The following is a 72,089-nucleotide window of genomic DNA, read 5'->3' as shown; positions in this document are numbered from 1 at the left end:
GTTGAGAAGGATATTGATGTGCGGTACCGTACATATGGCTAGTGTTTAGCAAGTTTCCGGATAATTTCTGACCAGATAGAAATTATACCGCATCTATTATAGGCCTACCGCACATCTGCTCCCACTATACGCTGAAAGTCACACTACTGAGCAATATGGGAAAATATGACACAAGATCCAATGGTGGATAACACCAAATGTAAAAACAAAGTTTAAAAAAAACCGACGTTTCGAAAAGACGCAATTTATTTCAAGCAATAAAATTAGCGACCTGCTCTCAATCCATGTCTCAATATAGTGGAGACCAGCTCTAATCATAAAAAGCAAGGGATAAAAAGTTGCATTGACTCAAACATTGATCAAGCAGCAGAACATAAAAGAAATCTAAATAACAGTGGAGGCTTGAGTGGGTTAGGACAGGTGTGAAAAACCATAAGGCCACAAAAAAAAAGTGTTTGTTTGCCCAGACATGGGGTAGAAAGGAGAGTGGGTCGGTAGGTCGATTTCCTTTTTTTTTTTAGGCTTAGATCTGTACACGTGTTGCAGCAAGTGGGGTAAGAAATAATACAACATTCAGCCTTACATTTTGTACTTGTGTTAAACTTTAATTATAGGTTAATGAACGTGTATTACAATGTACTTGTTGGGAGAGAAATGATACAAAAATAATGCATGCGCGCTGATGTTGATGCATAGCGCAAGTGCATTATTTTGTCTAATTTCGTTCATTAACCTATTTGAATAGTATTTCATACACGAGAAGAAAAAACCCCGTGATTTTCGCTGTTTTTATAACAAAACTATCACTAAAAATGTTGGAAAATAGGACTGAATATAAATGCATCAATCCGCCCGAAAAATAAATAAATTCTATGCGATGCGATAGCGTGCGAAAGCACTGCGCGTAGTATGCAGATTGCACATTATACCCAATTAATGCACTCCAAATACTTTACTAACCGCTTTTCTGATTGGCTGCTTTGATATGAGTGTATGAATGCATTTCAACCTTACCATCAAGTTTAACCTCTTTAGTAACAAAATTGGGCTGGAGTACAAAATCCCAGACCATACATGTAGATGTACTTGTCATGCTTGGTTCTCTATGATGTTGATTGATGGTAAAATATTGTTGGGGAGGGCTGAATGGGGACAATGAAAGCTTTGATTGCCAGGAATATTAACTTTCAAGCTCTTTCAAGTGTCAGTTGGCATTTTATGGGGGGAAAACATAATTTTCTTTATTTTGATATCATTGTAAAAAAAAAAGGTGTATGATGTTTTTTTAAATTTTTTGGGTCGGTCGTGTCTGGGCAAACAAACACTTTTTTGTTGCCCTAACCGTGATAAAGTATTATGGAGAGCCAAATGAGAAAAAAAAGACTGTTAAGGCACTAAAACAATTCCTTTAAAAAAGGAATGGGCGCCTAATGGAGCTTTGATGTAATGTGCTGCAATGTAACCGTTTGGATACTTTTTTTTTCCCTTTAAAACAATAATGTAATATTAGCATAGAAAGCAAGGAAAATTTGGAAATGTAAAGCATATTTATTGCAGTGGGAGAGGTGTAAAATCGTTTGCAAGAGGAATGGTTTCAAATAAAAAGGAATAAAGCTCAGGTTACCATCATTGTCAGGAAATGTACTCATGTGGATGGGGGTGGTTGTTGGAGTAAAATTATTTTATTCAGAATATAGGTCTACATATTTAATTCTTATGGATTGTTGTAAAACAGATTTTATTTCTTATGATTGACTGCATCAGGTTACCATTTGTTAGGAAATGGTTTATGATGGGGTGGGGGAGAGGGGGCGGGTGGGGGGGTAATTGTTGGAGCAGAATTATTCATTCAGAATATAGGTTTGCATAATATTGAATTCTTATGGATTGTTTTCCAAACAGGGGTATTTATTTCTTATGATTGACTGAATCGGTAAAGAAGACAAGAACAAACAATCTGAAGAAGTGTTATTTAGTGATTTAAAAAAAACACCACATCAATACTGAACGATATATTATGTGTTGTGGGAAAGTTGGGTCGGTCGGTCGGATTTTTTTTTCTTCTTCTTTTTTTTTAAACCTTCAGTTTTTAAAAAAATCCCCTCAAATGTGAAATAATGCTTCTTCAATTTTTAGGGGATATTTGTCAATTTTGATTTTGATTACCGTATAAATGTGGTAACTTCGATCAGCGGGGTAACTTTGGTCGGTCAAATATATTTTTTTAAATGGTCACATTTTCGTACTGCTATAGGCCTATTGTTTTTAGTCATATTAGGGTGTCAATTTGTTAAGAAAAATATATGAAAGAAATAATAGTCGCTCATGTCCAATTTCGTCGTGATTTTGACCCAAAATGAGCATTTGTTTTTTTACATTTTTTTCAGAAAAAGTAAAAATCGATATTTGTGAGCAAGGATGTGTGCTTGATTAATTTGGCAAGGGGTCAAATGTCACAAAAAACAACAACTTGTCCATATACAGCGAAGATCAATTTTTTTAAATTTTTTTTCTTCATGGAATATAATACTCTGACCAAAGTTGCCCCAAATGCGGGGTAACTTTGGTCAGGCTATTTTAACCCCTAGGGCACCCTTACAAAATTATTAAAAAGTCTTTTAGAAGGGAACCCTAATGTCATAAAAAAGAGTTAATTAGAAATATAATTGGTTTTGTTTGGAAACAGTGGTTTTTAAAAAAACTCTGAAAAGTGCCCAAAGTTACCCCATTTTACGGTAGGGGGCCAACTTGTTATAGGCCTACATGTTAGATAATCAATTTAAGACTAGTCTTTCAATAAAATATTAATTTAAAGTGAAAAATATTGATTTTTTTGAACAAATCTGTAAAAATCATCATTCACAAAAAAACAAAAAAAATGCGACCCTGATTTTTCAGGATTTCGGGTCGGTCGGTTGAGTGCAACACAACAATTTTGTTGGGCCTTATGGCTCTCAGAAGTTCCTGTTTAATGAAGAATGGTACCGGTACTTTAATTGGTTGGAAATATAAATAGGCCTAGACATTATATCAAAGTTCTTTTGTTGCAAAAATGGGCAAAATGTGACTATTTTAAGCCTTGTATAAAAGTATTTCCGAAATCCCAAATTACAGTAGGCCCCTACGGTAGGGGAGACCGGGGCAAAGTGGACCAAAATTTTGTTGTCCAGCCCAAACAAGATTACTAAGCAAGGCAAGGCAAAATTTAAGGTTTATAATCTTACCTTAGGACTGCGACTAACAAATGACATTAATAAAGTTGATCAAAAATGCAGTTGTATTAAATGGTGTGAACTTGAAAAAGGTCTTTCCGCTCTGCCACAGGTTCATTTGGCCGGGGTAGAGTGAAACGTGGAGGGGGCATTACAGAAATGCATCCTCTCCAGGTGTGTCTTCATTGTCAACATCGTTTACATGGCTTAGGGCCTACCTCTTGGTATATCAGTATACTATGGCCGGGTAAAAATCTATTGCATAGTTCTGGGTGGGGTCTGTTTCCGGTGTTACACTTTGCCCCATCCCCATCCACGTTGGACTATTGTCCACTTTGCTGTCCATCTTTTTCTGCATCATTGATCATCAATATTCACCACGTAGATATATTTCAATGCCAAAAGTCGGCTTTTTAACTTTTTCAGCCTCAAAGATTCCAACGTAACAGTGGTGTAGCCAGGACCGGGGGAGGAGGGCAATGTAATTTTATGGGAAATCTCGAAAATTTCCCCAAAATACTTTGACAACTTTTTCTGCCTCATTGATCACCAATTCACCAGGTAGATATTTTCAATGCCAAAATTTGGCTTTTTAACTTTTTCTGCCTCAAGATTATAACGTAATAGTGGAGTAGCCAGGACTTTCTCGGACGGTAAGGGGGGGTGGGGGTGGAGAGGGCAAGGTAATTTTAAAGGGCAAAAAATATCGAAAATTTACCAAAATTATTTGACAACTTTTTCTGCCTCATTGATCACCAATTCACCACGTAGATATTTTCAATGTCAAAATTCGGCTTTTTAACTTTTTCTGCCTCATTGATCACCAATTTACCACGTAGATATTTTCAATGCCAAAATTCGGCTTTTTAACTTTTTATGCCTCATTGATCATCAGTTCATCACGTAGATATTTTCAATGCCAAAATTCAGCTTTTTAACTTTTTCTGCCTCATTGATCACCAGTTCACCACGTAGATATTTTCAATGCCAAAATTCGGCTTTTTAACTTTTTCTGCCTCATTGATCATCAGTTCATCACGTAGATATTTTCAATGCCAAAATTCGGCGTTTTCGACTGCATCAGTCTTGAAGATTCCAACGTAGTAGTGGCGTATCTAAAAATACTGCTTCATTGATCATCAGTTCACTACGTAGATATTTTCAATGCCAAAATTCGGCTTTTAAACATTTTCTGCTTCATTGATCACCATTTCACCACGTAGATATTTTCAATGCCAAAAATCGGCCTTTTCAACTTTTTCTGCTTCATTGATCACCAATTCACCACGTAGATATTTTCAATGCCAAAAATCGGCTTTTTCAACTTTTTCTTGCCTCATTGATCACCAATTCACCACGCAGATATTTTCAATGCCAAAAATCGGCCTTTTCAACTTTTTCTGCCTCATTGATCACCAATTCACCACGTAGAAATTTTCAATGCCAAAATTCGGCTTTTTAACTTGTCCTGCCTCATTGATCATCAATTCACCACGTAGATATTCGGTGTTTTTTTTCAACTTTATCAGCCTCAAATATTTCAACGTAATAGTGGCGTAGCCAGGACTTTCTCTGACGGGAGGGGGTGAGGGATGAAGGGGCAAGGGAAATTTTTAAGGGGCCAAAATTCACCAAAATTGCCTACAAATACTTCGACATATTATCAGTTCACCACGTAGATATTTTCAATGCCAAAATTCGGCTTTTTAACTTTTTCTGCCTCATTGATCACCAATTTACCACGTAGATATTTTCAATGCCAAAATTCGGCTTTTCAACTTTTTCTGCCTCATTGTTCATCAATTCACCACGTAGATATTTTCAATGCCAAAATTCGGCTTTTCAACTTTTTCTGCCTCATTGATCATCAGTTCACCACGTAGATATTTTCAATGCCATAATTCAGCCTCGAATATTTCAACGTAAAAGTGGCGTACCCAGGACTTTCTCGGATGGGGGGGGGGGGGGGGTGACGGGCAAGGTAATATTTAACGACAAATGAATAAAAATACTTTGACAACTTTTTCTGCCTCACTGATCACCAACTCACCACGTAGATATTTTCAATGCCAAAATTTGGCTTTTTAACTTTTTCTGCCTCATTGATCATCAGTTCACCACGTAGATATTTTCAATGCCATAATTCAGCCTCGAATATTTGAACGTAAAAGTGGCGTACCCAGGACTTTCTAGGATGGAGGGGGGGGGGGGAGGGGTGACGGGCAAGGTAATATTTAACGACAAATGAATAAAAATACTTTGACAACTTTTTCTGCCTCACTGATCACCAACTCACCACGTAGATATTTTCAATGCCAAAATTTGGCTTTTTAACTTTTTCTGCCTCATTGATCATCAATTCACCACGTACATATTTTCAATGCCAAAATTCGGCTTTTTCAACTTTTTCTGCCTCATTGATCATCAGTTCACCACGTAGATATTTTCAATGCCAAAATTCGGTTTTTAAACCTTTTCTGCCTCATTGATCATCAATTCACCGCGGAGATATTTTTCAATGCCAAGGCTTTTAAAATTTTTCTGCCTCATTGATCATCAATTCACCACGTATATATTTTTCAATGCCAAAATTCGGCTTTTAATTTTTTCTGCCACATTGATCATCAATTCACCACGTAGATATTTTCAATGCCAAAATTCGGCTTTTTAAAACTTTTTCTGCCTCATTGATCATCATTTCACCACGGAGATATTTTTCAATGCCAAGGCTTTTAAACTTTTTCTGCCTCATTGATCATCAATTCACCACGTTGATATTTTCAATGCCAAAATTCGGCTTTTAAACCTTTTCTGCCTCATTGATCATCAATTCACCACGGAGATATTTTTTCAATGCCAAGGCGTTTAAACTTTTTCTGCCTCATTGATCACCAATTTACCACGTAGATATTTTCAATGCCAAAATTCGGCTTTTCAACTTTTTCTGCCTCATTGTTCATCAATTCACCACGTAGATATTTTCAATGCCAAAATTCGGCTTTTCAACTTTTTCTGCCTCATTGATCATCAGTTCACCACGTAGATATTTTCAATGCCATAATTCAGCCTCGAATATTTCAACGTAAAAGTGGCGTACCCAGGACTTTCTCGGATGGAGGGGGGGGGGGGGGTGACGGGCAAGGTAATATTTAACGACAAATGAATAAAAATACTTTGACAACTTTTTCTGCCTCACTGATCACCAACTCACCACGTAGATATTTTCAATGCCAAAATTTGGCTTTTTAACTTTTTCTGCCTCATTGATCATCAATTCACCACGTACATATTTTCAATGCCAAAATTCGGCTTTTTCAACTTTTTCTGCCTCATTGATCATCAGTTCACCACGTAGATATTTTCAATGCCAAAATTCGGTTTTTAAACCTTTTCTGCCTCATTGATCATCAATTCACCGCGGAGATATTTTTCAATGCCAAGGCTTTTAAAATTTTTCTGCCTCATTGATCATCAATTCACCACGTATATATTTTTCAATGCCAAAATTCGGCTTTTAATTTTTTCTGCCACATTGATCATCAATTCACCACGTAGATATTTTCAATGCCAAAATTCGGCTTTTTAAAACTTTTTCTGCCTCATTGATCATCATTTCACCACGGAGATATTTTTCAATGCCAAGGCTTTTAAACTTTTTCTGCCTCATTGATCATCAATTCACCACGTTGATATTTTCAATGCCAAAATTCGGCTTTTAAACCTTTTCTGCCTCATTGATCATCAATTCACCACGGAGATATTTTTCAATGCCAAGGCTTTTAAACTTTTTCTGCCTCATTGATCATCAATTCACCACGTAGATATTTTTCAATGCCAAAATTCGGCTTTTTAAACTTTTTCTGCCTCATTGATCATCAATTCACCACGTAGATATTTTTCAATGCCAAAATTCGGCTTTTTAACTTTTTCTGCCTCATTGATCATCAATTCACCACGTAGATATTTTCAATGCCAAAATTCGGCTTTTAAAACCTTTTCTGCCTCATTAATTACCAGTTCACCACGTAGATATTTTCAATGCCAAAATTCGGCTTTTAAACTTTTTCTGCCTCATTGATCACCAATTCACCACGTAGATATTTTCAATGCCAAAATTTGTCTTTTTAACTTTTTCTGCCTCATTGATCACCAATTCACCACGTAGATATTTTCAATGCCAAAATTCGGCTTTTAAACTTTTTCTGCCTCATTGATCATCAGTTCAGAACGTAGATATTTTCAATGCCAAAATTTGGCTTTTAAACTTTTTCTGCCTCATTGATCACCAATTCACCACGTAGATATTTTCAATGCCAAAATTCGGCTTTTAAACTTTTTCTGCCTCATTGATCACGAGTTCACCACGTAGATATTTTTCAATGCCAAAATTCGGCTTTTTCAACCTGTTCAGCCTCAAAGATTCCAACGTAGTAGTGGCATAGCCAGGACTTTCTCTGACGGGTGGGGGAGGGTGAAGGGCAAGGTAATTTGTAAGGGGCCCGAATTCACGAAAATTGCCCCAAATCACTTTGACAACTTTTCTGCCTTATTGATCATCAATTCACCACGTAGATATTTTTCAATGCCAAAATTCGGCTTTTAAACGTTTTCTGCCTCATTGATCATCAATTCACCACGGAGATATTTTTCTATGCCTAAATTCGGCTATTAAACATTTTCTGCCTCATTGATCATCAATTCACCACGTGGATATTTTTCAACGCCAAAATTCGGCTTTTTAACTTTTTCTGCCTCATTGATCATCAGATGACCACGTAGATATTTTCAATGCCAAAATTCGGCTTTTTAACTTTTTCTGCCTCATTGATCACCAATTCACCACGTAGATATTTTCAATGCCAAAATTCGGCTTTTAAACTTTATCTTCCTCATTGATCATCAGTTCAGAACGTAGATATTTTCAATGCCAAAATTTGGCTTTTTAACTTTTTCTGCCTCATTGATCACCAATTCACCACGTGGATATTTTTCAACGCCAAAATTTGGCTTTTTAACTTTTTCTGCCTCATTGATCATCAGGTGACCACGTAGATATTTTCAATGCCAAAATTCGGCTTTTTAACTTTTTCTGCCTCATTGATCACCAATTCACCACGTAGATATTTTCAATGCCAAAATTCGCCTTTTAAACTTTTTCTGCCTCATTGATCATCAGTTCAGAACGTAGGTATTTTCAATGCCAAAATTTGGCTTTTTAACTTTTTCTGCCTCAAAGATTCCAACGTAGTAGTGGCATAGCCAGGACATTCTCTGACGGGTGGGGGAGGGTGAAGGGGCAAAGTAATTTGTAAGGGGCCCAAATTCACGAAAATTGCCCCAAATCACTTCGACATCTTTTTCTGCCTCATTGATCACCAGTTCACCACGTGAATGCCTAACAATACTTTGACAACTTTTCTGCCTTATTGATCATCAATTCACCACGTAGATATTTTTCTATGCCAAAATTCGGCTTTTAAACTTTTTCTGCTTCATTGATCATCAATTCACCACGTGGATATTTTTCAACGCCAAAATTCGGCTTTTTAACTTTTTCTGCCTCATTGATCATCAGTTCATCACATAGATATTTTCAATGCCAAAATTCGGCCTTTTCACCTTTTTTCAGCTTCGAAGATTCCAACGTAATAGTGGCGTAGCCAGGACTTTCTTGGACGGGGAGGGGGGGGGGGGGGGGAAGGGTCAAGGTAATTTTTAAGAGGGAAAAAACTCGAAAATTGCCCAAAAATACTTTGACATCTTTTTCTGCCTCATTGATCATCAGTTCACCACGTAGATATTTTCAATGCCAAAATCGGCTTTTCAACTTTTTCTGCCTCATTGATCATCAGTTCATCACGTAGATATTTTCAATGCCAAAATTCGGCCTTTCAACTTTTTCAGCTTCGAAGCTTCCACCGTAGTAGTGGCGTAGCCAGGACTTTCTCGGACGAGGAGGGGTGTGAAGGGTCAAGGTAATATTTAAGGGCCAAAACCTCGAAAATTGCCCAAAAATAATTTGACAACTTTTTCTGCCTCATTGATTACCAGTTCACCACGTAGATATTTTCAATGCCAAAATTCGGCTTTTTCACCTTTTTCAGCTTCGAAGATTCCAACGTAAGTTGCGTAGCCAGGACTTTCTCGGACGGGGAGGGGGGGTGAAGGGTCAAGGTAATTTTAAGAGGGAAAAAACTCGAAAATTGCCCAAAATACTTTTGACATCTTTTTCTGCCTCATTGATCATCGGTTCACAACGTAGATATTTTCAATGCCAAAATTCGGCTTTTAAACGTTTTCTGCCTCATTGATCATCAATTCACCACGGAGATATTTTTCTATGCCAAAATTCGGCTTTTAAACTTTTTCTGCCTCATTGATCATCAATTCACCACGTGGATATTTTTCAACGCCAAAATTCGGCTTTTTAACTTTTTCTGCCTCATTGATCATCAGTTCATCACATAGATATTTTCAATGCCAAAATTCGGCCTTTTCACCTTTTTTTCAGCTTCGAAGATTCCAACGTAATAGTGGCGTAGCCAGGACTTTCTCGGACGGGGGAGGGGGGGGGGGGGGTGAAGGGTCAAGGTAATTTTTAAGAGGGAAAAAACTCGAAAATTGCCCAAAAATACTTTGACATCTTTTTCTGCCTCATTGATCATCAGTTCACCACGTAGATATTTTCAATGCCAAAAATCGGCTTTTCAACTTTTTCTGCCTCATTGATCATCAGTTCATCACGTAGATATTTTCAATGCCAAAATTCGGCTTTTTCAACTTTTTCTGCCTCATTGATCACCAATTCACCAGGTAGATATTTTCAATGCCAAAATTCGGCCTTTCAACTTTTTCAGCTTCGAAGATTCCAACGTAATAGTGGCGTAGCCAGGACTTTCTCGGACGGGGGAAGGGGGTGAAGGGTCAAGGAAATTTTTAAGGGGCCAAAAAACCTCGAAAATTGCCCAAAAATAATTTGATATATTTTTCTGCCTCATTGATCATCAATTCACCACGTAGATATTTTCAATGCCAATATTCGGCTTTTTAACTTTTTCTGCCTCATTGATCATCAGTTCACCACGTAGATATTTTCAATGCCAAAAATCGGCTTTTCAACTTTTTCTGCCTCATTGATCATACATTCATCACGTAGATATTTTCAAAGCCAAAATTCGGCCTTTTCAACTTTTTCAGCTTCGAAGATGCATGGACTTTCTCTGACGGGAGGGGGAGGGGTGAAGGGGCAAAGTAATTTTTAAGGGGCCAAAAAACCTCGAAAATTGCCAAAAAATACTTAAACATATTTTTCTGCCTCATTGATCATCAATTCACCACGTAGATATTTTCAATGCCAAAATTCGGCTTTTTAACTTTTTCTGCCTCATTGATCATCAGTTCATCACGTAGATATTTTCAATGCCAAAATTCTGCTTTTTCAACTTTTTCTGCCTCATTGATCACCAGTTCACCACGTAGATATTTCCAATGCCAAAATTCGGCTGTTTAACTTTTTCTGCCTCATTGATTCACCATTTCAACACGTAGATATTGTCAATGCCAAAATTCGGCATTTTAACTTTTTCTGCCTCATTGATCATCAGTTCACTACGTAGATATTTTCAATGCCAAAATTCGGCTTTTCAACTTTTTCTGCCTCATTGATCACCATTTCAACACGTAGATATTTTCAATGCCAGAATTCGGCTGTTTAACTTTTTCTGCCTCATTGATCACCACTTCAACACGTAGATATTTTCACTGCCAAAATTCGACTTTTTAACCTTTTCTGCCTCATTGATCATCAGTTCACCACGTAGATATTTTCAATGCCAAAATTCGGCTTTTCAACTTTTTCTGCCTCATTGATCACCATTTCAACACGTAGATATTTTCAATGCCAAAATTTGGCTTTTTCAACTTTTTTCTGCCTCATTGATCATCAGTTCACCACGTAGATATTTTCAATGCCAAAATTCGGCTTTTCAACTTTTTCTGCCTCATTGATCACCAGTTCACCACGTAGATATTTTAATTCCAAAATTAGGCTTTTTCAGCTTCAAAGATTCCAACGTAATTTCAACACGTAGATATTTTCAATGCCAAAATTTGGCTTTTTCAACTTTTTCTGCCTCATTGATCATCAGTTCACCACGTAGATATTTTCAATGCCAAAATTCGGCTTTTCAACTTTTTCAGCGTCATTGATCATCAATTTACCACGTAGATATTTTCAATGTCAAACTTCGGCTTTTCAACTTTTTCTGCCTCATTGATTATCAGTTCAATACGTAGATATTTTCAATGCCAAACTTCGGCTTTTCAACTTTTTCTGCCTCATTGATCACCAATTCACCACGTAGATATTTTCAATGCCAAAATTTGGCTTTTTCAATCTTTTCTGCCTCATTGATCACCAATTCACCACATAGATATTTTCAATGCCAAAATTCGGCCTTTTCAATTTTTTCTGCCTTATTGATCACCAGTTCACCACGTAGATATTTTCAATGCCAAACTTCGGCTTTTACTGCCTCATTGATCACCAGTTCACCACGTAGATATTTTCAATGCCAAAGCTTGGCTTTTTCAGCCTCAAAGATTCCAACGTAAGAGTGGCGTAGCCAGGACTTTCTCATACGGGTGGGGGTGAGGGTGAAGGGGCAAGGTAATTTTTAAGGGGCCAAAATGCCCAAAACACTTTACCAATTCACCACGTAAATATTTTTCAATTCGCCTTTTTCAGCCTCTTAAGATTCCAACCTCTTAAGATTCCAACGTAGTAGTGGCTTAAGTGGTGTAGCCAGGACTTTTTGAAAACAACTGCCTTGTTTTGATGTCATGGGTCCTATTTGATTTTAAAGTACACATACAGGAAGTAAATAATACTATAATTGTAAAATGATTGTAGGCAGAACTTCTACCATTTATTTAATGTTTCATAAACATAAGAATATATATCATGCAAGGAGAGTACAGAAGATTTGTCTTACACCATATGAATAGAACCATGATAGTTGTTGATTCAATATATAATTTCAGCCAGTATATTTACGCATTATAAAAAGAACATGAGGACACACATCAATGTACTGCTATTTAAATTATGTACACGTAATCAAGAAAATAAATCAATGAACAAGATTCTGAAACAAAATGTTTCATTTTAAATGTTCAATCTTTAGAACCTACATGAAACTCCAAACATTTTTAGCTGTATCAATTCACAACACAAGCTGGGCAGCCATTTTACTTAGACAGTGCATCATCTGAGGTTACTGTTCCGAATCCAGGCTACTTTTTGTACATTACAATGCATACAGCCCGTAGTACTATGACCCTGATATGCATACTGTACAGAATAAGCATAGTATCAACATGTCTGTCAATATAGCCTCAGTTTGAGCATGTTATGAGCTTACTTGTCCCTTACATTTCTTCTTAATACTATGCCCCTCCCATAAAAAATTGTTTACTAGTCCAACGTCCATACACCACTTTTGATAGATGGATAGGTTGGCAAAAGTTCTTTTTCTCAAAGTAACCAGCATGCCCACATTCAAGCATTCACTTTGTATTGGTATATCTGACAGTGGCAAATACAAACTTAATGATTTTAAAACACAGAAAATAACTTTTTGGAGTTTCTTCATGTCAGACAATTTTTTTTCAACAGAATAACTCAAAGATTTTTGATGAAAATAGTAAAAAAGTTTTCAAAAAATTTACGGTCAATCGGACGAGGACAAGCAAACAATTTCATATTGGATTAATTCTGCTAATCAAGAAGTTACCTTCAAATTGTACTCTCAATTATCTAGGAATTATCTGAAATAAAACCTCTATTGTGTTACTTGTGTTGAAGAAAACTTCTATTGGGCTATATTACGTCCATGCAGTGGCGTAGCCAGGACCGCTTGCATGGGCTCAAAACCTGCAACTCACTTACTAGTGTGTCTTGAAATCTAATCTATGCCCAAGTAAATTTTCATTAATTTACCTTGCACTTTATCCACCAAAGCCCAATATGTCTCTCCCTGGAATAAAGTCCTCTATCATACACTAAAAACCACCTCAAACGAGGGTTGAAAATCCATGGTGACATTACCACAGTATCACTGACGATTCTGCTGAGAACATCACCTTCTGTAAGTGTGTATCACAGAGGAAATCTAAGCCGAAATACTGAAGTCATGCTTTTGCATCAATCACAAAAATTTACATTAAATTTTGAGTGTGAAGGATAATCTGGAATTGGGGCAAAACTACCTATTTTTCATTATATCTTATTAATTAGAGGGCACGGTGGCTCGGTGGCTACGGCCTTGGACTCATAATCTGAGAGCTTGCTTGACGGGCGTGGGTTCGAGTCCCCGTCCCGCCACCGTGTTGCGCCCTTGGGCAAGACGCTTTGTCACGCTTGCCTCACCCCACCCAGGTGCATGGGAAGCTGTTAGGGGTAGTTACAGTCATTGTACTGATGAACCCTGCGCCATTTGTAGGCAGCAAACATGGTTCCGACATTCTAATAACGGCGGAATAAATGTAAAGCGCTTTGAGGCTGTTTACAGCATAAAGCGCTATATAAATATCTACATTTATTTATTTAATACTGATTCAGTATTTACAAGGAAGTCTAAAATTTTGGATTACACTATGATAATATTGATAACTATTACATGCCTATGTTGTTTATTTATGCAAGATGACTTTTCTGTCAGTAAAATGGTACACAAGAAATGTCAGTACTCATGTCAGTAAAATGGTACACAAGAAATGTCAGTACTCAAATTACTTCCATTTATAAATATTAGGGATTTATATGATGGGAGGTTGTAACAATTATATCAAAATCATGTTGAACCTACTTTTATGGAATAGCACCTTAGCCTAGTAATAAGTTACACAACTGCAAGGGTGATCTGGTGGGTCAGCTGTAGCGTATTTGACCTAATAAGCGCTCTGGGTGCTTAAGTCACCTAATAGCACCTTTAATAGCCTAGTAATAAGTTACACAACTGCAAGGGTGATCGGGTGGGTCAGCTGTAGCGTATTTGACCTAATAAGCACATCTGATAGGCACTAATAATTAATATATTTTAAAAGTCTCATTGGGCATTTTTTTCTGCAAAACAATAGTTTCAGTCGTTTTATCTTTTCAGTTTCTGTTTCCGTATCCGTAATAGTTTTTGTAAGTCATTGTTATTCTGAAGTGGTAGTCTCCCAGGTATGACCAATCTTTTATTCTAGCCTTTTGTTAGTTACTGAAAATTTGAAGCTCGTGAATTTCAGTTTTCGTTTTGGTAAGTTATATTGATTTTTTACATAAAACCTTGAGATGTGCGGTTGGGTGCCAATCTAGACAAAAGAAGAGTCTAAATTTTACGGTCCTAAATTCGCGGTAACTTGTACGGCTTCAATTGACTTGTGTTTGGTGTATATGCACTTACGCCTAGACGTAACTGGCTCGTAAAAAAAGTCTTGCATTGAAATATATACTAACCATGTTGCCAAGTTATAAGCAATGAGTCTTTCATATTGGCGATGAAACGAGCGTCTAAAATAGTCAAATATCTCCCAATAAGGCGCACAAGTGGTGATTTGGTAATCATGTTTTATATTGAAATGCAATACAAAAGAATTTGCATTGGAGCAAAGATAATGTATTCTATTCATGGCAAGCTAATCTGATAATTGGTTGGGCCTATATGCAAGACTCAGGTTTATTTTAAATGTTTATTTTTGCAGAGCTTATTTTCAGTCATGGATCATACTGATAATTTTCGCGAGGGGGGGGGGAGGGAGGGGGAGATACTTAAGTTGAGACTGAACAAGCGAGAGTGGGAGGGGTGAGGAAGAAAGAGAGGAGAGGGAGAGACGGAAAGACTAGAAAGAGGAGACTCGAGAGGAGAGAGTAGGGACTGGGGGGCGGGGAGGGAGTGGGGAGACTGATCGGGGGGCAGGAGGAAGCAAAATAGGGAGATAGACATTGATACGAGGAAGGCGACACTGTGGCCCTGCACAAGTGCATTGGGGTGCGATATGCTCATAAGCGGGCCTTTTGTGATTTTAGAGCTTATTTTCAACGTTTTTACAGAAAAAAGCGGACTTTGTCATTCGGATTGGCATGCATCAAAGACGAGAGGGCGCTAGGCCATTAAAAACAGCGGTGTTGTCTCTCCCGCTTTTATTGACATAAGCAACTGCCTCTTTTGAAATAAGCTGATTGGTACTTCAAAGTTAACAATGAAGTCATGTTACAGTAAACTTACTAAATCCCTTGCGTTTTTGTATCTGAACAATAGACTTACGGAAACTGAAAAGATAAAACGAGCCTTTGCTTTAAGAAAGTAGAAACAATACCTTACCATAGAACAAATGCCACATGTATTACAAATCTATGCAAAGATGATTTTGTTGCAATTGAACTAGCATTTGTTGCCCTTTTCATGCAAAAAGTACTTTGAAAGGGGCATGTTACAAAAGTTAACAGGGGATTCTAATTAGGGGAGTGGGACTAATTATGTCAAATACAGTAACTACAGACAGCCAGAGAATTAAGGTGGCTGTGTACTCTCAGACATGCATGTAGTAAAAGTGCAATAACTTTGTAATTATTCAGCAATAAAACATATAAAAGTATACATTTTATGAAGGCAAGACATCAATAAATCTTAATATAAATACAGATTTGGGGTAAAAACAACAATTTTGAAGAAAATCACAAAAGGTGAGTTTTGGCAATATTTGTTAGGTACATCATAACAAAAAACACTCTTTCCAAAATATTTTATTTTGTTTTTAGCTCAATCTTGAGGCTCCATTCCAAAAACGTTTTTTTTTATTTTTTTGATATTGGCCTTATTTTTTGAGACATTGACCATATAAGGCATCAAAATGAACTTTTTAAAATTCAAAAACGCCTATTTGCCCAAAATGATGCCCAAAATCGGAAATAGACCAAAATATAAAAAAATGAGAAAACCGTTTCTTGAGTTGATCATACTTTTTCGATGATCATATTTGCTTACCTATAGATGCTGTATTTATTGAGTTATCGTGTACCTAAATCGTCATTTTACCGAGAAATGAACATTGAAATAATGGCCGTTGAAGTTTAAAGTGGTCACATTTTGCACTTTCATCGAATCTCACAGGAGAATGCGACAGTTTTCGTTTTGTAACTTATATTGCGTGAACATCGGGTAAATCCACAGCCCCTTGAGAAGTTTGAGCGAAATCCATTCATAACTTGATATTTAAATCGGGGGAAAGAACTTGAAAAAAAACCCACATTTTATCAGCTAAAACGGAGCCATTTGACCACTAGGTTTTTGTGAAATCATTGCTTCCGTGGTGTTTCCATAAGATGCTTGGCGTGCAGATAAGCGTCAGCGTAGAGCGTGCCGCGTATTTGTCTTGTTAACAAATTGCGCGATACATACGCGATGAGTTGTTGCGCCGCGTGTACCTTGCTGGTCAACAAAGATTTTCTTTCCTTTTCAATTTCAAACACGAGTGGAATAGTGAAATAAAATCCTTAAAATATTGCAGTTGGAGTTTACAAATCTGGGTTTTCATTCCTTGTATTTATAAAAAACATAACAAGGTACAAACATATCATAAAACCTCAATTTTGAGAAAGAAACAATGGCTAGAGTACACAGCCGCGTTAAGGCACCAGTTATGTTGACCCCTGTTTATCCTAAACAAGACAGTTATGTCATAATTAGTACCAGCAGCTATTCTTTTAGCTTGGATTTAAGACCTCATTCATTGAAATCAGCCGAGATATAAAGACACAGTGATCGAAAATCCCAAGGAAGATTCAAATTCAAAAGTTGCAGTTTGCTTCAATGGATACCCTATTGAATTGTACATAAAGCTTTATCAAATAAGAGACCTAGTGCCATGCTTTCTATTGATTAAAGAATTAATGCAACTTTTAATCTCATTCTTTCCTTGTGTTTTTGATCACTGTTTCTGTAATTCTCAACCAATTTCAGCAAATATGGTCTTAAATCAGAGCTAAAGGGTACAGGTATTGGCTGCTGGTTTTAATTCTGACATATTTATATTTATTGACAGGTCTTCTCAACTAGTTTGTTTGAAGTGCCAACTGGAAAATGTTAGAGGCAGTGGTGCTTTATTGGGGGTCCAGGGGGCAGCGCCCCTAGAAGCTCCTGGATTTTAATGTTTTTTAAAGGCCCAGATTCGGTATTGTCACAGCTTTTTTGTCAAGAAATAATTTTGTGAAAAATTTATGTGCCACTTCGACAGACTCCAAGCACCACAAGTGGTGCGCGTGCCGCCAGTTGAGAGGGCCTGGTTTAGGATATACAGGGGGTGAATATAACTGGTATCTTAATATTTTGTGGTCTGTATATAATACCATTACTGGTACACACTGATGTGCTTTATGAACTACTCACATGTATGTACATAGTTATTACATTAATTATTATCAACTTTAAGCAACACTTGCATTCTTATAAAACATGGAGAAATGTGTTTCTCTACTCCAAAGAGATTCTTTCTTTAACGCCACCAAAGATATATCCCAAAGAGTACCGACTCAAAATCGAGTGTAGGGGTGAGTGTACAGCTATGGATAATCCGCCATTTTTTGTTTGTTGTTCATGGAAGGCAAATAGTGTATCACTTGGGTTTTTAGGCAAAAGCCCAAAATCAAATGATAATTTGTGTATTTAAGAGTGAGCGTTACAAAGGGTTTCACACTCTTCGCTTGGCGCACATTTTCGACACAAAGCGTTACACACAGAACATGAACAAAATCGCATTCAGTGAATTGAAGTGTGTTGGGCACATAGCAAAATTATTCAGAGGTACACTATTTGCCCTCCTTGAGTGACACACAAATATTGCTGAGTCGATACTCTTTGGTTTTACCTCCTTGGTCTGCTTAGTTCTCATGTCTCCAGGATATACCATTATACAAGAAGAGAGGCATGGCAAGAACTCAAATGTAGCATATAAATAATACTGTGTTTTTCATGTCTCGACTCTGAAAATATCACACACATTAAAGAGTGTCAATCACATTCACATAATAGCGTGAAATACATAAAAATACCATGTTTTTTCAAGTCTCTACTTCGAAAATATCACACGCATTAAAGGGTGTCAATCCCATAATAGCGTGAAAAGATTTAAAAGGGCCTACTGGTGGGGATTTGACTAAAGATCTCAAAGAAGTTTGAAAAGGCTTGCCAATTTTTGTCTATTCTCATTTTTGAAGAGATTCATCAGGATTGTCTTTATAAATTATTACTAGAGTTCTAATTACAAATCCAGGTACTCACAATTAGTAGTGACGTTTTGCAACCTTACTGGCTGGTTGCTCCTTACTAGCACTTGCTCTCTTAGCTGCAGTGTTGCCCGTTGATACTGGATACAGCTCAGTCAAGAAGAAGCAACCAGCCAGTAAGGTTGCGAAACGTCACCTGGATTTGTTATGAGAACTCTAGTAATAATCTCTATTCTCTTCTTATGCATAAATAATTATGAATGAGACTGGTCTCTTTAGTATTTATATGGGAGAGTGGAAGAACATATGGGGCAAAAAATAATCTGTTGTTTCAAAATTCCCATGCGTATATGTTGGAACACACAAGGTAACATATTCTGAGCTCTCTTTAAAAACCTGATGAAATTGACTATTATTTTTCAAAAATGAAATGCAAGGATTAAGTAAAATGGCTAAAGAAAGTAGTATGTTTATTTCTACATGAAACATACAAACACTAGCGCTAGCTTGTATAATGGTCTCTGTATTATCCTGTCATTGGATATTAGCATTATGAGGGGGTATCAAAAAGTTCTAAGCCTCACCTAGAAGACATAGCAGCATCTCCAAATTTACATTGTAATTAAAAAGTATGTTGCCTTATAAGGTTATGCACCAATATTTGTCATGTATAATTTTAATAACTAACAAGCCTTCTTGTTGAGGCTTAGAACTTTTTGTTACCCCCTCGTATATATGTGTTGACTGCAATAAAAGTTCAATGGTAAAAAAACACCAACCGCTGTAGATTTCCAATATCATAAGTTTTGAGACAAAGGGTTAATTTTTTGCCTAACAGGGACTCAAATAATGAAAAGAGGAAAACAAGCACATTTAAATTGATAGATCTGAGAAATTGCAATTGCTTGCAGAGAAGAACGGAAGAACACTTTAATTTTGGTCACTTTAACACATACGCAGTGTAAACACAGAAGTGGGTTCTGATTGCCTGAATAAAACACATCAAACATGGAAGTGGGCTTCTGATTGGCTGATTGAAAAGCATCAAACATGGTTGTAGGGTTCTGATTGGCTGATTGAAACACATTTGAAACATTGACAACTCATTTGTTATCCCTGTTCAACCTCTTTCGAAGCTCTTCTATATACGCAACATGCAGGGTGCATGCATCGGTCGTTGTTTCATGGTAGCAACTGTAGGATAATTAATAGGAAACTGCAATTCGTTGTCTGGGAAAATGTTGCATTCCTTCTTCATTCCCCTACACTGAATTAAATTTCGACCGGTCCCTAAAAGGAAGACTGCAACTTCCTACAATCCTCAACAGGAGCAGCTATATAAAGTTTTCAATCAATTTTGTTCACTATCTCCACCCTCATCATCGTCAGCTACATCATATTCAAATTCCACTCCTCCTTGGTCGCTATCGACGATTTGCAGTTTGACGAGACCACTCACAAGAGCATAGCCAATCATGGCAGCTGTAGCAAATATGACGGCAAAGATTTGGTTGCGGGTTTTGTGCGGATCATCATACGAGTCTTCGCCGTGTGGTTTGGGTGTGTTATTCGTCTTCTTTGGTGGTGTGGCTGTAAAAAATAAATACAATTTTGAGTTCTATTGTAAAAGTGCTCCAAAATTGTGGCCAAAATTGTTTATCGACCTTTCAACCTGTCAAAAAAGCCCTTGGTATACATAATTACAATAATTTGACTGCTCAGTGCTGGAAGTGGGTAAGTGCAATAGCTGCCCTGTTAACATTTGACAATTTACACACAGTACTCATTTACACATCAGCTATTGCACTTACCCACTTCTGGCACTGAGCAGTCAAATTATGCTATGATTGACCCTCTGCTTATAGATAGATATATGGTATCGGTTTTACTAACAGTTGTCCTGTAGCCTATCGAAAAACCACAAACCCAAGGCTATCCTAAAATACCAATCCTATAGAAGAGTTCTGATGGCTTTTGGGTTACTAGGACTGACGATGTGTCCTAACTCTATCAGTGTGTTTATAGTGGGAGCAGATGTACGGTACATTGGCGCATAAATTCTATCCGGTCAGAAATTGTCCGCAAACTTGCCCACTGTAAACACAAGCCATAAGGGGTAGGTACCATAATTATATTGATATCCTTCTCAATCGAAGGATATTGGTGCAAGATATTTGCACTATAAACACACAAGGACAAATTGTGTACTGTATTGCCGGAAGTAGTACTCTCTTCATGATGCGTTAGATGTATGCAGGACATTCACAACTCTTCTCAGCCCCAAGACTTATCAAAACAGACGCTACAACAGGAGCTACATACTATAGCCAAAATAATTAATTCTCGATCATGAGAGCCAACTTGGGTAAGCACAGTTATTTGCGTTGAGCGTACTACGCAAATACCGGCGCTTACGGCGCAAACACAGCTTTTGAGAATTGACCAATCACACAGTTGTTGCTAGGCAAGGTCAAGGTTTGGTCATGCAGGTCGCGCGATCGTGTTATTCTATGAAAAGTACGCTGACGCAGAAGGTACATCCTCTCATGATCGAGAATTTGTTATTTTGGCTATAGCTGCCATGATCACATTGTTGAATGGGCTGTTTACAGCTCGCGCCACAATATTTACACTTACCCCGTGCTTTGCAAGTGTGACCTTGGGGTCATTGCAGATGTACGGTAATGTTAGATTGTATATGATTTGTGCGGTAACTGCGACTCACTACAAACAGCAAAAGTTTCGGTATACATACAAGGACTATACACAATGTACTCAAAACTCGGTATATTCACTATAAATACGCTGTTTGTGAAATTAATCCCCTCTTGGGAACTCACCATTTGGATCCAGTGGGAAATACCTCTGCACTATTCTACTGCAAAACCTGCATAGGTTATCACAGCACTTGAGATGATGTTGAAGCTGAGCACTAGGCAGAGGAGCTTTGAGTAATGGTGCTATATGGCTGAATACTACTGCATCTAAAGATGTAGGTCTGAAATGAAAAGAAAAGTACAACTTAAATATTCAATATTCAACTAAAAGAAAGGTACAAATTGTACTGTACAATACATACCTGGGTAGAAGTGTTGAAGAGGAAACAACACATCTGGATTTATTTATAAATTGTTACAACCAAGGCTCCCGCTGGACGCAAATTCTTGCGTCCAGACGCATTTTTGTATTACTGGACGCAATGTTCAACAAATTTCATCAACCCGTTGCGTCCAGTCGGACGCAAGTTGATTCAGCCCAAAAATGAGTGATTATAAGCTTACCAACTTCATCATCAAAAAAATCGCGAAAATTATGTTGACTGATCACTCCTAATTCTCCTAATAAAGCTTAATTAATATTCATAACCAATGGACCAATCAGTAAACGAGTTATTGACCTTTCACATTTAACCACTCCCATTTTGCAACACTTCCGGGTCACAGTCAATGTCTGAATGAAAATTGGAAAATTCTTACGGCAGCGAGACGTGATTTAAGCTTTCAAACACGAGAGCAAAAATACAACTTTCTAAACTATCGTACATTGTCAGCAAGTTTGCATTCACGTTATTTGTTATTGACAATAATATTTACATAAATCTTTAAAATCTCATCAGGAATCTGAAAGCAAATAGTCAAATATTTGCATCAAACTGCGATGCAATACCGGCAATCGGGGCTGTGTAAAATTGTATTCCCTGTTGTCCAACACATTAACATACATGTACGGACGCACAAAAATTTTGTGGGACGCACATTTCCTGACCAGGTTTTACAGTTGTGCGTCCGATCGGACGCAGAGTTTTTGAAGGCTAGCGGGAGCCTTGGTTACAACATGCGCAACATATTTTGGCGAAACATAATCCAAGATAATTGAAGTGTTCAACTCGCCAAGGTCCAGACCAGTGTAAATGAACTGTGATATGCAAGGACAAGGTCACAGGTCTGTCCAAATCCTAGCATAAACATTTTGTAATTGATGTTATAGATACTCCACAGAAATAGATGTTGCGAGATGTTGGCCACCTTCCTGCGCAGTTGGCCTGACCAACAATGTTTCCTCTGTTATGGGCGTGACTTATAGCTCCTCTTCGAAACAAGTCTACACTTGAAACTCCTTGAGAGAGTAATATACTATTCTAGTTGAAATCTATATACCCCCTATGGAAGACATGGTCTTAATACTCCACACAGGGAGTGTGAATTTCAAACAGGGTTACCTGAATGAGTGACTCCATTTGAAATCTACATTGCCTATGTGGAAGATTAAGGCCATGTCTTCCATAGGGGGTGTATGGATTTTAAGTCGAATATCCCAATTCATAGCTCTCCAAAGTACAACTGTTGTACAGGTACACAGAGCCTGTTCATTTTTTTTAAATCACACTTCTTCATAAAGTTTTAATCTGTTCTAATTCCATTTATGGTAAGTCACTGTTGCACTGCTGCAGTCACTGATGATTTTCTTTCAATTTTGCCCCCTTGAGAGTTGCCACTGATTTACTGCATACTCTCAATTGAATCAAAAGAATTGTGTGTAAGGGGGGAAAAGTACAAGACTGATTGAAATCTCATCAGCATAACTAGTTTCATTAGGCAGCGAGAGGGTTATAATGTTAATTATTTCTTGTAACTTAACAAGGACCGTCGGTAACCGTAGGACAAGGAATTCAATTTTGCAGTTATGGTGTCTTTGAAGCAGGTTTAAGTTTGACCCCTATTTTGACCGGTAACCCTTTAAAATAATGCCAGAAAGGGTATTTCCATCCACACCAAAAAAAAAAAATCAAAATTTGAAAAATTGTGTTCGGAAACCAATTTGGACACTTTTGATGTCCAAACGATTTTCAGGGCAAAAGCGTCTTGACATCAAAAGTGTTCGAAACCTCTTCGGACACTTTTGATTTCAAACAATTTTCGGGAAAAAGCGTCTTGACATCGAAAGTGTTCGGACACCGATTCCGGACACTTTTAAATATTGATGTTATATTGACACAGAGTAGGAGGGATGGAGAAGTCACCTTTATAACAAAGCTTATTGTTATGTTTATAGGGCTTCATCAATATTTCAATTTGTTCACTTTAAAGGAGTATTTCGTGATCCTTTTGTGACATTTTTCAGTAGATATCCAGGCAAAAAAATGCTTATTCCCAAACTTTCAGTTGATTTTGCATTTGCGAGGTATGTATGATTATGTGTAGTAAACTACTCCATCAGCCACTGTATTGTAATTTTGTACTGGTTAACCAGAACGAAATACAAATTTGATGATATTTTGGCTAAACAAATTAATCTGCAAGAAATTGTTTGAACATAAACATATGTTGCCAGAGGTTTCCAGTGGTATAAAGTTCTCAAATCTCAACTTTTTTTGTGAAAAGTGGGGGCATAAAGTTGTGGAACACAAAATGCCCCTTTAAAAGGCTTCCTTGTTGCAAGGAAGCAATCCCAGAGAGGTATCTCCATAACTTACGCATTTCCAAAGAAGAAATCTTCCTTTCCAAGTCTTTCTGACAAGAGATTTAAACATTCTTTGGCATCTTTTAAAACCTGAAAATTTAAACAAACACAATTAACAATTAACAATATCATAATACATCAATTAATTTCTTCATCTACAATGTGTGGATTATGTCTGTAACTTCTGTTTGGCTGTTTTCTATGTCCCTTTTGGTGAAGCCCAGCATACATCTTTCCATGCTATGCTGTGCAGTATTCAGTTTTATTAGCTCCATCCTCTTAGTAAGTGACCATGTTTCTGCATTATTAAATTGGTCATAGATGTGACTATATTGGAATACCTCCTCATCCCTGTTCATTAGGCTCTCATTTATATTTGGCTGTGATTTCCTCTGGATCCAGATAGACTCCTTATCCATCTGGTGTTTCTTCGTCCATATCAAGAATTTTAGGATTTCCCCAGTTTATGAGGTAAGGGTTAGGGTCAATCCATCAAAGGGTCGACTGACATCAACCATTAAGAAAAGTAACATATTGGATAGCCAAAACTGTATGTAACTGTATGGCATTTTTCTCGGAATATTACTATGAAAACTATTAAAAATCCGATTTCTGAGTTCCAGATGAATTTCTTCAATAACCATCTAAAAATATAAATGTTTTTATTTATACAGCGCCTTTCACATGTGCACATGTATCAAAGCGCTTTACATTTATTCCGCCATCGTTAGAATATGTCAGCTACCATACAATGCCCAAGGCATGCTCATACCTTTGGGCGGCGCTCAATAGACAATATTCCTAACAGCTCTCCATTTCACCCCTGGGTAGAGAGATGCAAGTAAGGTAATCACTTGCCCAAGAGCACAACACACCGGGGCTCGAATACACAATCCACCGATTGCAAGGCAGAGCCCGTACCGCTAGAACACTGTGCCCCCGCAATCTACTTACTATTTGTTTGACTTCATCTTGCTGTAGGTGGTCCCCTCCTCGGGTCACTTCTACTTTAGTCTCCGCTACCCTGTGTAGATGACCCGGTGTGAAATAGTTGAATGGAAACTGGAGAGCCTCGGCATACCATGGTCGAGAGAATTCAGTGTAGTTCCTGGCATCCACCCACCATGTATGAAGCTATTAAGAAGGAGGCAATAACAAAGCTTAATGATAATCAAAACAAGTAAACTAAAACATTAGTGCCAGCATCCATATTGGTATTTCAGAAAATTAAACTCTTGATCTCATTACAAAATATTTACATCAAAAATTTCTGCTGTTTTTAAGAATACTAGTTACAGCGATATTCAGCAGGGGATTGGCCAGATCCTACCATCTTGAAATGTGATGTAATGAATACATGTAGGTTACAGACCTTTAGTAACTTGTAGTCTCTTCCTCCTCCTCCTCCCTCACTTGCTGGCTAAGTTCTTTGTCTATACATTGTGATTTTTGCTATTATAGAGTGAATTTCTCTTCTTTTTTTAAAAGCAAATTGTTCTTTAAAATCATGATTTTGTGTTTGTTCTACTTCATGATCTGTCAATAGACCTTTTTAGCAGCTAATCGACATCACAAATCTTTGGAAAAAATTTCAGAATGATGTCTCCCATGGTTAACAATTAGCACTTGCTAATGGTTGTCATTAGCATTTTCTACAATCATGTACCACATTGCTCTTACTTGCAAGCCTTGAAATAAGCAGACTGGAGCCAGGAGCAATTTGTTTTTGAACATTGCTCCTGGTTCATGTGCACAATACAACAAGGACCAGGAGCAATTGGCGGCTTACTGGCTTTACAAGAGCAAATTTGCTCCCCGCACCCGCTTATTTCAAGACTTGCTTACTTGATACAGTGTATTGAATGCCGAGTTTTTTTTGTAAATGTCCTGCTGAAAAGGTCTCTATATACATTTGTAGTTTGCAACAGTATTACTTGTTACTCAAAATGTGCCCCTAAAAATTGCCTTGCCTACTCTGGGATTGCTTCCCTGCAACAAGGAAGGCTTTTAAATGGGCATTTCGTGATCCACAACCTCTTGCTCCCCACTTTTCACAAATTAGCCTTGTTTACCATCACAGAAAATTAATATACTCTACTCACCAAAGCGGGCAGAAGCTTTTCTTCCAAAAGCGCCGTATAAGCCAGTATGTCTGCCCTTTGTTGATCAGATAATTCTGCATCAGCATTGAAGTCATTCACTCTGAGGTGCTCGATGACTTCTCTGTCTGAATCCAATACGGTCTGCGCTGAACGAAATACTGGGAAGCGAACTGTCAATGCAAAATAAGTAACTTATAATAATATATGTTTCATTGCACAGATTAAAGTAATTTACTCGGAGGTGTTCGATGACTTCTCTGTCTGAATCTAATACAGTCTGCGCTGAACGAAATACTGGGAAGCGAACTGTCAATGCAAAATAGTCAACCTATAAATGTTACACAACATTAACACCAGTGTTGTGTTTGTAAAAAATCCTTTTTTTGGGGATCCACATATTTTACATGTTCAGTGGCATATCAGATTCAGTGTCAATTGTCTGAGGGTCTCATTTTGCAAAGACCACACTCGTTAACACACTTTTTCTTCTGCAAAAACTAATAAGGGTTGTTTTTTTGATACTCTACATCAAAATCCATTCATTAATTTTAAATTGTGCAAGTCAAGCAAAACTCCAGTCCCAACCACTTGCAAAAAGTAGATTAGGTTACGTAAAATGTGTCCCCTTGAGAAGGACAGTTGTCAGGCTTTCATGGTTCCTGAAAAAAAGAAAAGTTCTTGGGCTTTCATGGTTCTTAAATTTGTCAAAAAATTAACATCTTCACAAAATGGCCTAAAGTGACACAATGTTTGACCTCACATCTGGTGACATCATATATGTCAATGTGCATGTACCCAAGGGTCATTGTGTATTTGTGTCCATCCAAGAATATGGGAGAAATTAACAAAAGAAGCAATGCAAAAATTAACACTTTCTCCACACACAGCCCAATACCCCCCTCCCCACACACAGACGCACATCAAAACTTGTTTTCTAGTCCCCTTTCCAAAGTTATTGATCATTCACAGCATATAAAACTGATTTTATAAGATAACTTTAACTTTAAAAATATATTACAGTACCTCGTAAGTTTCTCCACAGTTTCATCTGTTTGTTAACTTTAATTGGTGCACCTGCAAATTTGGCATAAGCCTAAAAAAGGAAAAATGGTATATGGTTAAAATACAGGCACCAGTAGCGATAATAATTTTAATATATGATACATAAGAATGTTTGATTTTTTAGTGTGAACTTGCAATGTTGACAAGTTGACACAAGCATTCTATACTGCAAACACTTGTTCATTGTAGGTGGCATGTTTTGGTACTCCATTGGGAAAGTTAGTATTATCTTCCGAGTATATCTCTGGAGTCTGGTCCACATAGCCTGAACTCTGGCCATAGTATCCGTTTTTACTTCTATAGGCACTTACATGTACATTGAAAAATATGTTGAGCATGCTTGAACGATCCAGTACAAAAGTTGAAAGCATTTCAATGCTTGATCGAACCAATACAAATGTGCGTCAGGTCCCCCTAATAAGCATGATAAAACCCACAGCAACTGATAGGTGTATCCCATCATGCTCTGCAGTACACATGCCATAGAAACTGTACACAGAATACCTCACTTCAACTTTCAATTACTCGCTTAAATGCCAGGGGAGCTTAGACTTTTGTTTGAAAAAATATGATCTCTAAAGCATTGTGAAACTATCCATAGCTCTCAATATCTAAGCGGCTCTTGTTTATATTTTGTATACATTTGCTATGGAGCAAGCAGATATATACTGCAATGCATGATGGGATACTCCCTTTAGCTGCTGTGGATAAAACCCACTTGAGAGCACATAATCGCCGGTCTTTTCTAAAGATGCATTTATACTCAATCGCTATTGCAGAAACATGAATCGGACGCATGATACTAAATAGTGTACTAAATAATCGCTGTCGTATTTGCATGCAGAGCATGCGCATGATTCGCTGTTTTTCAAAAGCAACCTGTAGTGCTATATTTGACACCCTCTGTGTCGGTCGACATTCACTAAAATTACACACATAACTCGTGCAGGTGTAAACGACAATGATCATGATGATTCAGAATATATATGATGAGTAACCCGTGAGTATAAGCACAGCTTTACACAATGACTAATTTACATAAGGCCCTTTACAATTAATTCTTACTTTCCTGTTTCCCGCGCGCATCCAAAGTAGAGAATTGCAAAATATTTAATTATTTTAGTTTTATTTTGGATTTTCTCTTTTAAAATAACTTTTAATGACTTCCATTTGCTACTTTCTGACTTTGCTTGTATCAACTATAATGATAAATAAACAAAGAACATAACTGTACCATTACTTATGTATAAAATCAAACATAGTTGTAAAATAATTAAATGCATGTTCCTGGTCAAAACAGGTTGATGTATGATGCGACCACTTGTTTTAAAATAAAGAAAATAATAGATAATTAATAATTAATAATTAAAAGTCGCCTCGTCCCTTGTTTTCAACCATGAAACAGGAAACTAAGACTCAATTGTGAAGGGCCTAAACGTTAATTTTCTCAACAAGAAAAGAGATACGAAAAGCGAATGTCTAGGGCCACAGAGTGTACTATAATCAAATCAAGTATTTCTTGGCCAAACTGGAACATGCACGTTGCGTCCATGTAGTGTACTAAGCGTGTGCGACGTGTACGCAGTACAGGCGCGTGTATACTTTCTTCTGTACCGCGCTATATTCGCGTGTGTTTATCGCGGAGCCACTAGACTACCCCGTAGTCCACTTGACCATTGTCCATACTCTGGATATTGTATTTAAGCTTAAAACTCTGATTTAATTAATGTGTGCACAATTGATAGATTTTCACATCTGATCAGTCACCCTACTCCCTCTGTTTGTTAGCTTCCCAAGTGGACTACTGACATTGCCTTGCGGTTAAGATTTTTAACACGGGACTCTATAGAGAGTTAGGCCAATTTCTGGCCTAACTAAAATTGGCCATGATGTAATGCATCTTTAAATGGATCTGCCTTGTGATTGGTCGCCCATACCTCGCTATGGTTTAAATCGTCTGGGCCCACGCCATTACCATTAACTACACCGTAAACAACTGTCTGTGGTATTTGCGGCGCTTTTGTGTTGACGCTAAAGTTAATCTCTCATCAAACATCTAGCGCGTACTTGTGGTTAATGGACTGATAAACAAGTATGCTTGACAGTGTGTTTTAGAGAGCAAAGTCCAGGGGGTAAAGTTCTGCTTACAATTCAAAGTTCATAGTCGAAATTTCGGGGTTCGCTATCAATAAACTGGTAGATTCCAAAATCAGAATTGTTCAGTATTAAAGTGAGCCGCTATAATTATGCAAGATAATGTTGCATTCAATTACTTTTATTGTCACTAATCGTCTGATATTTTTAACTCTTTATGACCATTTTACTATTGAATACTTTAATTTTAATAAACATCAGTATAATTTTGAGTTCAACGAAATGGGTTCATCATGACTAATAATAACATATTTTTAATAAAATTCGACTATGGCATAGTCTACGGAGCCACTAGCGTTCACAGTGTTACAGTTTGGCTAAGAAATTATTTATTTTGATTATTATTCTCTTGGTCGGGGCCACGTCACATCCATTCATGCAGCCATTGGAGTGAAAACAACTTATCGCATATTTTTATTTGCAGAGAGTCGAACCTGGCACAATAGTGTGATAGCTTATGGTACACTCCAGAGTTCAGTGAATGCGAATGTTGTTTTCACTCCAGTGCTATTGTCCGCCGGTTCATGCCCGGATGTCCGACCGACAGAATAGTACTCTCACCATCCAGTCCCAGGAAATGTTGTGATTAGTGTTGGCCGATACCGATCTGTGAATCGGAGATCGGTGCCGATATGGACTGCATCGGCCTTGAATCTGAATCGGCAGATGAGCTATCAGCTGCCGATCTAGCTTACCGATCTCTGAACTTGACAGTACCGTAATAAAAGTACACAACAATTCTTTAAGCTTACCATTACTTTCTTATGTAACATTTAATGCCAATATATTTCCAAAAAACGTTGTTACCACCGCAAGAATCATGTCGTTTCATACTGTATTCTATAATATTATCCACTCAGTGACAACACTCCCGACTGTACAGTGCGTCCCTGGGAAAAATTTGTAAACACTTTAACACTCGACACGTGATTGCGCCCTTCAATGTCGGGTTTCCCAAGGTGAATTTGAGGGCATGTTATTTTTAGAATTGCGCACATTCTCGCTATTCCTCCTCACATAGACGATTTCATCTCTTAATCTCTGAACACGTGAATTCTTTCTGTAAACAACTCTGCACAACCAATCAGGATGGGAATTCCGCGGTATTCCCCAATACGTCATATGCATAAATTATTATAATATCGATGGAGCTGATTTAGCTGCAGGGTCATTGAATCAATTCGCGCAGTGATTCGCCTAACTTGGTACACACGCAAATCAAAGTTGATTCGCGGAGAAGAAAGAAGAATAAAACAATCAAGAGAAATGGATTAATGATTAAACTTCCGACAATCGGAGGCACTGAGTGAGTAACGCTGGGACTTGGGGTGTAAAATGGTATTTTATTTGGGTTGATATTGACATGAAAAACCTCTAAAAACGGTCATCATATTACATAGTTACAGGTTTGGGAATTAAGCTTTGACCGTTAACATTACTGGGGCCCGACTTGAATGAAATTGTACTGGTTGTAGACTAACATTTAAGGAATCTGAATCGGGATCGGATCGGCAGATCCGATCTTGGGTTGGATCGGCCAACACTAGTTGTGACGGCAAAATCTCATTAATCTGTAAATGAATTCAAGAATAAGATAGATATACCTATTGGCAGCACGAATTTGGATATGGGGTCATAAAGGCTAATTAATCTAACTATTGCCCATCAACCTAAGACTTAAAGTGTAAGTGTAAGTCCACTGCATGATCATGTCATATCTGCTGAATTTTGCACCCCGTATTTCACTACAAGTTTGCTAAGCTTACCAAAATATTCAAACACTTTGTATCCACCGATGGTAAACCCCAATCTCCCTTCCAACAATCTAGCTCCATCACACCATTTTCCGTCTTTTCTTCCTCCACATCTTGAATGTCATTTGCGTCTGACATTATTTTTTGCTCACAAAATTTTCAATCACTGTGCATGTTTTTCGGATTTAAAGGGCAAGGGTCAAAGGTTGCAGGGCCTCAAAAATCAATCATGCATGCAAATATCAATGGGCGAGTCCAATTTTTACCTTTTTCTCTCAAACATAAACGTTATATTTTAAGAAAAGTATATTTACTGAATAATAAGAACATTTAACATCTTGTTAATGCCTCAGTTTTTAAAAAAAAATGAAAATTTATTATCTTACGGTCGAGTTACGGACAAACTTTTTGCGCACTGATATCAAGAGGTCACAATTTTTTGGGTGTTGCAGGGCACGGCACATTTTACAATGTCATGCTGAAAACAAGTCGAAATTGTAGGAAGTTGGCTGAAACTGGAAGAAAGTTGTGGCTGAAAAGATTGCTTTTAGATCACTTTTTTAAACAATTGCTTGCTCTCCAAACCAACCTAGCACTATGCTGAATAAATTTACAGTTGGCTTAGCTTTGATAGCTTTAGCTTATTATTTTGGCCAGAGATCTTCAAATTCAAACTTGGCAGAAAAAAGTAATGTGGATGCATCAACTTTATTGATTGGGTGGGAGGAGCAAATTAGACAACCTGCAAGAAAGATGAAAAGAGTGGCTATAGGGTAGGTATTGTGGCAAATTTAGTTTTGCCTCTATTTTCAACCAAAAAAAGTTACAATTTTTGCCTAAGGCCGTATAAAATTAATGTTTTGGTTCTCGTCCAGAGGATTTTCATGAATTGATGAGGGAGGAGGTGTTTTTTTTTTTTTTTTTCCCCAATGTAAAATTAGCATTGTCAGTAGTTTTCGGTCTTCTCCAACAGTGCTCGAGGAACGATGAGGCCCTTTTTTTTTTTTTCAAATGTGAGATTCTGAGGGATATTCCCCCTAGAGTACCACAAAAAGACTTATTTATATGTATGATGAAGATTTCATAAATCATTCCAAAGTCTAAAAAAATTGAAAAATCTAAAAAAAAAAAAAAAAATCTGACAAATCCCAGAAATTGAGGAGGGAAGGGACGAGAACCAAAATATTAATTTTACACGGCCTAAAACTGCATTATTCTGTCGGTCCGTGTCACGTTGTTCGAGCATATTCTCTAACGCAAATCTTTGATTTGCGTTAGAGACCGGAGCTATATGATTTCGTGGGGCTTCCGGTACACAAAGTTGCGCCGGCATGTAAACATTGATAAAATGCCGGATGGTTCACAACAAACTTTCATAAGCGTGCCATTATAAGCTTAATTGAGTTAAACCCTACCTTTTGACATCTTTGTTACATACGATCCTCAAAAATAAGATGATATCTGGAGCCTAATTCAGCGCTGCTTACAGTGCCGCTTATTGTAGCTGTCACATCGTGGAAAATAATCTCAACCTATCAGATTATCGTACACACGTAAATTCTGGTGATTTATGACTGGACAGTCACTTAGTAGGTATGAGATTACCTCATTCAGATAACACCTGTTATGTTTGCCGATCGATGAACCAGTCCAGGGCATTTTCGGTCCAAGGCAACTCGACCACACGCAAATTCGGTCCCTGTATAAAACCACGTTTTTATGTGTAGGGGCGCACCATTAGATATCAAGGGGGGGGCTTGGTATATTTAAAAAAAAAAAAAATGTAATGCCATCTGAGCAACAAAAAAATTGCTCCATAGGCAAAAAAAATTGCTCAACTGAAAAAATAAATTTGATGTCAAGGGTGAAAAAAAAATGTCACAGTTCAGTGAAGAAAAAATAACCTAATATAGCTTTTAAATAGCAATGTTTTTCGTGAATTTGCTCATTTTTCATCTAAAGCCTAATAAAAATTTCTGGTAACCCGACCGACCGTGTAAAACCCTTGCGACTCAAGTAATTTTATCCAATTATGTTCAAAAAAAAAAATAATTGCTCACGACCAACTGGGTGTCTACAATGCTCCTCATCAGAAACTACATTATTGGCAAAAATATGGACGCACCATTAGAATTCTCGGGAGGGGGAGGGTATGAAATTTTGAGCAAAAAAAATCCCTACCAATACTAAAAACAACCCAAAACTTCCCCACCTAACTGTGTATAAATGCATGAAATTAAAAAAAAAACTTGAAAAAATTCCACTACCCCAACTTCCTACCCCGAGAATCTAATGGTGCGTCCCTTACCTCACCGTAGATAAAACAATGCGTCAACATGACCATGATGATTGTAAGGGACGCACCATTAGATTCTCAGGGTGGGGTAGGAAGTTTTTGAAAAACTTCACCCACTACATGACCAAAAAAAAACCTTTCCCCACCAACACTAAAAAAAATACTTCCCCACCTAACTGTGTATAAATGCATGAAATTAAAAAAAAAACCTTGCCGCCGCCTTTCACAAACTTAGCCGTCTAGTTCAGCGGCAACAAAATTTCTTTCCCCGACCCAACTTCCTACCCCCTGAGAATCTAATAGTGCGTCCCTAATTGTACCATGACTGTAGTACCAAACCATCGCTTTATGTTCACCGCTCAACTCACAAAAGCTCACCGCAAATATTGAAAATAAGCGGATTTTCCCAGGAAATATACCATGGCAAGGTGCCGAGATGTCTAGCCGTGCACATTCTAAATAGCGTGGGAAACTGGGCTTGGGAATTGATTTTGATCACTTACCAAAAGCAAATGGGAAAAGATAATTGGCTATTACTTTTAGCCCGCCCACAACAGTGACCCACTGATTAAAAGTTTTTTGTTATAAAAAGTGACATTTATAAAGCCATTATAACGATCAGATCATGTGCTTTGTGCAAACTTGTATAGTGTTAATGTTGGGATCTCTGATGATTGAAGATCTGAAGAAAAGTGGTCAACACACAGACATTTTTTAATGCATGAGGCTTAAATAAAATTTGACTTAACCTGGGTGACTTTCTCCATCCCTCTCTCACTCTATTTCTGTCTCTCTCTCTCCCTTCAAACCCGGCCTTCAAAATCCCTCCCTCGATCCAGTTCTCAGACGTTTTTCGAACCCGAACTCGAGTCCCAATTGCCGCCATCGTATACACCTGTACCGATGGCTGGCTCTCAGACCTGTCACGGTACCCAGGCGCGCAGCCAGCATACGAGGGGGGGGGGGCACGGTCAGTATCGTCCCTATTTTACGCCCCTTCCTTTTCTCTTTTCTCACCATCTTCTCGTCCCCATTCCCGCCGTAGGAAGTTGGGTCGGGGAAAGAAATTTAGGTGTTGTGTGGGGGGATGGGGTCTGCCCCGACAATCAGATCCGGTGCCCCCCCCATCATGGTCGGTGCCCCCTCCCCCATGTGATGAGCACGCTGCACTACTGTTTCTGTCCTCCCCCTCCCCTTTCTCAAGCCTCCATCATGTCTGGCTCTCCTCTATCTGCATCTCCCGTCAAATTTGGCCGTGTCCCGTAAGTGACTTTACACCACGCCCTATTCATTTCAGGGTGCTGTAGGTGACTTATGACGGTGTATCATAGCAATAAAGACAAACAAATTAATTGGCTGTGCTCCGTAAGTGATTTTAATACACCACGCCCTATGTAGGTGACTTTAGACTGCACCCTGGTAGACGGTACATCATAGCAATAAAGACAAACAAGTTAATTGGCTGTGCTCCGTAAGTGACTTTACACCACGTCCTATGTGAGTGACGTTTTAGATCGCACCCTGCCTGGTAGGCGGTACATCATAGCAATGAAGACAAACAAGTTAATTGGCTGTGCTCCGTAAGTGACTTTACACCACGCCCTATGTGAGTGACTTTTTAGATCGCACCCTGCCTGGTAGACGGTACATCATAGCAATAAAGACAAACAATGTAATTGGCTGTGCTCCGTAAGTGACTGTATACATGTACCACGCCCTATGTGAGTGACTTTCACAGAACTAATTTTGTGGCGAGTTTAGTAACATAAATTGACAATAACAAAAAGGAATTTTGATTGATCTGTTTTAAAAGAGTACAAAGTAGAGGGGAATTTTTGGCGACGGAGGGGGGGAGAAGCAATTGTTTGGTTGGCCGAGTGGGGGACAAGTGACTTTTCAGGCCGAGGGGGGTCAAGCGATTTTTGGCGGTCGTTCGGAAATTTTCCCGGGGGGGGGGGGCTCATAATCATTGCACAGCCACAGCACATTGCGTCTTCTAATTAACATGGCATCTACACATAAAAACCTAAGTGGGTTTACACAGGGGCCGAATTACTTTGTGGTCGAGTTGGCATGGGCCTGAGCTTAAGAGTCCTGCTATTCACGTGTTGTATCCATTGAACATGCGATCACCGGAAAAGAAGGGAGCGATTTTTATCACAAATGTGCCGAAATATTCATGTGAGTACACTTTAAATGGGACATACTATCTGGGAATTATGCCACCAACACGTATAGTAACAGAATGGTAAGTGAAGTTAGATAGAAGGGTGTTATTTGGGGTATGTTTATCATGTTGTATTGTCATTATAATTTATGTGGTCTTCGTAATATGTTTACCCCGAAATTAGATACGAAGGACACTAGCCACGAATGCGAGCGCATCCGTGAGCAAATTCGTGGCTAGTGTTTCTCGAGCAAGTGTCACGTCACTTCAGGTTGATGATGTTCGAGTGAAAACAAGTCCGTGATTCGATTTTTGTTGATGATTTCTGTCATTGGTGTTATATAAATTTCGACCGCAAATAGTCAGTGGAATCACACAACCGTTTCTAAGTCTTCAGAGTGGAAGAAACTTACTTGATTTAACGTTTATATACTGACAAACTTCAAATTAAATTCCATGGTCGAGTGTCGTTTTTTCCAAAATTGAATATCACTCCAACAACATCGCTATTTAGCCTCCTTCACAGTTGGTTTCTGTTGTTCATAACAAACCGTGAGCCACATGCAGTTTGGGGCCGAGACTAGAGATAGCCCGGATGTCCGACCGACAGAATAACTATAAGCCTAATTTCCTAAAAAAAAGCATTTTCCACCCTGATGTTGCAGTGTCATCAGGGAGTGCGCATTTCATTGGGCGCAGCTACAAATCGCGTACATAGCCGATTTCGCCAAACGTTTGACAAACATTTAGCGATCACAAACATTTGACAAACGTTTACGATTTTATGTTTAGGCCTGGCAAAGTCGATTTTGAGTTTCCCGTCGCCCGCCCGCACTTCATTTTTGGGCCCGCACTTGAATTCATTATTGCGATTTTCGAAAAATAAAAATAAAATCTTATCATTTTTGCAAAAAAACCCGATGAAATCCGTACATTTTTAGTGGAAAAATCAAATTCAAAACATCGATTTCGCTACCGGCAGTAAACTCATTGCGGCCGGTTGATTGGCATCTGATAGTGATAGCCTAGATCCTGTAGGCCCGGTTCGCAACGCTTTGTTAATTTGCTGACGTCGCTGACCTTTTCAACGTGCGTATCATATACTGGACTGACAGATTAATGCTGTCATGCAGATCAATGATTCTACAGTGCTGTTCGCGAAATCGCACAATGAATAGTGATGTTTGTGCGAATTTAAAAAAATATATTGATTCTGTTATTTTTGGATTTCTTTTCATAAATATCAATCATATATTTTAAAATAGTACTTGGTATCGTTTACATTAATTTGATTGTACAAAAATGGCAAAATTTATATATTTCAACTCTGCTCTATTGTGACACTGTTGCACGAAATATGCGGTCGAACAAAAATATTTTTGTTCAAGAATGGCTGCTCGGCTCTGGCGAACCGAACACATCAAATGCCAATTGTTCAATTAAATTAAGTACATTTTCGACCTAATATTCCATCTCCAGTCGCTACGATATATGGTTTCATTTCTGTGTCAGTTTTGGTCCAAAACATGGTCAGAAACAGGTGCAAAAACATGAGCAAACTCGGCCAATTTCTAGCAAATTTTTGTACTTCCGGGGTCCGCGCTAAAACACGTGGTGCCACAATAATAGCAAAAAAAATTATCATTTCGATTTTGCCTTTAAAATTGCTTTTACACAACGTAACAATAATATTAATCAAGGAAACGTGGATTATTTATGATGAAATAAAGTTAAAACATTAAAAACGGGATATTTTCAGGTTGTGATAAACAAGTAAATAAACATTAACTTCATGTTGTCAGGCCGCCACGCCCACGCCTGAAATACACAAAACAAAGTGTGATTTCATCAACCGGGTCGCCGGCTGGGACTGGCTGGGATTTCCCCATCAAACCATCGTTACGGAAAGCATACACAAAGTGCAAGATTTCCTGACGTTGTATTTACAAATATTGCAGAATTTACTTCAATTCTTAGCAGGTTGGTCAAAATTTTGGGGCTTTTATTATTAAAAAATATTGATAAGAATTAAGAATGGAAATTTCTAATTTTCATCTTCAACTAATGATTAAATTTGAAGTTTTGTCTCGTCCACAACAAATGCATGGGATATGGGCGCAGATCGATCTGCCTTCATGTTCAATTGGGAGCACAAATTGAGCTCCTCGGTTCTACCAGGAGTGTAATATTAAGTGCTCAAAGTTGCGCTCCTGAACAATTCCAGGAGAGCAATTAATTGAGCTCCAATGATTTCTTTAAACGAAGGACTGAATTGGTATCAATTTTGACCTTGCAGCCTCTTTGCAAGTTTATATTATATCTTTGTTTAAACATCCTTTGAGTGAGTGAGCGGTAAATAACAACAGCTAACAACGTGTTTTACACTCGCATTTTGTCATATAATGAAAGTCACGAAAATAATGAATAATGAATAATGAATAATGAAAAAGTTACCTCACTTGTTTTCAAAAATTATGTGACGGGAAACTCAAAATCGATTGTTCGGGGCCTTAACAAACGTTTGGCTCTTTTCTATCCGTTTATAAACAGTTTGATTATAAATGTTTGACAAACATTGTGATCGGCAATTGTTTGACAAACGTTTTAAATGTTTGAAAAAGCAATTAATACATATGTTTTGTTAATAATTTGTAGAAATTGTTTGATAGTAACTTAATCATAAATTTATCTTACGTTTTGTGAAGAAAATCATCAAATTGATGTTTGTAAATTTTCAGCAAATAAAAATTTTGACCAAAAATTACATTTTTCACCAAAAGTCACATTCTTGACTAAAAATTACATTTTGAGTTTGATTAAAAATCACATTATTTTGACCAAGAATCACAATTTTGATCAAAAATTACCAAAACCAACTTTTTGACCAAAAAAAAAATCACATTTTCACCAAAAAGCACATTTTTTACATAAAATCACATTTTTGACCAAAATTTAAAAAAATAAAATAAAATAAACGTAAATTTCAAAACGTTCAAATGGCAAACAATTGTAAAACAAATAAAAGATGATTAATATAAAATGTTTGACAAACATTTTGCTCCATAAACATTTGACAAACGTTTTTTAAAAAACGTTAAATTAGTGTGTGGCTCCTTATCCGTTTATAAACCGTTTGACTATAAACATTTGCAGTTTGCGAAAACAGCTGTGTAGTGTTGGCTCAAAGCACTGGCGCACACACTCGCTTAAAGACGCGGCATAAATATGCTCACGAAACAGCTGCCTCAACACTTCAAATGACGTCACTGCCACATCAGGGTGGAAAATGCTTTAGGCTGCAAAAGTTGACATGATTAATTAGTATTTTTTGGAGGTTGCTGAAAATTGGATTGTAAAGAACCAAATCCACTCTAGTCTAGCCAAGTACATGGATCGAATCCATGGGTTCCTACAGTCATCTGAGGGCCGATCTGAGGGCTGATGACACACATTCGATGGGTGTACTACTAGCCAAGCCAGTACAAAATGAGTTCATGTCAATTCAGAGTTCAGCAGGGCTTGGATTTCAGGGAGGCCACAGAAGCCATATTGCCTGCCTTTTTTTTAGTTTTGGCCTTGGTGCCCCAGATCTTTTTGTCAACTGATCATCAATTAAGGCATCCATCATTGCATCGTGTTCTTTATCTTTGCCCAGTGGCCTTGAAAATGGGTGCCTCAACCAATTAAAATTCAAGGCCTGCAGTTCAGATTATCATGTTAGCCTTTGAGTGAACAAGATTATACAGATATGGGATACATACATAATTATCATCAACACTTACATTTTGTCTTTTGCAGTCTCAACGTTTGTGCTGATCTAATTGTGAAAGCAACTGATCTTCTCAAAGTTATGAATGTGGAACCTGGGAAGCCCCTTGAACACAATGTGTTCACTTCATTGGAAAGTCTACAACAAACATTTTACTACTTTTTTGAAAAAGGAGCAGCTGTGGAGAGATTTTTCTCCAATGCCAAGTTGTATCAGAAAATCATCGAGTACACAGATACTTTGAAAGAAAAGACAGTAAGTTGGAATATACAGGCCTAATTTACTTAAACCCCATGAGAACTACCTGCCGATAGGCCTAAATGAATATTGTGTCCAATTTAAATTTTGAACCAATCAAGAAGGGTATTAATAAGATCATCTGTTTAAGTTTGACCCTGAATTAAAGCCTAGACATAATTGGCAATTGAAATGAGCATTATTAACCTATCAGAAATGCTGTTAGATGACCAGTAGTGTCCCAGGGGGTTAAAATTTGAAGTTTGCAGGAAGGGAACTTTATGGATGAGAATTTAGGAAATATTAGAATACATTGTACTTGCCCAGATATAATCCTACCACTTTATTGGGCTATTCCAGCTTAAATACATCTACCCCCATGGAAGACATGACCTTAATCACACACACAGGGGGTGTAGATTTCAAATGGAGTCGCCCATTTACATGCAGTAACCCCATTTGATATTCACACTCCTTGTGTGGGATATTAAGGATGTGTCTTTCAAAATTTTGAACTTTATATTTCAATAACAATCCTGATGAACTTATTTGCGGAACATTTTATATAGTTTCTTAGCAAGCATTTTGCAGAACTTGCCCAATTGAAGTATATTTTTTATTTGTTCATTCCAATACAGTATTATATAGGAGGTAATGCAGCACTTATGGCACAAAAAATGACAGACTCTGACTCTGATATAAAGGTAGGTAAAACATTTGATCATATGTGATGCGATCAAGCAAAATCAGTCGGAACTCGGAAATATTGATTTTGAGATATAGCCAAACAAAGCGAATGTTTCCTGTTGTTTTGGAAATTCTTTAATTGCTAATGTTATTGTTACATTCTATCTTTGGAACTGGTTGTTCAATTTCAATGGGGTTTTCTGCAAAATCCAGCTTTTTACTATAAGAAACTGAAAATTTCTGATTCCGACTGATTTTGCTAATTTGCTTGATCACATCACATATACAGTGTTTCTCTCCACATTTTTAAAGAGTCTTATCTGGCAAAAGGTACAGTGGCATCTACTTTGAAATATAATGAGATGAAATGTTTGGTTACATAACATAAATATTATAGTTGTATTGCTCTTGAACCTGAGACGAATATACCTAAATTAAGGTATATTCGTCTCAGTCTTGAACATTGGAAGAGAAGAGGCCTATATGTGTCAGTTTCAAAGGACAAAGTATGAATAAAACTAGTACTTATCATAAGAGCCTCACAATTCCTACCTGTTAAGGGGGTACTACACCCCTGGCCAATTTTGTGCCTGTTTTTGCATTTTTCTTAAAATTTATAGCGCATTGGTGACAAGTAAGATATGTATATTATAGGGGCAAGGACTACAACTACTGCACTGAAAATTTTATTTCAGCACAGACAACAGTTGTGGAGTTACAGTCAAAAATGAGGGAAGCCCAATATTTGATCATACATACATACATACATACACAATTCTTTTATAAAGCGCCGTTTCATCTAGATCACAGCGCATAAACAAATTCAAAGCATAAACACTATATAACAAACAAAGTGAGCAATAAAAACAGTCAACTTTTGGGAAAAGATATGACTTCAGTAATTTCTTGAAGACTGGCAATGAGTTTGCAGCACTACGGATGGTGATGGGTAAATTGTTCCACAGTCCAGGAGCAGCCAGAGAAAAAGCTTTATTTGCGGCAGAGTGGAGAGACTTGGCATTTAATTTATGTACAGTAAGCGAGTTGTATCTGAAGCAGAGTGAAGTCCGCACGTGATTGATGGTAAGGTGTGAAACAAGAAGCTAAATAACCTGGAGCATGTCCATTTAAGCATTTAACACATATAGCAGTACTTTGAAATGAATGCGTTCTTTCACAGGGAGCCAGTGGAGTTGCTTTAAAAATGGAGTCGCATGATCGCGTTTTGATGCAGAAAAATGAGTTTTGCACCCCAATTTTGAAGGCGCTGAAGTCTGTCAATATGGGTTGTGTTTACTCCCAGCAGAAGAGCATTTCCGTAATCCAGTCGGGATAAAATAAGCGATCTTACAATACTGCTGCAGGTGTCTAAATCCAAGAAACGTCTGATGCAGTGATGTTACGCAAGTGGTATGAAACAGAACTGGAAAGAGATGTTATTTGCGGAGCCATAGACATAACATCATCAAAGATGATGCCCAGATTTCGCACAGTTCCTGATGGTTTGATGATGTCATTTCCAACTTGCAACTGAATGTCAGGTAAAGAACGTTTACAATAAGGCGAAAAAAAAAAAAAAAATTCAGTCTTATCACTATTCAGCTTCAGCATATTTTCAGTCATCCAGAGTTGTATTTCATCAATGCAGTTTTGAAGTGCAGAAAGAGTCGACTGAATAGATGCTCATTCCGAAGGTATGAAAGAACTATATATTTGAATATCGTCTGCATAGATATGATAGCACAAATTGTTCTTATTGATGATCCTTCCAATAGGTATGGTATAAATCGTGAAACATTTTGGTCCGACGATCGACCCCTGTGGAAGTCCATAGCGCATATCACGAGGAGCGGAGTGAACATTGTCAACCAAAACACAAGTTGTCCTGTTGCTGAAATATGATCTGAACCAGTCAAGCGCAGTTCCTGTTATGCCAATCTCACACTCTAATCTGTTGAAGAGGATATTGTGGTTCACAGTATCAAAGGCGGCACTTAGATCTAAAAGCACAAGGAACACACCTTTCTGGTCATGAATCATGCCCATGATGTCATCTTTGACTTTCAGCAATGCGGTTTCAGTGCTCCGTGCAGAACAGTAGGCAGATTGAAATTCCTCGCCCAAATTGTGTTCAATCATATGATTAGTCACATTATTGATGACATGTTTTTCAATCAGTTTTGACATAAACTTGATATTAGCTACAGGACGGTAATTCTTTAGCTCTTCAGGATTGAGCGACTGTTTTTTAATGAGAGGATTGATAATAGTATGTTTGAGAGTGTCCGGAAATACACCTGTTGAAAGAGACATGTTTATGATGTGGGTTATGACAGGTACATAAATAGATACATTTTCCTTAAGAAACCATGTAGGCACTGGATCTAATACACAACCTTTTGTTGCAGTGCCATTAACAAGCTTAATAACATCTTCTTCAGACACTTGATTGAATTTGGTGAGTCTACATGTGACATTAACTCTATAGGTATCGCTACATACACTACCTGATTGCTGTTTATCAAGATCGGAGTATATAATGGAAACCTTGTCTTGATAATATGTAGCAAAAGAATTACTTAAAGTATTTGCACACTCATATGCAGGTAACACTTTGCTTGAATTATTCAAGAGACCATTAACAATCTTATATACAGATTTAGAGTCATGAGCAGAATTAAGTTTCTCAGAAATATGCTGTTTCTTTGCCCTATCAATCAACTTATTAACCTCTTTATTCTGTTCGATATACATGTCGTGATGCACTTCCAAACGTGTCTTACGCCATTTCTTTTCGCAAGTACGGCGAATTCTACGAGCACTATGAATCTATGATCAATAAATCAATAACTACTTGCGCTGAGTTGCTGAATTTTCAGTGTAGTAGTTGTAGTCCTTGCCCCTACAATATACATATCTTACTTGTCACCAATGCGCTATAATTTTTGAAAATAATGCAAAAATAGGCACAAAATTGGCCAAGGGTGTAGTACCCCCTTAAGTAAAAAAAGCTTTTGGGCTATCAAAAAAGAAAGAAGGAATGAAAAAAGAGAGAAGATGAGTGTTTGTTATCGCCAGGATTCGAACCCCAGACCCCTTACGTACCAAGCATTCCATCACTGACTGGTAGCCACAGGTGTTTCGCTTGCCCGGCCAATGAAACCGTGCACATATGACTTTCATTATGGCATCACATGGGAAGCATGCATGCTAGTGGTTTTGCTTTTTTAAGTTTTTGTAAGCTTTTACAGAGTTAGGGTTAATCAGTGTACAATGATGTTTCTCCCTCCCTCCAATTCTTAAAACCAATGATATCTGCAAAATTGGCAGATGTGTAAATGGAAGCAAAAGCAACAGGTGGTATTTACTGTACTTTTTATATTGTTTTTACCCGGGGGGGGGCACTGTAATGGTGAAGGGGAGTATCAGGGCGTCCGTAAATTCACGTAAAAAGGGTATTTTTTCAGACTAGAGTGCGTTACGTGCGAACGTGAATAGGTATCAAATTCATGTAAAATTGGTGTAAAAGGGTATGTTTTTGGAGCTCTTACGTACTTAGGGTAGTTTTGCCAAGTTTGGGATTTTGTGCTTTCTCCTTCATTCATGAAAAGTGAAAGGTGAAAGTGTCTTCTTCCTACACCCCAAAAGCAGTTAAAAGCCATCTTTTAGCTGTCAGAGATGACAGATCCCTATACTGGCCCAGCTAGCATACTAAACACGAGGTCCCCGGACGAGGTCACAACTTGTTCAGAATATACAACCAATCAGCATGCTTTTTCTTAACTGTGGAGTCAATAAATTATGAGGAAAAATATAAGAGGATTTCCGATTGGCGAACCTCTTTAAACTTATTATTATTCATAGTCTTGGTGGCTTCCAGCCCAGAAAATTTGGTTGATCGGAACATGGTCTAAAGAGCAACAAAGCAACCACGAACTTCTAGGTTTGTAAACAAGCTGTGTCAATGAACTTTTGACATGTGTGAAATTTTACCGGGTATTTACAAACACAACGATTGAATAATTTGGAACTATTTTGGTTTTCTTAAAATATAAATCAATGAGTTTCAGGATTTTGGTTGAGTTTACCACTAAATCCAGTATGATAATTAATGCTCTAGGATGTTAAAATCGAGCCGAAATTAGGAAATAAACCAAGCTAAACTGGCCGTGTTTGCCGTCTTCTTCCAACTTCAATGTGTGGTTTGCAATCGCCATGGTCGTAATTTGCGTTGGACTTGCAGTTCAAAATTCTCTTGGATATGTGGAGAAATGGGTACATCCCAATCCCAAAGAGTGTTAACATTTTATACAATGTAGTTTATAGTTGTAGTTGTAGTTTATAGTTGTAGTTATCAGGCATTGAGTTTTGCAATGTGACAGGTGTGCTGTAAATCGCACGCCTGGATAACCCGAGGTGTGCTTTTAGGTGTGCTGCAAATCGCACACCTAAATAAACCAAGGTGTGCTTTTTTCAAAACTGGTGTATGACTATGATTTCATTTTCAGCTAAAACTTAGCAATTGTGACAACATACATGTACTTTTTTTAAATGGCCATGGCAAAAGCTCTGGGGTAATGAATGGTGTATACTGCATAGATGTCCCTGGACTTTGGACTTATTGCTAGTGTCATTTGTAATTTTTTTTTTTTTTAATTAGTTTTTTTTTGGATTTAGAATGTCCCTAGAATGTCCCTGGAACTTTAGAATGTCCCTGGAATTTTTTTAATTAAAAAAAAAAATTACAAAAAGATTTAAAAATTATAAATTCTTGTTTAAAATAGGCAAATTTGTAAATTATGTTCACATAATAATCTATGAATGATTTTAAAATGCATTTGTTTTGTATGCTTCTTTACTTCATAAATAGGTTGTAATGTGAACATCAATTATAAATTTGCCTATTTTGAACATGAATTTATAATTTTTTAAATCTTTTGTAATTTTTTTTCAAGTTTAAAAAAAAAATTAAAAATATTTCCAGGGACATTTTTAAGTTCCAGGGACATTCTAAATAAAAAATAAAAAAACTTTTTTTTTTTTTTTTTTTTTTAAAAATTTCACCCCCCTTCTTATTTTTAGTCGTGCGGCTCTTTCGAATCGCACCTGCCCGCCTTAAAACTCAATCCCTGAGTTATAGTTGTAGTTGTAGTTATAGTTGTAATTATAGTTGAGTTTATAGTTGTAGTTGTAATTATAGTTGAGTTTATAGTTGTAGTTGTAATTATAGTTGAGTTTATAGTTGTAGTTGGAATTATAGTTGAGTTTATAGTTGTAGTTGGAATTATAGTTGAGTTTATAGTTGGCTAGATCGAGTTATATAACTAAAGACATTCTCTGTACCATTGTTGAAATTATGCCATAGCTTCCCATAATGCATTGTTGAAACTATATGCTATACCTATACTCTGTAGCGGAATGTCTTCCCATAATGCATTGTTGGAATTCTTGCCCACAATGCATTTTTAAAACCATGTTATTGTCATGTTTAAAAATAGGCCTACATGCATCAGCTGTACCTTATATTCCCATACAAAGTATTGATGAAATGCCATAGCTTCCCATAATGCATTGTTGATACTATGCTATACCTGTAGTCAAATGCCTTCCATAATGCATTCCATACCCTGTACTGGAATGCTTTCCCATAATGCATTGTTGAAACTATATGCTATTCCTAGACTCATAATGCATTGCTGTAGATTGTATTTGAATGCTTTCCCATAATGCATTGTTGGAACTCTTGCCCATAATGCATCCACTTGTGTCGTCGCCATATACTATTACTAGTATCTTGATGTAAATGTGAAGATCCTTACTACAGGACCACAACTGATGAAATAGTGTCCTTTGATACCTGTATACCATGTATACAGGTCTAACCAACCAATTATAACAATTAGCCTCATCCCTTTGGCATTGTTCATAATTCTGCATTTTTATGCCTCCACCGCGAGGCATACTGTTTTTGCAATGTCCGTGCTTCCGTGCTTCCGAGCTTCCGTGCTTCCGTCCGAAGCTATATCTCGGCATGCATGGGCGGATTGACTTCAGATTTTCAGGATAGGTGGGTCATGGTCAAAAACTCTGGCTACTTTTTTTTTGGGTGAGGTTCAAGGTCATATACTGAGGTTAAAGGTCATTTGAGGTCAGGGGCCCATTTTCCTTATTTACCTCTTTTCTCAGAGACTAGGGGTCGACGTTCCTCAAACTTGGTGGGTGGGTGCATCTTGACCCCAGGCAGAACAAGTTTGTATTGGTTAGTGGGTCAAGGTCACCTGAGGTCACCCAGGGGTCATCTGAGGTCAAATGAGCAAAAACTGTTGTATGGCCATGATACTTGGTACATACAATCAACATTTAGAGCCAAATTTTTGGAAGGTCATTTTGGGGTCACCCAGGGGTCATCTGAGGTCAAATTAGTAAAAACTGACGTATGGGCATGAAACTTGGTGGATACAGTCAACATTTAGAGCGAAATTTTTGAAGGTCATTTTGAGGTCATCCAGGGGTCATCTGAGGTCAAATTAGTAAAAACTAGCAGATGGGCATGAAACTTTGAAACTTGGTGGGTACAGTCAACATTTAGAGCCAAATTTTTGGGAGGTCATATTGGGGTCATCTGAGGTCAAATTAGTAAAAACTGTCATACGTGCATGAAACTTGGTGGGTACAGTCAACATTTAGAGCCAAATATTTGGAAGGTCATTTTGGGGTCATCCAGGGTCACCCAGAGATCATCTGAGGTCAAATTGATACAAACTGCTTTGTATCAACTTTTGAGTGCCACATCGCTCCCTTTGGTGGAGGCATCACGGTCGACGCTGTGCGTCGAAAACCGCGACATCCGAGAACCGCGGTCCATCTAGTTTTCAATATGATGAAGCCCTTCCTGGGTTCACTGTGAAATGTTACATGAGTCCTTTTTGTCAAGGTAAACAAAGATACTAAACTGGGGTCCTGGGAGTTCTATAACTTCATGCTTGGAGTTGAGACACACAGTGAGGGGTCAATGTGTTGATGATGTTAAGCAGGAAATGAAAGCCTCTGGGTGGTCAAATCATGACCAACAGCAACCCATTATGCAATTTATAGATAGCTCATGTCACTTCATGACTTAATTAATTTTTATAGCATGATCCTTCATCAATTCAAAGACCCAGAAGAGCAGAGGCATACCAGCATCAGCAGTAAGAGGCTGGTCCCGGGGGCACTCAACACAAATAACCATACGGGTATGCTCCCCCGGAGAGACCCCCCCCCCTTTTGGATTTTGCAGCTCCTAACGACCCCCTATATTTGACCAAAATAGAACTCAGAAAGACCCTTGATTTTGATAATTTCAGCTTTGAAAGGTTTTTTCAGGCGATTTTCAACCAGAAAGCCAAGATAGACCCTTGATTTGGACTGTTCGCAGCTCCAAAAGTCCCTGTTTTACTTGTTCGCAGCTCCAAAAGACTCCCTTTTATCGGTACACAGTCAGCTCCCAAAGACTCAAAATTTCGGGGAGCATACCCACCAAAATTTTTTGATGTGCCCCCCCCTGGTCTGATGTGGTCTGGCCTCGGCTCAAAAATACTGGGACAAAATTGACCAAAAGTATCTTCTTTTGGCCTGGTTAGACCGCAATTTTTAAACATTATAATTTTGACCCAAAATTTCTCAGTGAATATCAACAATATTTTAGTAGAGGGACAGCAGGAAGATTTGGAAATTTTTTACCTCTTGGCCCCTTCTTAATTCTCCCACTCCTGTAGAAGAGTTTATAAGCTGTCTTTTGAAGGTGAAAATAAATAGGGTTCTATGTACAGGCCTGTCAGTGGTTTTACTTTTGGCTCCATCACCCCCCGGGGGCCACTGGTCATTGACAAGAGGGTATCATGTGTGGCCACGAAGTCTCAAATAGCACCCTAAACAAGTATTTACGAGGTCTGAAAATGCACAAGTATGACAAGTGCAATTTTATACCCTATTATTTTTGCCCCCATTAGAAGCAAGTAAAGCAGTCATATTTTGACTCTAAAACCCTAAAAACCTTTATTCCATACAACATTTGTCTCAAACGACCCAAAACAAGTTATACCCTTTTTCTTAAATTTCCTTGTTTTAGATACCCTATTCACGATACGTAAGTACAGTGCCTGATCATGAAAAAAAAAACCCTTTTTACTTGAATCTTTGGCCACGCATGATACCCCTGGTTAAATGACAAGTGGCCCCCCTGGGCATCACCCAAACACCCCTCATTTTGGACTGTGCACTAATTATGAGCTGTGGGATTTGGCACTTTAAAAGAGGGGGCAGTACCCCGGGCAGTACAGAAATGTGTGCAAAATGTCATGCTTGCTATGCTCGCAAATAAACTATTTAGGGACCGTTCACAAACACTTGTAAGGGGGGGCCTGATGCAAAAAAAAGGGGCACCATTATGTATCATTGGCCCCTGGGCACCACAACCCCTGAACTACACCACTGAACACTAATTAAACTAATAGAGTGCAATTTGCACTAATTATGTTATGCTAAATGGTACTAAATGGCACAATTGTTTTAAGTACCGCATTGTTATGTTACACCCACCCCACTATCATGACTATTTTAGCAGATCTATACCAAGTCACAGCACAGATCCTGGAATTTATTTCCAGTGTCTATTTTCACAACTACTAATCATGCTAATAGTCTCCCACAGTGAAAACATTTAATATGGCCATAAAACTAATTCCCCTTTGTTGTGCCCTCAAGTAATTTACCCAGGTCTTCCAGAAAAAGAGAGTATCTGATGTTGGAGTATAGTCCAAGAAGATTTGAATCTATAGACCTAGGTTTTGAATTTACTAGGTTTAATACCTGATCATCATGAAAGATTTCTTACTTTTGTGATCATATGTAGCATAAGTGAAATATTCAACCCTAACTCCACCCTAACTCTAAACCTACAACTACTATAAAGTAACTATAAACTCAACTATAACTCTAGACTCAACTATAACTCTCTAATTATAACTCTCAATCCAGCTACAATTCTAACTGCAACTATAAATGCAACTATAATCCAACTACAATTATAAATGATTATAAAAATGTGATTACAACTATAACTACAACTATAACTACAATGTCAATGATAAAAATACATTTACTCAATCCCAAAGAATAAATTCTACAATATTTCAATAAAAAGGGTTGGACCTGTGATCCAAAAAGGGGAAATTATTGGCCCAAAATCTTGAAAATATTGGACATACAATGTACTGCATGAACTTTGAGGTAAGCACCACGTAAACTTGTAAGGCTCAAAATTCAGACGGCTTGCCACAAATTGCTAGCCCTATCATGCCACTCGCCGCCTGGGTTCTGTGTGTTTACTTGTTTAGGGGTAATAATTGCATCAATTACTTGTTTAGGGTTGGGGAAAAGACAACTACTTGTTTAGGGTAGCAAATCGTGCAACTTATACTTGTTTAGGGGAAAATTTCAGTCTCGGAAATACTTGTTTAGGGTGCTTTTTTTTTTTTTTCGGACGCGCCTGATACCCCCTCTTGACACTATAGTGGCCCCGGGTGTTTTTAATCGCCAACTCATACTACTACTCATTGGTTTCTTCTCTAATAGATTCTATTTATAGGACCAGTTGGGCCCAAGGTGAATGCCATGTTCAACAAAAACATTGCGGTGGCCAAACAATGCCTGCGAGAAAGAGATGAAGTGCACCTGATAATGGAGTATGCCAAAGGCGATAAATGGGGCGATGCGGTGGCACCGGTAGCAACTAGATTGATCACATCCAATGACTATGCCAACTCAAGATTGGATTTTCTAGAAGAATTGGCTGCGAATGCTAAAGGTTAGTTCGGCAAGGCTATTCCATTTAAAATCAACACTCCCTCTGTGGAAGGTTGTGGAAATATCTTCCACAGGGGGAGTATGAATTTCAAATGGAATGAACACATTAGGCACCTCCATTTGAAACTCATCCTCCCTCTGTGGAAGATTCAGGTTGAATCTTCTTAGAGGGTGTATGCAATTCAAATGGAGCTGCATAATGCATTCATTCCATTTGAAATTCATGCTAAATCCTGTGGAAGATATTTCCAAAATCTTCCACAGGGGAGTGTTGATTTTAAATGGAATAACCCAATGATGATTTTGTTATTGCTTTCACTTCAAAAATACATAGAATATAAAATTACATAGCGAATAAATATACATGGGAATAAATTAAGATGAATATACAATTTTAAATGACAATATTTAAACACAGCACAGGTGGAGAGTACATAAAGAATTGCAGAACCGGGGTATGACCCATGAAAGGCTTATTTCCAATGGGGTCCTTATATAATAGCAGAAGTGTAAGCGACAAGTTCAGGAAGTTATTATTGTTAACATGATTTTTAATCATATAGGGTGTTTCTCAAAAACTTAAAGCAGTTGGGCATAAAATTATTTCTTTGGCATAATAATCATGTGTCAGCTACACAAGGAATTTTATTCTGTGTGAGTCAGAGGCATGTCTTTTCATATGGTTCACTTTGCATGATTTGAGCTGATTTTTACTCATGTCCGTAGATCAAAGATGAGACGTAAATATGTGAAATTCTTTCCATAATTTTTATGATATAGACATAATGTTGTTATATCATATCCAGGGTTCCTACAGTCCTTGAATTTGAAAACACCTTTTCAAGGCCTTGAAAATCCTGGAAATTTGTACAAGGTCCTTGAAAGTCCTTGAAAATTGGAATTTTACCTAAAGTATAATTTTGACCAAATTTTGGGAGTGGAGAGGAGCTGTCACTTTCATTAATACTGAATTAATGGATCTAGCGTATCAACTTTTTGTGTTGTGGTAAGTCCTTGAAAATCATGCTTTTGGACCTTGAAAGTCCTTGAATTTTAAAGGCTTCAAGGTACAGGAATGCTGCATATCATATTTGTAAATTGCAGCATATATGTATCTACAAATTCTACATGTACTAAATGTGAACCAATGTTTGACTCGTAAATTGCTTTGTAGATTTCAAGCCAGACTTGATAGCTCTCTCTGGTCTACAAGGACTTGGTGATCTTACTCCTGAAGTGAAAGAGAAACGTATTGTCGAGGTGCTTCATCAACTAGGCATGTTGCCACAAGGGGTACCTGTACATCTAGAGCTGGCCAGTATGGCTGATGATGCAACTGTTAGGCAATTAGCAACACAGGTAAGATGCGGTCACTGTACAATATGACCAGGTGTAGCGCTAGAACAAAGCGCTCCAGAGTCCGCAGGGACCCCCGAACTTGTAGAAAATCTGAAAGTAGGGGGCCCGTAGTAGAGTTTGGTGAGTCAGAGTTGAGCATGTTGCCACAAGGGGTGCCTGTACATCTAGAGCTGGCCAGCATGGCTGATGATGTAATTGTTAGGAAATTAGTAACACAGGTAAGATGCAGTCACTATACAATATGACTACATGGAACTAAGCATGTTGCCACAAGGGGTGCCTGTATCTATAACTGGCAATAGCACATGATTGGTGCAGCTTCAAACATTTACAAGCATTTTATTCAAATTTCTGGTGTATACAGGCAGGGTTATAGCCACGCCGGTCTGGGGTAACCGGCACGGAACGGTGCCGACCAACATTTAAATTTTTTCCTCCACAAATGATTTATTCATCATAAAGAGTAAAAAACAAACAAAAACTCAACTTGGGCTAGCTATAACCCTGTAACATACATGCATGCGATTAAAGATGCAGCATAGATGTGTGTCGAAACAGCTGGCTTGAGGCATTGTATCACTGCCTGTACTATTATATTGGACCCTTCTCACAGATACCTGTATAAACCTTCAATACAATTGGAAACGGGCAGGGGGAAGAGAGGTCCTTACTGAGTGAGGGGACTCAAGTTACCCAAAATTATGTTTATTATGTCAATGTTGTTGAAGTATATTGTTTGTATCTTACTTGGAATGGAAATTGTTGAACTGCAATCACAAACAAAGCATTTAATTTCTATTTTCAAACTTTTGTGTACTTGCAGGTATTTCCAGTAGTTCACTCCATTGGCCTGAATGAGCAAGAGCTAACATACATTTCTAAAACCAACAATGGACCTCACCCAGATCTAGAAGCCGTCAACGGTTATGCTGAAATAGGTGCCATTGCCGATATACTATACTGGATGCTGACCTCATTACGAGAGGGTCAAAGGTCAAGAACTCCCAATCTATCTCGCGTCCACTTCCACTCGTTAACATTCCACATCATCGCAACTCGTGTTGGCACATGGGAGAACAGCGCCTCCGCTGCTGGGGCAGGTGCACGAGTAGGGGGTCTACAAGCATGCAATTTTACAACTGTTATAGATCCTAGTAAAGCAGAACTACGCATTCCGAGGGCATTTTCCAGATCAGTAAACTTTGCGCCTCTACGCAGAGAAGCCCTCATCTTAGATCCAACTCAACCTATTTCTGTGTGGAGGAGGGGTGATGTAGAATTCAATTTTAGTCCAGTACTAGTATGCAAGAAGCCCTTGGTGACAGTTGGATTAGGGGATGCCATCTCCGCCACAGGTCTGCTGTACTCGCAATATCTTGCTAAGGAAATGCCGTGGTGAGGGTAAAGACTGCAAGGTCAGTGTAATCCATGCCACCTGGATACATTTGATTTTAAAGTGGTATTTTGATTATGTGGAGTTGACCATGATTCGTCATTTTCTATCTTGAATGAAAATGTTGTGCCGGTGGTTATTTCACAATATAATGCAATATCAACGGATAGTGTACATGTGATTGGTTATGCTGTTGAAATACTATTTTTATACAACTTGAACAACATATTCCCTACTTTTTCCGGTTAATGCAGGCATCAAAGGAAGTTTTGATTCTACCCTCCTCAAGCCCTTCACCTTAATTCACTCTTCAAAAAAAATTTTAGGCAAAGATTTGCTTTCTGTCTAAAAATATTAGTTTACAATTCACCACAAGACAACAAATTTATTAGGTGAAGATTCAGCTGATCTGTGAAAAAGTATAATCTACATGATGGCAAAGATTAGTCAATGATTCACTTTTGCGATTATTTGTTTGGTTGAAGATTCACGGCATCTGAAAATTCAAAATTCACCAAATGGTCTTGTCCAGGAAGGTAAAGATAAGATGCATTTTTCATGGCTCGAAAAAGTGGGGATTTTGGGAAGCTCCTTCCCAGGAAATGTTGGTGTTTGGAGGGAAAGTCTGGTATTTGAAGGGAAATTGTGTCTTTTTCTGTATATAAAAACATGCTATAAATTGTGGGAAATTTAGCTTGCTTCCTGCGAAATTAACATTTTTTCAAGCCCTGGAAATCATCTTGAGGAGGGTAGGGTCAAGATTCCCTTTGACACCTACATAAGTGGAAAGCGGGTCAGTGTTATATGTAAATCTCGAGGCTCAAGAAATTGTGATATTAATTTATCATCTTGATGGGTCAGTTTATCAATAGCTGTGGCTCTGAATTAATAACATTCCAACAAACATATCAAGGGGTTTAGTGCAAGAAGGTCCTATCTGCAATAGCTGCCCTATAGACATTTGACAATATCTGTATTCCATATGCTACGTACACGCCTAACCAGGTAAAAAGGCATTTGGGAGGGCAGCCAGACAATTCTGCTAAGGCCTGCTAGGGCACCAAGTCAATCACATGCTAAAGAATACATCCAAAGTTACACATTTTGGCAAAGGCATGGGCAAGCCAAGGCAATTGCCTTTGGTGCCTCTGGTTATTTTTTTCCAGTTTAACAATATTACACCTGGCAGCTATTGCAGATGGGCCTTCTCTTGCACTAAGCCCTCGATATGTGACATGATCAAGCAAAATGAATCATGTAGTGAGTTATTTCCATATCAAAATTGGACTGACAGTTCATCAGGTATGATTATATTCATGCTGACAACAATGAAGTTCAACAGAAGTTCAACAATTCTGTCTTTAAATCAGTTACTGTAAAAGTTGACATTTCTACGCTACATTAATTCTCCCTCATCGTGTTCCAAGCAGCTAATGCGAAAATAATGTGTGATTCAACAACTCTTTCTATACCTGTGTACAGGAGCCAAGCGTTGTTAAGTGGTTGAGAATCCACAGTCCAGTAGCATATATACGCAAACGCAAGATTACTCGTATGCGTTATGCATGAGCGCATAAAATTCATCATGCCTGGAACTTCTGCATAAACACTCTATAATTTTGGAGGTAGCAGCTGAACATAACCGCTTTATTCTTGATTTTATTGCTGACGTCAACAGCTATAGAAATCACTGATCTTCTTGTAAGGGTTAGTTGCAAAATGACAAACGGACATTCCGAATGAAAGAATCATGTGGAATTAGACAATCTTTAACTTGTTTTCGTTGTTGAAAAGGTTTCAATCATGTTTCACTGCTGTTCATCACCGATTAACAACGATGCGTCCGCGTCGTCTGCGTGGTTTACTTCGCTCGGACAGCTAAAAGTGCCCTCACAAAGTAAACCACGCAGAAGACATGGACACATCGTTGTTAATCGGTGATGAAAAAGTGTGAATTTAATCCCTAAACATGTTAAATACATATATATTCCTTTTGTATATAAAGTCACAATAATATAAGGAGGCTTATAAATCACAAATCTAAATACAATTGGCAAGTCATGACAAATTAATTGCACAAACATTTTCAATTGTACAGTATATAAGGCTGGCATTTTCAGGCGGGTAGCGGGTACCCGCCCGAGATTACATTAAAAAAAAAAAAAAAAAATTGATACTTTGTATTCATGTCATAGTCTATTAATGATTTCAAAATGCATTGAATTTGAATGCATTTTGAAATCATTATTAGAGTATGACATGAATACAAAGTATCAATTTTCATATTCAAAATACAAAACATCTTGAATTAAAAATTTTTTTTTTTTTAGGTCAACCATGAATGATCCTAGCATTTAGGTCTAGGTCCAGGGACACAACAAAACCGAAAAAATAAAAATTACAAAAAAAAAAAAAAAAGAAGAAAAATCGCTGGTACCGGGTACAACATTACCGAAAATGCCAGGCCTAACAGTATACCAACAAGCGATTCATCTTACTTGATTGTATAACAGATCGGGTGAGCAAAATATGAAATCACTTAAACAGATTGAGAAGCAAAATATGCGTCTCATTGAACACAACCACATGTGGTAATAACTTTTTTACTATATATCTTTTACTAAAATATACTACAAGTTGTACTCAGGCTGGTTATGGGGTGCTGTGGCATATCTATGCATGGAAACAACAATTTGCGGTAACAAAGATAAGTGCTTTGCTGAAGTGGCCAATTAGTTTTGATCACTACTCACATTGATCGAAGAATCGAATCAAAACTCGGATTGAATTGAAGCAAATTTTGACACATATTTATATTGCTTGCAAAGTATAACAAATAATATTAATAAAATTTTTTAAATAAACCTTCAACGATGTGACAATACTTCTAATTCGTAAATAATAATAATCTTTGGTTTTAATAATTAGCATGAATTTAGCAGAGAATTTAGAGAACATAGTTTTGCAACATCGATAAACAGGGGCAGTAAATTGCATTTTGTGCGGTCAATATTCTTTTGTGTTATCGTAGATGTGTCATAGCACTGAAGAGAAGTAATTTTCAAAATTGATTTGCACGATGGACGATCAGTGAAGCTCCTCCAAATTTGTCTTGAGTGAAAATGATCTTTTTACACTTCACCGATCACAGGTCTAATATGGTACTTGGTACTAGCACCTTGACTTCATTGCATGGACTGTCCATGTGATCGCATGGATGGAGTATATGCCTATGCTCTCCTTCCATCTTTTCGTCATCTGTGGCGTTATTATCACCTCCGTTGCCACCCCCTTCTTGCGCACTACTTTGCTTCTCATGATCTCATCACCACTGCTGTCACTGTTTTCTTCCTCATTACCCTTGCTACTCTCAGTATCATCTTCACTTTGATCGATTTCACTGGTGCTATCACTCGTACACCTACTACTTTCCTCCTCGTCGTGAACCACTGCTGCTGTCACTACTTATGATATGTACTTCCTCATCGCTATCACCCTCCCTATGCTCCCCTACCTTCTTTTTGTCATCCTCTTCTTGCTCACCCTTGCTACTCCCAGTATGACCATGATGACCTTGTCACCACTACTACTGTCACTACTTATGAATAATATTAATAAAAGTTTAAAAATAAACCTTGTGACAATACTTCTAATTCGTAAATAATAATAATCTTTGGTTTTAATTAGCATGAATTTAGCAGAGAATTTAGAGAACACAGTTTTGCAACATCGATAAACAGGGGCAGTAAATTGCATTTTGTGCGGTCAATATTCTTTTGTGTTATCGTAGATGTGTCAATAGCACTGAAGAGAAGTAATTTTCAAAATTGATTTGCACGATGGACGATCAGTGAAGCTCCTCCAAATTTGTCTTGAGTGAAAATGATCTTTTTACACTTCACCGATCACAGGTCCAATATGAATAAGAACTTGGTACTAGCACCTTGACTTCATTGCATGGACTGTCCATGTGATCGCATGGATGGAGTATACGCCTATGCTCTCCTTCCATCTTTTCGTCATCTGTGGCGTTATTATCACCTCCGTTGCCACCAGTGTTCGATTTACAAATTTTTTCCTACCTGCACTGGTGCATGTAGCCCAAAATTTCTACATGCACAGCAAAAAGTGTACATGCACCAGAATTAAAGCAAACATAAAATCACATTGAATACCAGAAGAAGTGAAGAACACTATTTTATTTTTACCCAAGAAACGCTTTACGTTTCTAAAGGCTGATATATATATATGACCTGGTCTGGTCAACTTGGTAAGTAGTGATTCTTGAATCTTATTATATAATATTACACTGTATGACTGTACAGTATAACTGTAAACGTTTTTTGTTTAATTACGAAACCTTACTGACAATAAAACTTACTAAGTTCACTGGAGTCTGGATTACAGAGAGTATGATCCAATGTCTTGCATTTGCTACACCACCACCTTACTGACAATAAAACTAAGTTCACTGGAGTCTGGATTACAGAGAGTATGATCCAATGTCTTGCATTTGCTACACCACCACCTTACTGACAATAAAACTAAGTTCAGGAGTCTGGATTACAGAGAGTATGATCCATTCTTATTCAATGGGTGCGTCTTGTAAAGAATTCACGTAATTTGATTGGTTTTCGGGTGTATAATATCTCACAATAGTTGATAGTGATATTAGTCAGGCGGCAGCGCCGCACGTTAACTCTTGACACGCTTGTTGCTCCTCAATGATCGTAGCGATAATGCGTTAAGCGTAATACACGCGCGAGAACTAAGAACGCGATTCGGTGGCTTAGATGTTCGTGATGGTTTCGTTCATTTAAGGTTTTACCGTCGTTACTAAACCTATCGACCAAATTTTTTAAATTGACATATTTTGTACATTAATATGTGTAGATGATAAATCAGGAAAAAAAAACAGGGGTGCGGACCTCACTTTTGAGCTACAGCCGTTTTAAAAGAGGTGTACACTTTCAAAAATCTCTGTACACTTCAATGGCAAAATCAGCAATTTGCCCAAAATATACCACCTTTTGCGTTGTATAAAAAAAATTGTCGAGACGAAATTTTTTTAATTTTATAAATGTTATGAAAAAGAAAAAGCTCTGTAAAATCGCGCAAAAAAAAATTGGGGGTACCGGACCTCGTTTTCGCGGAAATTGACCAAAATTGGTCAAAAATGCATTTTTTCTGCGACACCATGCGTAGTCTATTGCGTACATGGATATTTTGGTGCGTACCAAAGCGCTGGCATACAAGCGCGATCTAATGCCGGATCAGCGTTAGGTATGCGCATATGGCCACAAAAAGGAATTATCTGTTTACGCAGGAAAGTTTTCACTGCAAAAAAAACTTTGTGTCCATAATAGAAACAATTATAATGATGTCGACTATAAAAGACTTAATGAAGCCTTACAATTCTTAGCCTAATTCTAATTTGGTGTATTTTGGTCATAAGCAGGTGTAAGAAAGACTCCCATTCTGCAAAGATATGGGACCAAAGAGTTATCAAGTTACATAAAGTGAGGAATTTCAAGTTCAGCTTTCACTGTGTTCACCTGACTCGAATGACCTAAAGAAGATTTATTAAACATGTTAAAGCATGGTTAAAGCAAGCGTTTGACACCATTGGCGAAAGTGTTTGACTATAGGCCTCACGATTATTATAAGCAGTTCTACTTAGCATGCTTAGTGCCGTTTATCGAGAGGAAAACTCTTTTGGTCACAAAAACTATCGTAATTATCTCGAGGTGGATTCATATCATCAATTGTTGCAGTTCAATTAAAGCAAAGTTAAACATTGGGTTTCTAGCTGTAGATAAGCGTTTGGCCAATTATGATATCATTTTTTTGTTTTTTTATGACACATTTTGTAAACTAAATAGTTTTGATGGTGTTGTCTGTATCGCATGCATTATGAATTCAGTGCACGTAGTAGCCTAGGTCTTTACCCAACTAACACAAAATGCTTTAAACATTTAAATGTTGGATTATAAACTTTAAAAAAAATCAAAATAACAATCAAAAACATGAACAATCAAAAACATATTCTAAGTTGGAACAATGTTGCCAAAATAATATATGTCTTCAATAACATTTTCACAACATATTTTTAATGTTGTTGTAGTGTGTTTCATTATGAAACGTTCTACAAACATATAACCTTTAACGGCATATAATGTAGTGGTTAATTTAGGCCAAAATATTATTAAAACGAATTAACAAATTTAACCAACACTCGTTTAGGCCTAATGTTTAAAAAACCCATGATGCTGTGTTTGTTGGGTAGGCCTATAACTTCATACCATCTATTGGACCCTACTGTCGTAGGCCTACTTTGGGGAGTGGGTCCAGGGCCGTTATCAGTGGAAGCATGCTGGCAACACAGATTATAATTCCTTCTATAATCTGTGCTGGCAATGAGATTTGGTTTGTCCTATATGTTGTATTTAATATTTCCGTATTATTAGAAGCGGCCACTTTTTTTGCGCTCAGTAAACATTGTTTTCTTTATTTTGTGGCCTTAGTTATCGCATATGCGAAAAAATAGCATTGACACGCACAACACGCATCGTTCTCTGCGATGCCTGCAGCATAACGCCGAAACACGACTTGAGTCATGACGTATAGCGTTGAAAACAGGCATAATAGTCAAGTCGAATCGGTGTGACGGTAAAACCTTAAAACAACGGGATGTCCTCACAAAAGTAACTTTATTTTTTCTGAAAAAAGGCAGTTTTCTCGCAAAAATTACATTAAAACTGAATAAGAATGAGAATAAATGATAGGATTTTTGTCCTTTGCCTATCCAATATCGTGTCATAATGGATAGGCTGGCCAATATTTTTATCGTAGTGGATACGGCTGCGCCGGCATCCACTACTCAAAATATTGGCCAGCCCATCCATTATGACACGATATTGATAGGCAAAAGACAAAATCTATCATTATTCTCTAAATGTCTTGCATTTGCTACACCACCTTACTGACAATAAAACTAAGTTCAGGAGTCTGGATTACAGAGAGTATGATCCAATGTCTTGCATTTGCTACACCACCTTACTGACAATAAAACTAAGTTCAGGAGTCTGGATTACAGAGAGTATGATCCAATGTCTTGCATTTACTACTGGCTGCTGCTGCTCTCATCACTATCCCATGAAGGATCCTCCTCATCAAATTCCTTTGCTAGTGCAGCTACACCACCACCTTTTAGTTCAAGTTCACCATTATCATCACTACTACTGTCATTGTCAAATTCTTTGTTACTCTCATTGTCCAACTCTGTAACACTCTATGTCTCTGTAGGCTTAGTGGCAAGAAGAGGCGTAGACCCGAGAGTAGCTTTCTTTTTCCTTGGGCCGTATGGTTTACTTGTGTCGGGTCTACGCCTCTTCTTGCTATCCAGGGACCATGGACTCCATTTTATGATGGCTCCTATTGGATCATACTCTCTGTAATCCAGTGAACTTAGCTTTATTGTCAGTAATGAACTCATTGTCTGTGTCTGCAGGTGTGTTCTCTTGTCGTTCATGATTGAATTCATCTGACTGAAGCCACGTTCTAAGTTAGCTGTATGTACAGGGAATACCAGTAAAATCCTGATTAATGGTAGAATTTGATCAAATCGTGCAGCAAGATCTGTATCTGATAGAATTTCTGCCCACAGGTCATCAACCTTCGGAAGTGAAGTTTTTCTCTTTCTAGATATGAACCACTTCAGCTCTAGCCACTGCATTTTCACCAGTGTCAAATTAATGTGTCTTGATACAAGTATGGTCTCAAAGTGATGGAATATGTCTTCCACTTCCTGGTCCCCATAACTGTCCAACTCACTCCGATCTTCTGAAGTTGGTGGCCAATTTTGTGGATTTATTATCTCTGCTGCTTTGACGATTTTGTTGGTTAACAAAGACTCATATCTGTTGTCAATGTTTTGGATAGTGCTATCTATTATTTGTTCTGCTGCAGTGTACACTTGTGCTTTCACATCACTCACTTTATGTGATTGCCCTGATCCCGATCTTGTCTCTCTGCTTTTTATGACTGAAATTCCTACTGTTTCATCGCGATATGTCACTACTTCATCACATTCATAGTCATCGGCTTCATCTGTATCATCGTCCGCCATGTCCGATACTACTTCAACACCCTTGCTGATAGTCTCTTTGAGTTCTTTTTCTGTCTTCAGTTTCTGTAAACTTGCTTTGACCGTGTTTATTTTGTCCACGACACGATCCACTGTTAGGTCATTTCTCTGTAACGTAAGTGACATGTCCTTCATGATCGCATAGTATGCATTCAAGAAATTCATCATGAAAATGAAGGTTAATGCCCTGATCATGTCAAGTAATAATTTTGCATGCTCTCTTTTCTTGGCAGTAGCTTCTGTAGAACTTGCTAGATTCATAAGCTGTGTTACCATTGCTGGCCAATTAAACCCAACAGCTTCTAGAGCTCTATAGTGATGAGCTAACCACCTTACTCCAATCAGTTTGATTGGTCTCTTCACATTAATGTTGAGTGTTTTCCCTGCTTTCTGCAACTCATCCCAGTTATTTCTTGACCACTTATAAAAGGTGTAACATTCTTGCACCACTTTGTCAACTTCAGCAATAAGAGGTTCATCCACATCTTTAATTGCCAATTCTAGACGGTGCGCACAACAGTGGATGGATATTACATGCTTTGCTTCTTGCGCAAGCCGTGCTCCTACCCCTGAATTTGGTCCTAACATCACTGCTGCTCCATCAAAACAGCAAGCAACTAAGTTATTTTTCCAGTTAGTAAGCTTCAATTTCTTTGTTAATGTCTCTTTTAGCGCTTTTGTTAAGTTTTCCGCATTGGCTTTTGGCACTGAAGCAAGTGTTATAAATTGTGTCATTGCCCTATTGTTCTTCAACATCGAAACATAAATAATCTCCTGTTCGGTGTTGGATTTATCTGTACTGCCGTCAGCGAGAATGCTTATGAAGGAGTCATCATTAAGTTAGGCGTGCAGCCTAACTTATTTCTTTCTTGCCATTTCTTTGTTTCTTCTTCTTCTTCTTTCTCACAATTTGCTACTACTCCCACATCCTTTATCGGATTTCGACCAAACTCAGTCACAAGCAGTATTGGGTGGCTGGCTACAAAAATTATGGATTTGTTTAACGTCCGAGGTCATCCAGGGTCACAGGGGTCAAAAAGGTCATTTTAACCGAAAATGCTCGATTTAGCTGAAATTTAAATGCAATGATCCTTATGACATTCTAACCATGTTTAAAACATTTTAAAATTTATTTTAAGGTCATTAAGGGGCCATAAAGGGGGTCAAAGGTCAAGTTTTTCAAAATGCTCCAATTGAGCTGAACTTTAAATGCAATGATCCTTATGACATTCCCAAGATATAAAAAATATTTTAAAATTCATTTAAGATCATTAAGGGGTCATAAAGGGGTCAAAGGTCAAGTTTTTCAAAATGCTTCAATTGAGCTGATATTTATATGCAATTAGCCTTATGACATTCTAAACATGTTGAAAATATTTTAAAATTCATTTCAGATCATTAAGGGGCAATAAAGGGGTCAAAGGTCAAGTTCTCAAAATGCTTCAATTGAGCTGAAATTTAAATGCAATGATCATTATGACATTCTATACATTTTAAAAACATTGTAAGATTTATTCAAGGTCATTAAGGGGTCATAAAGGGGTCAAAGGTCAAGTTTTCCAAAATGCTGCGATTGAGCTGAAATTTATATGCAATTAGCCTTATGACATTCTAAACATGTTGAAAATATTTTAAAATTCATTTCAGATCATTAAGGGGCAATAAAGGGGTCAAAGGTCAAGTTTTCAAAATGCTTCAATTGAGCTGAAATTTAAATGCAATGATCATTATGACATTCTTAACATGTTTTAAATATTTTGAAATTCATTTAAGGTCATTAAGGGGGTCAAAGGCCAAGTTTTCAAAATGCCAGCTTTCCACGATCAAGGTATATTAAAGCGGCAATTAATGAAACAGTCTTATTAAAATTAATACTATCCAGCACAGTATTGCTGCTAGTCTCCTCCGCAGCCAGTTTGGTTACGCTCCCTCCACACAAACAGTCTGCCAATGGCCACTTATAACGCCGTTTCTGATTGGCTACACGTAAGTAGCCGTGAGAGCTGTACATCACGGGAACTTGATTGACCTCAGTCTAGCTGGCGAGATGGCGGGTCAAACTTGCTCATGAATAATAAGGTAGCCGTCTAGCCGATCGACCAATTGAAAGCTTTGTTTGACGTCAAGCTGGATGGCGTCGGCAGAAAACCGTTAGCGAATCAAAAGGACCAGTTCGTGACCATTGGCAGACTGTTTGTGTGGAGGGAGCGGAACCAAACTGGCTGCTGTGGAGACTATATTGCTGCTTGATCAGATCGTCACAATCATCCGCCTAACTTACCTCGTGCCCTTGCAAAGGGCACAGTTGCTCTAGTTTAGAGCTGTTTTCACATACTTTTCAAAAATGTCTTCAGCGATACAATCAACAAACTCTTTACACTTTTTATCAGTTTGATATGATTTGTAGTTATCAGCTGTTTTCTCGTTTGCAAAATTATGCAACTGTAATTCCATGAGATTTTTAAAATCTGAAAATGGTTTGGCGTATTGAGCTATATAAAAGCTTGTTGTGAAATATTTTGCCATTTTTTCCACTTGCTCCTTGTTCAATTTTGTCAGTTGCTTTTCTATTGGTCTTTTTTTTAATGTCAAGTTTTGATACTTTCTCAGCTCGATCTGCCATATCATGCAATTCACCTTTCTTATGCGCTTCTACGTTTCCCAATCTAAAAGATGCACAACCATTGTCCCTAAATGCATTTCGTTTTTTTGACTTATCAAAAGCTTGACATGTTGAACAAAACATAACATTTTTAATGGGGTCAAATCTAAGCCAGCTGTTTTGCTTCCTCCACGACTCCTGAAATTTATATTGTTTTGGATTTGGAGCACAAGCATGAACAGACGACGAAGATCTTCCACTACCAGAAGCAGATTTCTTTGGCTCTCCAACTGCTGTGGGATGTTCATCAGTACTAGGCCTATCAGCTGACTTTGACTCATCAAGATCTACGAGTTCTGGTTCATCCACTGAAATGTAACACACAGTCAGAATAACAATATTAAAAATAGCTCTAGTTTTTGACCTTAATTGAATATAATCGCATTGGCCTATATTGAATATCATGATTATTGTTATCAACAAAAATTGTTATGAACAAGCGAATCAAGCCTGCTGATACGTCTATTGTTATTATTGCACTTCTCATGAATATTAAAAAGATTCTCTCCTGACTTGTCTCACCGCAATCACTTTGCACTTGAGCACATACAATGATACACACACAGTGATCAAGTTGCTACTACATTGTATAGTTAGCAATATTAAAAATAGAAATAAATAAGTGAAATAAAACTAAGTTATAAGTTTGGAAAAGAATTATTGAAATAATACTGTTATACTGTACTGATATAACTATTAAAACTTAAATTAGAATAGAATAGAATAAAGCTAAAAATAGAATAAAATAAAATATATCATAATTAAATATATAAATAAATACATGAATAAATAAATAAATAAATATGACTAAATATAAATGAAAAATAAATAAATAAATAAATAAATAAAATAAACAAATATTATAACTAAATATAAATGAAAATTAAATAAATAAATAAATAAATAAAATAAACAAATATTATAACTAAATATAAATGAAAAATAAATAAATAAATAAATAAATAAAATAAACTAAATATAAATGAAAATTAAATAAATAAATAAATAAATAAAATAAACAAATATTATAACTAAATATAAATGAAAAATAAATAAATAAATAAATAAATAAAATAAACAAATATTATAACTAAATATAAATGAAAATTAAATAAATAAATAAATAAATAAAATAAACAAATATTATAACTAAATATAAATGAAAATTAAATAAATAAATAAATAAATAAAATAAACAAATATTATAACTAAATATAAATGAAAATTAAATAAATAAATAGATATGAACTGCAAAAAACATTCAATCGATAAACAGGAAGTGAGTGTGTTGTATTAATATTCATGAGTACTAGAACTACATTAACAGTAGACGTATCAGCAGGCTTGATTCACTTGTTGATGATTAATTATCTCATCTGATCCAAACTCCAAATTACTCCATTCACAAATTTACCAGACTTCACGTGCAAAACTAAAGCTTACAAAAATCGTGTAATTTTTTCAGCTTTATTTAATTTTAATAAAACCTAATATTGACCCCAAATCATGTTGGCTTATATTTTTACAATTACATTCCGGCTACGCTACCCTGCCCTGGGAATGATCAGCCCATGATGCCCATCGATATTATAATAATTTATGCATATGACGTACTAGGGAATACATGGGAATTCCCAACGTGATTGGTCAATCATTCACTTGTGCAAGGTTGTTTATAGAATTCACGTGCGTGCTTGGAGATTAAGAGATGAAATCGTCCGTGAAGCTGTGTGAGGAGTGAGGACTAGCGCGAATCAGCGCGACCGTACTAGGATTCGGCGTGTGTGTTTTAAACTGTTCATGTGTTGTAATAAAATTCCCTTTAAAAGGAAAGCCAGCCTCAATGTAGAAGAGGTCTTGTAATTAGTTTTGGTCAATGTGAAAGGCATTTTTAGGATCACGCTTACATCTACATGACAGTCCACCAAACCATCAACGATGAGAACATGCACACTGAAACAGCAGAAAACATTAATTCCTAATCTCATGTCAACTCTTTTAATTCATTACATGTACTCCAAATTGTTCTGGTCTGTTTGTTTTGTTGTTGTTGTTGTTGTTGTTGTTGTCGTTGGGTTTTTTTGTCTTTTCAGCTTTTTACCCACGATATCTCAATTTCCAATTTTGTAATACCAGAACTTACGAACTCAATATCTTCGCTTAGGAATGTCCGATTTCACTGCTTTCGATATATACACTGCCGGTTTGAGTTAACTTACATGTACATTTTATTTTAAAATAACTTAATTAATTAGCAATGTATAGTTTAAGCCTACTATATTATAATAGATAGTGGCCAGCACATTTATAAAGGACTGGTTACTCACTACAATCTTCACTCTTAAACTGTGTTTTTCTGAATGTGCTGATCATGTTGATTGCTAGTCGGAAACTCCTGCGAAGCTATGGACATGGCATCTTACATACTCCATTCTATAACAGTCTGCCTAGTGCCTTGTGTGTTTTCTCTTCAATCATTTTGTTGAATGTAATTTTATGAATCAAATAGTTATGTGTCATTTTATTTATAATAAAGAAGTTATTAAATTAATAAAGTAAGACAATTTATTTATCTATAAGTGCATGTCAAATGGGGTACATTGTTCAATACTATATGCATAAATTATGCCCATATTATAGCTAGGCCCTAAAAACTTTATTTTGCATCGGATTTTTCCGTTGAAAAGACAAAACTGATGTTTATGATAGCAACCATTTCATCAATAACATTTTGAGTCATTTTTATCCATAAAACGACACAGGATATGATAGATAACTACTTTCACATCAATATGGTCCATATGATCACAGATTGTTGAGAATCTGTGATATGATCCGGGATATGATGAAGATTTTGATTCTATAGATCTGTTATCAACATGATATCACGCTGTTCAGTGGTCAAGGAGTAAGGACCCCGGTCAAGGACACTGATATGACATCATAGGTGATGTCAGATTTTCTTCTGCTGACCATATGATGCTATATATATTAACTATTATTGTTACATTTAGGCCTTTAAACTTTTAAAGTCATAATTAATTAGTTCAAACATAACTTTGGTAATACTCACTCGTTTTCGTTCGTTGAAACGGCAAAACATACTTACTTTTCCTAAAAATCGAATTAAAATATTTAAAAAAAAAATAAAACAAAAAAAGTAAAAAAAAAAATCATTCCAATACCACTAAAATATAATCTCTTGAGTAAACTGACCCCAAACCTGAAACAGGTACCAGCCCGAATGGGCTGGCGAAAAAAAGCATGACCAGCTGACGATTGCGAAGATCTTCAACTACCTGGAGCAGATTTATTTGACTCACCAACTGCTGTCAGTTGTTCATTACTAGGCCTATCACTATCAGCTGACTTTGACTCGTCAAGAATAAGATCTACGGGTTCATCATCTGCTGCTGCAGATTGTTCATCATTCGTTGATGTGGCATCTTTCGACAACGATACAGTGCGAGTCTCTGAAAATGTAACAGTCAGAATAAAAAAATATTAAAATTAGTAGACTGTCTCAATTTATTGGCCTATTATTTTACCAAATGACATTTACATGGTTCCGTATCCCAGCTCATTTAAACTTATCTAATGTTTAAATATGTTCATTTACATACAATATTTGAATTCCACTGTTTGTATGCTCTTTATGCATGTAGGCCTATATGGGATGATCCAATCCGGGCATCAAATTCAATCCTCAACCTAAGAGGCTCAAAACAAAAGCCGCAAATGATCACACAGACATTCTTCAATCGGACGACATTCATTACATTAGGCCTATGCATGCTCAAGTCAAATAGTTTCAATAAAAAAACATAATTTGCAATAAACTGTTACATTTTTGTGACTCACCTTGCTGTACGCTATCACTATTGTCAGCAGGTTCAGAATCAGATCCATCTCCAGTTGGCCTGTTTAAATCCTCCTCTCCATCCTCAGCTACCTTTTTCCGCTTTCCGAAAAAATCCTCCAGTTTACGTTGTTTGTTTTGAGAGTTTTTTTGCGAAGCCATGATATAATTCAGATTTAAAATCCCGCTGTATTTCTGATTGCCCCGGGATGTTTTTATTATTCGCTTCGGTGACGACAAACAATTCACAAAACGTGTTTCAGTGATGCTTCGACATGCGCACGTGCGAGGCAGGGTATCGGGAATTGGTGGATGACGTCACATTACGCTAGCCCCTCTAAGGGAAGTCATAGTCTCGGGCCAGACTGTATGTGGCTATCGCAAATGTTGGTTAGGCAGACCGACGCAAACTGGCTGTGTAGAAGACTAGAGAAGTTAACAGTTCTCACGTGATAGGGGTATCGGTATCGGGAATTGTCAATTGCGCCAGCCCTTGTAGATGAAGTCAGGATGTTGCGCTAAAAATAGAGATTGGGGGTTTTCCAAATCGGACCGACTGCTTGTTTACTTATCGCTATGGCTAAAATCGTACATGCACGCGTGCAGGCAGGTAGTGAAAAGCTGCATGCACAGAGGGAATGTTACATGCACTGGTGCAGGTGTGCAGGCGGTAAATCGAACACTGGTTGCCACCCCTTCTTGCGCACTACTTTGCTTCTCATGATCTCATCACCACTGCTGTCACTGTTTTCTTCCTCATTACCCTTGCTACTCTCAGTATCATCTTCACTTTGATCGATTTCACTGGTGCTACATGTATCACTCGTAGACCTACTACTTTCCTCCTCACTGTTTTCTTCCTCATTACCCTTGCTACTCTCAGTATCATCTTCACTTTGATCGATTTCACTGGTGCTATCACTCGTAGACCTACTACTTTCCTCCTCGTCGTGAACCACTGCTGCTGTCACTACTTATGATATGTACTTCCTCATCGCTATCACCCTCCCTATGCTCCCCTACCTTCTTTTTGTCATCCTCTTCTTGCTCACCCTTGCTACTCCCAGTATGACCATGATGACCTTGTCACCACTACTACTGTCACTACTTATGAATAATATTAATAAAAGTTTAAAATAAACCTTGTGACAATACTTCTAATTCAGTAAATAATAATAATCTTTGGTTTTAATTAGCATGAATTTAGCAGAGAATTTAGAGAACACAGTTTTGCAACATTGATAAACAGGGGCAGTAAATTGCATTTTGTGTGGTCAATATTCTTTTGCGTTATCGTAGATGTGTCAATAGCACTGAAGAGAAGTAATTTTCAAAATTGATTTGCACGATGGACGATCAGTGAAGCTCCTCCAAATTTGTCTCGAGTGAAAATGATCTATTTACACTTCACCGATCGCAGGTCCAATATGAATAAGAACTTGGTACTAGCACCTTGACTTCATTGCATGGACTGTCCATGTGATCGCATGGATGGAGTATACGCCTATGCTCTCCTTCCATCTTTTTGTCATCTGTGACGTTATTATCACCTCCGTTGCCACCCCCTTCTTGCGTATTACTTTGCTTCTCATCACCACTGCTGTCACTGTTTCTTCCTCATCACCCTTGCTACTCTCAGTATCATCTTCACTTTGATCGATTTCACTGGTGCTATCACTCGTAGACCTACTATCCTCCTCGTCACCAATGCTGCTGTCACTACTTATGATATGTACTTCCTCAACACTATCACCCTCCCTATGCTCCCCTACTTTCTTTTTGTCATCCTCTTCTTGCTCACCCTTGCTACTCCCAGTATGACCATGATGACCTCGTCACCACTACTACTGTCACTACTTATGATATGTACTTCCTCATCGCTATCACCCTCCCTATGCTCCCCTACTTTCTTTTTGTCATCCTCTTCTTGCTCACCCTTGCTACTCCCAGTATGACCATGATGACCTCGTCACCACTACTACTGTCACTACTTATGATATGTACTTCCTCATCGCTATCACCCTCCCTGTGCTCCCCAGCCTTCTTTTTGTCATCCTCTTCTTGCTCACCCTTGCTACTCCCAGTATGACCATGATGACCTTGTCACCACTACTGCTGTCACTACTTATGATATGTACTTCCTCATCGCTATCACCCTCCCTATGCTCCCCTACCTTCTTTTTGTCATCCTCTTTTTGCTCACCCTTGCTACTCCCAGTATGACCATGATGACCTTGTCACCACTACTGCTGTCACTACTTATGATATGTACTTCCTCATCGCTATCACCCTCCCTATGCTCCCCTACCTTCTTTTTGTCATCCTCTTTTTGCTCACCCTTGCTACTCCCAGTATGACCATGATGACCTTGTCACCACTACTGCTGTCACTACTTATGATATGTACTTCCTCATCGCTATCACCCTCCCTATGCTCCCCTACCTTCTTTTTGTCATCCTCTTTTTGCTCACCCTTGCTACTCCCAGTATGACCATGATGACCTTGTCACCACTACTGCTGTCACTACTTATGATATTTACTTCCTCATCGCTATCACCCTCCCTATGCTCCCCAGCCTTCTTTTTGTCATCCTCTTCTTGCTCACCCTTGTTACTCCCTGTATGACCATGATGACTATTGTCTTCACTTCTTGCATCAGTTTCGCTATCACTTGTAGGCCTACTGCTTGGGTTATATGTACTCTCTGAGTTGGTACTTGGTGATGAACTACTGCTACTACTACTACTTTGATCATCCTTATCGTCGTCCTCATCACGACTGCTGTCGCTGTTTGGTTATGCTCTTCGTAGTTGTTATCTCCTTTTATCTGTTCGTTATCATTATCATTACTTCCGTTGCAACCCTCTTCTTGCTCATTACTTCGCTCGTCATCACCACTGCTGTCACTGATTTGGTTATGCTCCTCGTAGTTGTTGTTATTCATTCATTCATGGTTTATTAAAATACACAATAGCAGCTAAATGCTGAATTCATGTGAAATTTACAATCAGTAAAAACAACAAAAAAGCATGACATATGTTAAAATATCAAAAATATCACATAAAACATACATAATCATCCAAGGGGCAAGACCTCCTCCTGAAACCAGATCCCACGGAAAGAGAAGTCCGCAGCTAAAAGTGCGGTCTACTGGACCTGGGAAAATGGTGGAAAGGAGATGGTCTCACCCCAAGGATAAAATTATTCTAATAGTAATGACCAATGAATATGATAAATAAATGGCAATGATCAATATTGCACATAAAGAAATACATTATTCAAAATAGATAACAGTAAACATGGTAAAAAGAAGGAGTTGTGTTGATCATAATGATCCCAGAGGGGTGAGAGAGGAAGAGATGGAAAAACGACTAATGAGGGCATGTTCACTCGCTCCAAAGCAACAAGACCAATAAAACATATCAAAGCATACAAAAAGATCAGCAGTTCAAATACTAGTGCATGTTTGAAAATATAAAAGAGGCAACACAGGCATTGTAAACAAAAGCGACACATGGTTAAATTGCTGAAATGCACATCAGGTATGAAAACATTGGCACTATAAACACTTTTTATGCCCTCCTATATTTATTTATTTATTTATAATAATAGGCTAGAAAGCCTGGACAAACCCAATAGTGAAATCACTAAATTAAAGGGATGCCCATATATATTTTTGTCATCTTCTGCTTGCCCATTACATCACCCTTGCCACTCCCAGTATGACTATCATCTTCACTTCTTGAATCGATTTCATTTACCCATTTAGAGTAAATAAAGTGTTGAAAAGTAGTTTTGATGGAATCCATATTTGCTGCCAGGACAGCAGATGCTGCCTTTTTTATTGTCATCTAGTTTTTTACATCTGGAGGATTGGTTTTGGTTTTTGGTGGAAACTGTTTGAGAGTGCAGTCAGGGCACAGCCATAAATCAGCTTGGCATATTTTTACGTTAGTATTTACCTGTTTGCAATTTTCACATCTTCCTTGATCCTTCATGATGAAAGTGTGTATGAAGATGATGTTGAAAAAGAACCAGCAGGTAGGCCTATTGAAAAATCAGTTATGCGCGTTCCGAGATGCCTTTCATGACGTGTTGGGTTGCCCTCTTCACAGCGTTTACAAATGTGACAGTTCTTCCAGTATTTTTCAGCTTTTTGTCGCTTAGTGCTAGTGCTTTCCTTAATTCTTCTGAAATCCGTCTTCCGTGATCTTGGAGTTATTTCCAAAGTTTTGTGAAATTTTTATTTCAAGAGAGTCAGATAGCGTGCGGACGGACGGACATGCCATGATTAGTATTATGATAGGAAATCATGTCTATATGATGATATATTTAGGTGAAGAGAGTGAATAGGAAGTGAAGTTTATTTCTGGAAGCTTATACCTTTATTTTTTTCACTATTCCTGTCACTTTTCCTGAAAGTTTCTATTTTTTTTCCTGAAAGTTTCTATTTTGTACTCAAAATTATTTGCAGTGGCCTTTCTCTTATTGCTATTTCTCTTGCAATGACCAATATTCCTATTGGGTCTTTGCCTTTTCAAATGCGTCAGACAAATCATCTTTGCAGGAAGATTACTATCCACTCTTGATGATCACTAGGTCTTAACCCATGATGGATAATTCATATAAACAAATTGTGTAGTTAATTTTGGTCTC

General features: G+C 37.6%; 3 protein-coding genes across 3 annotated transcripts; 1 reads left to right on the top strand and 2 right to left on the bottom strand.

The window, feature by feature from the left end:
- Nucleotides 1-19,032: 19,032 nt before the first annotated feature.
- On the bottom strand, nucleotides 19,033-31,181 carry LOC140171786 (metaxin-1-like). The gene is made up of 7 exons (XM_072195115.1): nucleotides 31,025-31,181; nucleotides 27,066-27,135; nucleotides 26,043-26,212; nucleotides 24,895-25,074; nucleotides 23,954-24,030; nucleotides 21,321-21,478; nucleotides 19,033-20,070 (listed from the first exon to the last, which is right to left on the bottom strand). Exons 1-7 carry the CDS (start codon nucleotides 31,148-31,150, stop codon nucleotides 19,832-19,834), a joined length of 1,020 nt encoding a protein of 339 aa, XP_072051216.1. The 5' UTR covers nucleotides 31,151-31,181; the 3' UTR covers nucleotides 19,033-19,831.
- A 356-nt stretch (nucleotides 31,182-31,537) lies between these two features.
- Nucleotides 31,538-53,108, top strand: LOC140171785 (ADP-dependent glucokinase-like). The gene is made up of 6 exons (XM_072195114.1): nucleotides 31,538-31,785; nucleotides 39,274-39,499; nucleotides 40,120-40,185; nucleotides 49,784-50,015; nucleotides 51,189-51,373; nucleotides 52,197-53,108. The coding sequence occupies exons 1-6, from the start codon at nucleotides 31,610-31,612 to the stop codon at nucleotides 52,770-52,772; spliced, it is 1,461 nt and encodes a 486-aa protein (XP_072051215.1). The 5' UTR covers nucleotides 31,538-31,609; the 3' UTR covers nucleotides 52,773-53,108.
- Nucleotides 53,109-59,726: 6,618 nt separating this feature from the next.
- LOC140171006 (zinc finger protein 862-like) lies at nucleotides 59,727-67,595 on the bottom strand. Its single transcript, XM_072194190.1, has 4 exons — nucleotides 67,436-67,595; nucleotides 66,898-67,047; nucleotides 63,759-63,882; nucleotides 59,727-61,729 (listed from the first exon to the last, which is right to left on the bottom strand). Exons 1-4 carry the CDS (start codon nucleotides 67,593-67,595, stop codon nucleotides 60,058-60,060), a joined length of 2,106 nt encoding a protein of 701 aa, XP_072050291.1. The 3' UTR covers nucleotides 59,727-60,057.
- Nucleotides 67,596-72,089: the final 4,494 nt, after the last annotated feature.

Source organism: Amphiura filiformis, chromosome 15 (assembly GCF_039555335.1).
Source record: "Amphiura filiformis chromosome 15, Afil_fr2py, whole genome shotgun sequence".
Lineage (NCBI taxonomy): Eukaryota > Metazoa > Echinodermata > Ophiuroidea > Amphilepidida > Amphiuridae > Amphiura > Amphiura filiformis.
Note: the sequence above shows the minus strand (reverse complement) of the source record. Positions and strands in the feature narration are given on the sequence as shown.

What these genes read in the sequence shown, in the direction of transcription:
- LOC140171786 (XM_072195115.1), bottom strand. Translation starts at nt 31,150, where the DNA reads ATGTCAGACGCAAATGACATTCAAGATGTGGAGGAAGAAAAGACGGAA. An exon ending in ACTGTGGAGAAACTTACGAG is followed by an intron (nt 26,213 to 27,065) that starts GTACTGTAATAT and finishes TTGCATTGACAG; the next exon opens with TTCGCTTCCCAGTATTTCGT. An exon ending in AAAAGCTTCTGCCCGCTTTG is followed by an intron (nt 25,075 to 26,042) that starts GTGAGTAGAGTA and finishes CCTTCTTAATAG; the next exon opens with CTTCATACATGGTGGGTGGA.
- LOC140171785 (XM_072195114.1), top strand. Translation starts at nt 31,610, where the DNA reads ATGCTGAATAAATTTACAGTTGGCTTAGCTTTGATAGCTTTAGCTTAT. An exon ending in ATGAAAAGAGTGGCTATAGG is followed by an intron (nt 31,786 to 39,273) that starts GTAGGTATTGTG and finishes TGTCTTTTGCAG; the next exon opens with TCTCAACGTTTGTGCTGATC. An exon ending in ACTCTGACTCTGATATAAAG is followed by an intron (nt 40,186 to 49,783) that starts GTAGGTAAAACA and finishes CTTCTCTAATAG; the next exon opens with ATTCTATTTATAGGACCAGT.
- LOC140171006 (XM_072194190.1), bottom strand. Translation starts at nt 67,595, where the DNA reads ATGGCTTCGCAAAAAAACTCTCAAAACAAACAACGTAAACTGGAGGAT. An exon ending in TGAACAACTGACAGCAGTTG is followed by an intron (nt 63,883 to 66,897) that starts GTGAGTCAAATA and finishes GTTACATTTCAG; the next exon opens with TGGATGAACCAGAACTCGTA. An exon ending in GGTAGTGGAAGATCTTCGTC is followed by an intron (nt 61,730 to 63,758) that starts GTCTGTTCATGC and finishes CTCCTTCATAAG; the next exon opens with CATTCTCGCTGACGGCAGTA.